This window comes from Gossypium arboreum, chromosome 10 (genome assembly GCF_025698485.1).
Source record: "Gossypium arboreum isolate Shixiya-1 chromosome 10, ASM2569848v2, whole genome shotgun sequence".
In the NCBI taxonomy this organism is placed as follows: Eukaryota; Viridiplantae; Streptophyta; class Magnoliopsida; order Malvales; family Malvaceae; genus Gossypium; species Gossypium arboreum.
In genome coordinates this window covers 40,524,483-40,596,571 of record NC_069079.1, presented here as the reverse complement: position 1 = coordinate 40,596,571, position 72,089 = coordinate 40,524,483, and the positions used below count along the sequence as shown (strand labels likewise).

General features: G+C 32.1%; 4 protein-coding genes across 7 annotated transcripts; 1 reads left to right on the top strand and 3 right to left on the bottom strand.

Moving 5' to 3' along the window:
- The first annotated feature begins 18,830 nt into the window (after window positions 1-18,830).
- On the top strand, window positions 18,831-23,922 carry LOC108489190 (inositol transporter 1). Of its 2 annotated transcripts, XM_017793530.2 has the most exons (6): window positions 18,831-19,381; window positions 19,950-20,020; window positions 20,784-21,119; window positions 22,398-22,505; window positions 22,584-22,769; window positions 22,948-23,922. In XM_017793530.2, exons 1-6 carry the CDS (start codon window positions 19,240-19,242, stop codon window positions 23,599-23,601), a joined length of 1,497 nt encoding a protein of 498 aa, XP_017649019.1. In that variant the 5' UTR covers window positions 18,831-19,239; the 3' UTR covers window positions 23,602-23,922. The 2 variants fall into 2 exon arrangements, with proteins under 2 accessions (XP_017649019.1, XP_017649021.1); XM_017793532.2 differs by lacking the exons at window positions 18,831-19,381; window positions 19,950-20,020 and adding an exon at window positions 20,160-20,684.
- Window positions 23,923-34,435: 10,513 nt separating this feature from the next.
- Window positions 34,436-39,806, bottom strand: LOC108489496 (uncharacterized). 2 transcript variants are annotated; one of them, XM_053019953.1, is made up of 5 exons: window positions 38,559-39,806; window positions 36,665-36,923; window positions 35,716-35,893; window positions 35,125-35,274; window positions 34,897-35,050 (listed from the first exon to the last, which is right to left on the bottom strand). In XM_053019953.1, the coding sequence occupies exons 1-5, from the start codon at window positions 39,631-39,633 to the stop codon at window positions 35,036-35,038; spliced, it is 1,677 nt and encodes a 558-aa protein (XP_052875913.1). In that variant the 5' UTR covers window positions 39,634-39,806; the 3' UTR covers window positions 34,897-35,035. The 2 variants fall into 2 exon arrangements, with proteins under 2 accessions (XP_017649577.1, XP_052875913.1); XM_017794088.2 differs by having other exon boundaries at window positions 34,436-35,274; window positions 38,559-39,803.
- Window positions 39,807-42,172: 2,366 nt separating this feature from the next.
- On the bottom strand, window positions 42,173-46,338 carry LOC108488231 (PTI1-like tyrosine-protein kinase 3). Of its 2 annotated transcripts, none has more exons than XM_053019955.1 (8): window positions 45,896-46,338; window positions 45,311-45,464; window positions 44,425-44,678; window positions 44,155-44,281; window positions 43,754-44,027; window positions 43,177-43,309; window positions 42,759-42,845; window positions 42,173-42,611 (listed from the first exon to the last, which is right to left on the bottom strand). In XM_053019955.1, exons 2-8 carry the CDS (start codon window positions 45,402-45,404, stop codon window positions 42,486-42,488), a joined length of 1,095 nt encoding a protein of 364 aa, XP_052875915.1. In that variant the 5' UTR covers window positions 45,405-45,464; window positions 45,896-46,338; the 3' UTR covers window positions 42,173-42,485. The 2 variants fall into 2 exon arrangements, with proteins under 2 accessions (XP_052875915.1, XP_052875914.1); XM_053019954.1 differs by having other exon boundaries at window positions 46,082-46,338.
- Window positions 46,339-55,299: 8,961 nt separating this feature from the next.
- Window positions 55,300-64,492, bottom strand: LOC108489254 (2-isopropylmalate synthase 2, chloroplastic). The gene is made up of 12 exons (XM_017793653.2): window positions 63,597-64,492; window positions 62,730-62,943; window positions 62,567-62,647; window positions 61,880-61,972; window positions 61,701-61,787; window positions 60,183-60,283; window positions 59,313-59,346; window positions 59,158-59,232; window positions 58,022-58,105; window positions 57,101-57,235; window positions 55,863-56,008; window positions 55,300-55,762 (listed from the first exon to the last, which is right to left on the bottom strand). The coding sequence occupies exons 1-12, from the start codon at window positions 64,295-64,297 to the stop codon at window positions 55,630-55,632; spliced, it is 1,884 nt and encodes a 627-aa protein (XP_017649142.1). The 5' UTR covers window positions 64,298-64,492; the 3' UTR covers window positions 55,300-55,629.
- Window positions 64,493-72,089: the final 7,597 nt, after the last annotated feature.

Sequence of the window (72,089 nt, the reverse complement as noted above, 5' to 3'; positions counted from 1 at the left end):
AGTAAAATAAATTCGTTTGTCTCTAAAGAATTCTGTAGTATTCTTTAGGCTTTTATATGCATTCAATATGGAGGAATTTTGGAAATTTCCATGAATAAAGATACAAATTTGCATTAAAGGAGTCTTTAAACCAATTTGAATAAAATCAAATCAATTTGAAAGGAATAAAATAAAATCGAGATATTTGTCTTTTTAAAATAAATTCTATATAATATATACTGAGAAAAAAAATACGTATTAGGCTAAGATATCCACAAGCCTAAAAGGGCAACCGGTCCGAACATTTTGCGTCACCCACGTCACGCAAGTGCGCCCCCAACCCAGGTGGATTAGATTTGCACCCCCGGCTTGCACGCAAGGGAGAACATTAGTTTAGCCATTCAATAACCACCAAGTTGGTTTACATATATATACAAGTTCCACACTTGATTCTCAATCAATATGGGACTAATATTTTTCATTTTTTTCAAAATAATTCACAAGTAGCTTACTTTGAGCATCAATTTCTCATTCATCACTCAACCATTTTGATCATATGATATCCCGTTATAAAGGTCTTATAGGATATAAGATAAAATCATAATTTTATTATTTAAAACTCATCATTTAACTATCGAAAATATGCCTCAAAGATTCTAAAAATCATAATTTTTCCAACAGTAGGTGCATGGTAACTTGTTGAATAAGATTGAAGTTAATTGAAGTGTTGTTTATCTATTTATAAATAGACAATTTGGGAATTATTTTTTAATTCTTATTTTATTGTTTAATGTTCTTCATTTTTCTCTACACCTTTTTGAAGTTATTCGTCGTTATTGTTCTTCTGTCATTTCTTTTCAATTTCAATTGTGATATCTATATAAAGGGTTAAAAAAACTTGGCTATCAATCGATAGGTTCTGGTTTACTTATTTTATTTTTTTATTTTTACTATGATTTGAATTGCTTTGATTGTATTTCTAGAAAATTATAGCTTGAAGAAGGATGGTTGATATGCCCACAAAGAGTGTAAAGGCATCACTTATGACAATTTTAAGTATAAATTTAGTGTTGTGAAGGAGAAGCATTAGTTAAGTGAAATGAAGGTAAAAGAAACGGAAGGGCCTTAGTTCTTTCTGTCTTTGTATGTATTTGAAATGGGTTTTCATTTACCTTTGCTGTTTGCACCCATTTTTTGTAGAAATCTTACATTCTTATGGAGTTGCCTTTGACCAGTTAATGAGGGATTCTTGGTGGATCTTAATTACTTATTTTCTACATTATTGTTTGAATAAAGAATAGACATTTGTAAATATTTTTAGGAAACTATATATTATATCTCCTACTAATGAAATTCGTCAAAATGGTTTTGTAATGTTTGTAGCTCATAAAGGTTACAAATCGATCCTATATGATTTAAAGAATAACCTACATCTGGTGAAGAACAAGTATATAAAGATCGAACAGGTATGTGATGGTGATTTTCCTTTTTCGATTGTGCATTAATAAGTGATTAGTGTACTTCTTGTGCTATTTTGAGACCCAAGATGGCTAATTGGTACCCGGGGAATCTAACAAGGTTGGTGAATGATGCAAGGAATCCACAGTGGCTCAAACAGCATGAGAACATAACCTAGAATGGGGTGTCGCGATATCGAAGCATGGAAGTCATTATACCCCTAAAAGTGTTAAAAACAAGAAAGATTGAGTAATCAACAATGGTATCACGATACCGACCATAGGGTATCACAATACTTAAAACTCCCAAAAGACCCCATTTCAAGACTATCAAGGATATCGGGCCATAGGTATTGTGATATCACTGTCTAAGGGAGGCAAAAAATGACCGCAGGGGTAGTCCTTGTCTAACATGTCCCCCAACCAATATTAAATGATCAGAGGTAATTTGGTCACTATGTTTTAGTCTATAATCTGCTAAATATAGCCCAAATTGACATTAAATTCTGAATAATATGTCTTTTTAATCTATTCCCGTCTAGTAATCAACTCGGGATCATTTTTCTGAGCTTCATAATCTGCTGTAAAAATGTTGGTTTAGCTTTTAATTCAGTTAAAATGAAACCATCATCAATCAACATCAATCGAGTATTCAAAGCTCACAAAGTAAATAAAGATTCTCTACGCAAAGCATTAGCAACAATATTAGCTTTACCCGGGTGATAATCAATGATCAGAATATAATCTTTTAGCAATTCTAACCATCTACGCTGCCGAAAATTTAATTCTTTTTATGACATCAAATACTTCAAGCTTTTGTGATATGTGAAAATATGGTATTTTTCCTTGTATTAATAATGTCGCCAAATCTTTAAAGCGAACACAATAGCTACTAACTTTAAATCGTGCGTCGAGTAATTTTTCTCATACGATTTCAATTACTGAGAAGCATAAGCTACAACATTGCCTTCCTGTATTAAAACGCAAGCCAAACCATTAAGCTAAGCATCATTGTAAATCACAAAATCTTTGCTAGACTCTGGCTGAATCAACATAGGAGCTTCAATTAACATTGTTTTCAACTGATCAAAACTCTATTGACATTTTTCGGACCAATCAAACTTTACATCTTTTTGGAATAGCTTTATCAACGGTGTAGCAATCATCAAAAATTTTTTAACAAATCTCCGATAATACTCGGCCAAACCCAGAAAAATTTTGATATCAGTAAATTTTTTGGTTATTTTCAGTCCAAAATAGCATATATTTTACACGGATTGACACTGATGCCCTCAGTCGATACCACATGACCTAAAAATCTGACTTCTCGAAGCCAAAACTCAAATTTGCTAAATTTTGTGAATAATTTTTTTCAAGCAAATTCTGTAATATTATTCTCCAATGTTGAACATTTTTGGTTTCATCACAAGAATAAATCAAAATATCATCAATGGAAACAACCACAAATCTGTCTAAATACAACCGAAATATTCTGTTCATCAAATCCATAAACACATCAAACGCATTCGTTAATCCAAAAGGCATAACTAAGAATTCATAATTTCCATACCTAGTCTTGAAAGTAATTTTTGACACATCCGAATCTTTAACTTGAAGCTGATAATATCCAGAACAAAGATCAATCTTTAAAAATATTGTTTCACATTTTAATTGATCAAACAAATTATCTATACATGGTAACAAATATCATGACTTTGTTATGATGCCGATAATCAATACACAACTACAATGATCCATCTTTTTCCTTAACAAACAGTACAGGTGCACCCCAATGAGAAATTATCTGTCAAATCCTGCAATTGTGCTTTCAACTCTTTCAATGTTGCATGTTTCATTTTGGTTATTGTTGATCATTTGACTAAATCTGCACATTTCATACCTGTACGTACTGACTATTCACTTGAGAAGTTGGCAGAGTTGAATGTTACTGAAATTATCAGACTTCACGGAGTGCTATTATCTATTATCTCCTATCAAAATCCATGATTTACATCTAGATTTAGAGTAAATTGCACGACGCTTTAGGCACCAGATTGTAGTTCAGTGCCGCATTCCATCCCTAGACGGACGGTCAATCTGAGCGAGTGATTCAGATACTTGAGGATATGCTCCGTTGTTGCATTTTAGAATTTGAAGGTAGCTGGAAAAATTTTCTTCCAAGTTGGTTGAGTTTGCATATAATAATAATTATTAGACGAGTAATAAAATGGCACCGTATGAAGCCCTGTATGGTCGAAAATGTAGAACTCCATTATATTGGACTAAATGGAGTGAAAAAAAAAGCTTTTTGGTGTTGATTTATTCCATAAAATGAAGAAAAGGTTAAAGTGATACGAGACAGTTTAAAAATTGCTTTCGATCATCAAAAATCATATGTCGAATTGAAAAGAAAGACATTAAATTTCAAATTGGTGATAGAGTGTTCTTAAAAGTATTGCCTTGGAGAAAAGTTCTTCGTTTTGCCCGAAAAGGGAAACTTAATCCATGATTCATCAGGCTGTATGAAATCATCAAAAGAATTGGGCCACTAACTTACCGTCTATTTTTATCGTCTGAGTTGGAAAAAGTATACAATGTATTTCATGCTTCGATGTTACAACGGTACAGATCTGATCCTTCGCATGTGATATCGCCTACCGAGACAGAAATTCAGCTTGATATGTCGTATAGTGAGGAACTGGTTAGAATTCTGGCTCAAGAAGTTAAAGAATTAAGAAATAAAAGTATAGCCTTAGTTAAAGTTCTCTGGCACCGTCATAGGGTTGAGGAAGCAACTTGGGAACTAGAGGAGGTTATGAAAGTGTAATATCTGAACCTACTTTCTAGTAAGATTTTCGGGGATGAAAATTTCTTTAGGGAGAGAGTTGTGACAGCCTTATTTCAGTGGTGTTGGAAACTATGGTTTTGGGACCACAATTTCGAAAAGTGAATAAATACTTTAATGTTTAATTAAGGTTTATAAATTTATATTAAAGTCGTATTAAATTTTCTTTAAGAAATTTTAAGGTTTAAATGGTTAGTTTAGAAAAGAAAAAAAAGGACTAAGTTGAATAAGATGTGAAAATTGAGTTCTATTAGTTAAATGTGTTTAATAGTGATGGAAAGGTAAGTTAATGGACTTAGTGAATAAATAAATCTAGAGTTTTGGTCGACTTTGGTTCAAGCATGGTAAGACTTTTCAATTCCATTCTTATTAGTTTTTTATGTTTTTGAACTCATTTTAGCTTAATCTACTTAGTTCGAATGCTAATTTACAAAACTATTAAAAGTTGAAGGACTTGCCATGAATGAATTTAATGTGTTTGTGATGTTAAGTGATAGATATTTAAATTTGGTTGTTAAATAAACATGATTTGTTAAGTGGATTTTTAATGAAAATAAGGTTTAAGGGTTGAATTGCTTTGATAAATTTAATGTATATTGTTTGCAATAATGAAAAATTTAGATTAATTAAGCTTAGGGAAGATTTAATTATCATAGGTTTAGGTTAAAAAAATGGTTAAACTACAAGCTTAGGATTTGAGGACTAAATTAATTAAAGGTTAAAATACTATGGGTAATTTTGTAATTTTATATTATCATAAGTAAGAATTGGAGTTTTTGAATTTAGACTATTTGAAAATTTTAATTGAATGAAATTATTATTTAGATCAAGAAAAGAATTAACCGGACTTTAGTCGAAGGAAATCGAAGGTTTTGGAGTAGTTCTCGACTTTGTTAATACAACCGTGATAGTTGAGGTAAGTTCATATGAATTATAATCTTAGTAATGATAGTTTGATTTGATTATTTTTTACAATATGTTGAATATAAATTAGACTCGGATATATCATGATGTTTTGAACAATTGATGGTTAAGTAATCCCGTTTGAACCTTAAGAATTCTTAGGATACAAATGACATGTCATTAGGGTTATACAGTTTCGGGTGATGGTCTTGAATGTCCTACCGATTGCTGAAGTCCTACATTTATTGCGGATTCTCCACACTCGTGTGAGCAGCATTGTGTAGCTAACATTTTGACCCACAGCTCGTGTGAGCAAGCCCATTTTACAGCTCATGTAAGCACTATTGAAAATGAAAGGCTATGATTACATGAAAAGGCACACTATGTATGAGTATTCCCGAGTATTTGATGAAATTCTAGATGGTTCAACGGGTAAGAAAAGGACAAATAAGAACCTATTAATGCTAATGTTCATTTGAAAAGGTAAAATGGGTACGAATTTATGAAATGTAATGAATGGGAAGTTGTTATGTGATGAAAAAGAAAGGTATGGAATTTATTTCCTAGTATATGAGATGTTATGTTTTCATGATTTCTACTAACCATGTGAATTATGGTGCATAGGAAAGTTTAATGTTAAATAATAAATGAGCATGGTTGTTTGGATTGTTAATTGATGTTCAGTAAGTTGAAGTTTATCTTTTATGAACTCACTAAGCATTAAATGCTTATGTGGTTGTTTTTCCTTTGTTTTGTAAATCATCAGAAGCTCAATCTATTAGAACTTTGTCAGAGTCCTATCACACTATCCCAAAATCACTTTGATAGTTTTTTATTATTGTGAACTATGGTTATAAATGGCATGTATAGGGTTTAATGTCATTTATACTTTTGTTATGTTTTGGTTACTTTTGTAAATGGTTATATGCATATATGGTATAGTTGGCTTGTATATGTTAAAAGCTATCTAAATATGGTCATTTTGGCATGCTTAATTTGAATGGTGAATGGATTGACAATTGTTGTCTTTAGGTAGCTATTTTACCTATGTTTTGGGTTTGAGATGTAGGATTATAACTTTGTTTTGATTGATGTTGTTTTGGCATAAATGAGGTGCCTTTGAATGGCATATGGTTAGAAGAATTAGGTTGATTGAATTGGTATGTTTATGAGTATTTGAAATGTGTTTAAGTCCGTTGAATGAATGCACAAATGAAGTAGCTTGTTGGGCAAGTTTGGCCTTAAAATAGCTTGTTTTAGGGGCTAATTATGGAGCACACGACCGTGTGACCTCTGTTTTCACAATTTTTCATGTTTTTCTCAAAAAAAAATTATTTATTTAAATCGATCCCCGATTATTTTTAAATCATTTTTAGGGCCCCGAATGCTTAGTTTAAGGCCCAAATGAGTATTATTGCTATGATTAAATTATGTAATTGTTATTTACTTTGTAAGTTGAATTATTATTCTGTATTGAAGTTAAATGTTCTATTTTGTACAATAATGCTCCGTAACCCTAATTTGATGATGAAGACGGGTTAGATGTGTTGCACGATACATTTCATGTTTTAGAATTTTTCTCTTCATCTTTTAGGGTTTAATTTTCTTCTCCTTAGCCCTAGGGTAAAGTTCATCTTTGAATCTGGTTTGACTTAGTTTCCATAGTTATTAGTTAAGTTAGTTATTATTGTAGCTAGTTTTTATTTACTTGTTTAACACTTCAAACTCCTTGTATTTTTCAATTTAATCCTAGTTTCAATGCAATTTAGTTTCCTTTTAGTTTTAGCATCAAAAAGTTGATTTTTTTTTCAATGTTCTTCTACATATTCTTGGTCGTCATTGTTATTGTTTTCAAGTTTCATCAAGAAAAGCCCAAGCTTTTGTCATTTTCCTTGTGTTTTCATTTATTCTTATTCTGTGTTATTATCGTGTCTTTGTTTGTTTAAATCTTAGTATGGATAACTAAATCATAGGTGGTTGATGGAAATGTTGGGTTGTTGATTTTTGGGTTTAAGGACTAAATCGAATAGACTTCAAAACTTAGGATTGACGCCTCTAAAGAAAAATTAAGATATTGAGACCGAGAGGAGATCTTATTGGGTACCAATTTGATAGTCCTAGGTTAGTTTGGTAAGGTCGAGAGATAAATTGAACTAATTTGTCAAAATTGGTAAAATTGAGGTCGAGAGGTAAATTTGAGCCAATTTAGGAGCAATAACGATTTAGATCCTTATTTCAAAGGTTAACCAACCACATGGAAATTAACCAACCATTGTCTATTATCATATTTGTTAGTTTCATAATTTGCTTGATTTACAATTTAGTCCTTATTCATTTCTAGGTAATTAATTAGTGTAATTAACATCTTGTATAGTCTGTCGTAATATAATTGCTCGGTGAGTAGTTAGCTAGACTCCTTTATTTGCAAGTCCATAGCTTAGAAATCGTTTAATCACCGAATCCTGTGGGTTCAATCCTTGGAATACTCCGGTGTTCTATTAAACATTAAAAATATTACAACTAATTTGCCACACTTGCAGATACTATTTTATTATTTGATTGTGTAAGTGTTGACTTCTCAACCCCAGTGTTCGCTCATGTGGTCATTAGGCTAGGAAACATGTCACCATTCTACAAGCCACCAACAATCATACCTTCCATCGAATAAAGCTTCAAGTAATAGTTAATAACTTCAAGTTTAAAGGTTTCAAAATCAAAACACCATTGCCCATCACTAAATAGGAGTGTATCAATCCAGTTACTTCTACAACGACCTAAAGTGCGAGAGTAGAATTACTTCATGTTCCTATCACCATTAACCACCCAATCAATCCTCAACTTTTGTTTCCACAAAAGTTACTCCATATCCAAAACAAACTCCAACTTCGATTTGAGTCTCGACTCCAACTTCCGCAAATTTCTAGTAGGTCGAATGTCCATAGTATCTTGCAGTCCTCTAAGTTGCGTGCCAATCTGCCTCTTTCGTGTCATTATATTTCCTATAACATATTTATTTCACTACTTGATAGCCACTAATAATCTCTACTATGTTCTTTGTGTCATCCAAATTTGATGTAACAAAATTAAGATTTAATAATTTCCCTATAGTGTAAGGAAAAGGAAGTAAGAGACATATGCCAATAAAAGAAATCTTAATATTTTTTTCCTTTTTTTTTGGTGAATTATAAGAGGAGAACAAAGTCTTAACAGCAACGCGATTAGTGCGGCTCGAACTTAGACTATCATGCCAACACACAGAGTTATCTTTTTCTTTTTATATTAATGCAGTTATATACACTAGTTAATTATAAAAATATATAATTTATTAATTTTAATTATAAAAGTTCAATATTAATATAAAGTAGATAATTTATTATTATTGTGGAATTGAAGTTAATAAAAATTTGGAAGTCAAGAACGCTTTATTGAACAAATAATGGATGAATGCGTTGATAATCAATATTTTGGCTTGTAGTAAATTATATACTGTGGGTCTATCATTGACACTCACGTATATCTATTTTTAAAAGCAAGTGGCGTAGGGAGCTTACACTTCTGCAAATTTCTGGTGACTCTAACACCACTTGTCTCTTGTTTTATAACCAATTGTCTGCTTTTTCTATGGTACCAAAACATGCATGTGAAGAAGATTTCCAAAGTATGGCAACTTATTGTCTTTGGGTTTTTTTAATTTTGATTATTCATATCCATGTTTTCAATATTTGGACTTACCACTATAATTAAAATTAAAGGAGATCAGATTAAAAAACTTATTAGAAAAATATAGATTTCCTTCTCAAAAATTAAAAAAGGAAAGGATCTGACATATCACATGAATGTAGTAATTTTAAAAATAAAAAAAACAAAGTATGGTAATAAAAGTTTTGTTATCTAAAGTGGCTTATGAAGTTTTTTGTTTTATAATTTTACTGCCTGAATTTAATTTTGTTTGGATCAAAATGGTATTTAGATAAAGTTTTATAATAATATTGACTCTAAAATTTAAACTTTATTTAAATATCTAGAGAAAAATCTACTTCCACTTCTTATAATCATTTGTTAATTTAATAGGTGTTGGTAAAAAATTAAGATTTAGATATTTTCAGCATTGAGTTTCATATTTTGAAAATTAGGTGTGAGTTAATTAGTTTGAATTACTGCTATTTTTTTACAATAAAAATATTATTTAGATGAATTGAAATGATAGGAGAATAAAATCATAAAATCAAAATACACAATAGGGTAATATATATGGTAATTGAATAGGAAAAAGCCACTGAATTATATAAAAATCCTGTTTTTTATTTTAAATAATTCTTAGATTAGGTCGGTTTTTTGTAAAATTATGAGATTGAGTCGAAATAACAAAAATGCTCCCAACTAGGAGTGTTTTCAGCTGATTTGCAAGAAAACAGCATTTTGGCATAAAAACGCTTCCAACTTTTCCCCTAACGACTATTTTCTCCAATGACTATTTAATTATCCGTTGAAACCAACGCCCCCCCCCTCAAACTGCTATATTTTTTCTATATAAACCCCCTCATTTCATTTTTTTTCAATTCAATCTCAACTATTTATCTTTCAACTTCCTTTTTTTTTACTAAAATTGTAAAAGGTTTTTGTAAATTATTTTTTTATTATAATTTATTTCGTATTTTTCGAAATTAGTAATGGCAAAATCTCTAATCCGTTTGGATGGTAAGCACAATTCGGTTGATCAATTACAAATGGTAAGATTTTTTTGTTATATTTAATATAATTTACTTTACATATTTTCTTGTTATATTGGAATTTAATATTTTTTATTTTTTTATATATAGGTGGAAGATCAAATTTTGGAGACGTATATTCGTAATCTACCCACTCCTCCATCACCCTTAATCGAACCTTACTTGAAAGATGCGAGATTTTTGCATATGGCCCTTATAGGTAGAGGATGTAAATTGGACCCCACACTTGTAAGCGCAATGGTGGAAAAGTGGAGACCTGGGACACACACATTTCATCTTCCATGCAGCGAGTGTATTATCACACTAGAAGACGTGCGTTACAGCTCGAATGATGGGTCAATAATGGCTAAGTCAGTTTACACAGCCAATTGGAGAGATGTATGCAAGCAAGTTTTGGGAAGGGTTCCGGAAATGATTTATGGAGCCCGATTGGTTAAAAAGAAATTCCAGTGGGTTCGATGAGGATTCAACTGAAGTCTAAAGAGAACAACACACTCAGGTGTACATCCTTATTATCATTAGGGGTCTCATAATACCCGATAAGTCACAAAATCTTGTCCATCTAAGGTGGCTGCTAAAACTCGTCGACTTTAGAAAAGCGGACAAACTCAGTTGTGGGTCAATCATGTTGGCAATGGAACCACAAAAAATTAAAATCGATGGTTGCTTGCTACTATTGCAATCATGGGTGTGATATCGACTGTTATTTTTACGTCCTCGAGTGGACTACCCTTATACATTCCCACTCGTAACAAGGTAAAATTCATTAGATAATATATTTACCATAATAAAATTATTTAAATTTTAAATTATTGTGTTAACATATTATTTCAATAGGCTGAGTTACGTGGGACTACCGGATTAGCTTCGAGATATACAACTTCTGTTAGACCAACAATCGAAAGCAGATGTATGTATTTTTTAAATTTGAATTATATAATATTAACGTAGTTGGTTTAAAAATTAATAATATATATAAATAAAATTTGTATTATTTTAATATAGTTTGAATGGACGCCATACTCAGATCCAGCAATTCAAGAATACATTTTGTCTAAATTCTTAGTGAATCCCAACATCTGGCACGTGAATATGCCATTGGTAGTGTATGCTACGGTGGAGATACATGAGTCAAATAAAGTATTGTGGCAATTTAGGTTTAGGCAATCAATTCCGCCGATATCCCAAGACATTGAAGATCTGCATCATATCGATTTGCGAGAGAGAACAGATAAGCATCAGCCTACATTTCATATGCAATATATCAACATTTGGAATAATAAGTATGAGTTTTTACCTACTCGCAAGGCCATTATCGCTTCGTAGTTGGCCTGCGATCCGAAGTACATGCTAAGATTTAGGGTCCATGACAAGTCGTAACTACTAGTAGAAGAGACGAGGGGTAGGCATCCACATACGAGGAGACCACAACGAAGGCCTAGGCATCCAAGGTCTGACGCAACTGCCAAGGCGGGTCCATCATCTACACCTACATAAGAACCAACACCGATGGTCACACCGCCCCCCAGTCAATATGACTTGACTTACTCTTGTGCTTATAGTAACCCCGTCATTTTTACACAAGCACCATATTACACCATATTTTTTGTTTCTACATCGATGGCAAGTTTTATTTTTGAACCTCCGTCCCGACATATTACTCGTAAATGCCATCGACATTTTAGACAACAACAATGCCGCCGACAATGTGTAGGTCATCTATGTTTGGGGCACTGACCTAAAGTTTGATCGTTATGTCATTGGTGTATGAAACACAATATAGTTATATGCCTACGTTGATGGCGTATCAAACACCTTCGGGATCATTGTTTTACCAAGGATGACCATCTTCGCAACAACCTATTCCTAGAACGGAGGATACACGATTACAACTGATCACAATCAACTACGGAAAAAGGCAAAGAAGATGAGAGGTCGAGACCACAACTTGTACTGAAGGTTGAACCAAGAAGGAATTTAGCTCACAATCATCGACCACCCCGATGTAGCACACATTCTGGCTGAGGATTGGATTGGTTAATTTTTTTTTTTTACTTCTCATGTAAATTTTTAAATAAATATGGAATTTTTTTTATTTTATTGATGTTAGATATGAAATGTTTTAAAATAAATAACATTTTTGCATCAAAATTGGTTGTCATTTTCATTTCATGTTATAAAATCAAGTCTGTACAGGAACAATGAAACAAATTTGTATATTTTATTGATTTGTATGATATAATAAAAATGGGTGTTTACAAATTACAAAAAAAAATTGAGTATGAATGAAAAAAATTAATAAATAGATTGCGATTAAAAATTAATTGTAACAGTCCATTTTCAGTGAAATCGGAACAGTGGTTTCGGGACCACAAATTCGGTCTGAAAATAAAGTTTATTTTTATTTTATTATGTGGTCCGTATTATGCTAGACATGTCATGTGAAAATTATGATACAAAATTTTATCGATTAGGTGTTTAATTACAAGAAGGACTAAATCGCATAAAATGTGAAAGTTGAATTCTAGTAGCTATAAGGATTAAATAGCTATGGAATTCAAAACTAGAGGTCCTTATATGGTAATTAGACCATTAAAGAAAAGTATGTAGATTTTTGGTGACTCATCCATGGAAATTTAGAAAAAGGGCAAGGACTAAATTGGAATTTGAAAAATATTTAATTAATTAAAAGATGAAAAGAAAATATCATATTATTTTCTCATCTTCTTCAACATAAAATACAAGGAAACCCTAGGAAAGAGAGAAGAAACTTTCATGGCTTAATTAGGTAAGCTTCCTTGTCCCATTTTTAGTAATTTTGATATTTTTGAAACCGAGATAGCTTAATCAATCTATTTGGGGGATTAATTTGAAAAGTTATCAAGGCATGAAATTTGGTTCATGGATGAATATGCTGAAAATTAGAAATTTATGGTATAAAATGAAAGCTTGTTGATGGAAAAACAACTTTTATAAAGTGATTTTTGATGAAAACAAGATTTAAGGACTAAAATGTAAATTTGTAAAATTGAAGAAAAATGCTAAATTTTTATGAATGCATGTGCTGTAAGTTTTGTAATGGGATTTTGGTTGGGCTTGGAATAGGGAGTAAATTGCATAACTTTCATTTTCCGAGCCTAGGGATGAAATTGGAATTTATGGAAAAGTTAAAAACAAAATGGTAATTTTGCCTAGAACGTAAATAGAGTCCAAATGAGTATAAAATATGATAAATTGATGATTAAATCCATTTATATTGATCCAGACAACACAAATTCGAAGTTAGATAGGGAAAAGAAAAGGTTTTGGATTAGTGGATTACTTACGCAAACAAGTGTCAAGGTAAGTTCGTGTAACTTAATCGAGCATGTAATTATGTTAATTGAATGTTGTGCTTGTATGTAATGTGACTTATATTGAAATGTATTACATGAATGCTATAATGGAAAATTTAATACATGCTTGAAATGGTGAAAAAGGGTTAAGTCCCAATTGAATATTGAATTTCGATGAATATATGTGCTTTCCCGAATTGGATGAGGTCCTGCATTTGTTGCGGACGGGATTTAGCTCAGACGAGTAATCTTATTGACCTCATTATATAAAGGATCCAGCCCAAATGGGTAATCCTGATATAATACCTCTCGAGTATGCATTATGATTAGGGTTGAGCCTACACTGGTAATCCTAATTGAGCTCTTTTGGGCATACGTTATATAAATGATTTAGACTAGACTGTTAGTCCTGTTATACGATATGTGGCTCGAGAGTGTGTTTCTTGATTAAGTACCCTAATACCTTTGAATAGGAAATTGACGGATTATTGAATCGTACACCCCGAGTGTACTACTTGAGCATCCATCGGAACTTCAATGATTCAACGGATATAAAACTCTTGATATGGCATGAGAATTATGAGATGAAATGATAATGTCTTGAAAGAGTATTGCATGATGAGCTCATCTATCCTTACTTGATGTATATGTAAAATTTATGACTAACATGTTTGATTTGATGCATGTGTTTAGGCAATTTTGCCAAATGGATGGAAAACATGATATTGTATGCTTAGATTTAATAAACGGGCTTGGTAAGTTTAGTTTCTGTTATACAAACTTACTAAGCATGTAATGCTTACTGCGTTTTATTTTCCCTATTTTATAGTGCTCGAAAGCTCGCGAAGGTTGGAAGATCATTGGAGCATCGTCACACTATCTACTAGCTATTTTGGGTATTTATAGTAAAATCATTTTGGTATAATGGCATGTATAGGACAACTTGACCATTAGTGGCTAGATAATAATGCTTGTAATCTAGCTATAGGAATGGCTAGTAATAGTTGTTTGGATATACTTGTAATGTCATGCTATGGTAGTTAAATATATGTTAAGTAGTTGATCAAATTATGTCTAATATATGGATTGAACCAAGGTAAGATTGCAAGTATGTATACATGTAATGGTATGCCATGATGAATGATGGAATTTGTTTACTTTGAATGCTTGGAATGGTTGGTATTGGATGTGTGTTTCAAGTGCAAGTCATGTGTGTGATTTTGGGTGAGAAATGAAGCTAGAAATGACTTTATTTTGTCCACACGGGCGTGTGTCTAGACCGTGTGTGACACACGACTGAGTACATAGGCGTGTAGTTAGGCTCTGTGTCCCCTATACCTTAATTTTTAGAAACAGAATACTCAGAATTGAGCACCCGGGCAAAGACACAGGCGTGTGTCTTGGCCATGTGAAACTTGCACCTAATTTTGAATTGAATTAATTAACCATACGGCCTAACACACAGGCATGTGGCATGGCCCTGTACTCAAGTCAGAGAGTTACATGGGGTCAGACACGGCATGTAGCACAGGCATGTCCCTCGGACCACACGGGCGTGTGAGCCCTGTGACTTAGAAAATTTTTGTAATTTAGCAAAAAATTCTTAGAGTTCCAAATTAAGGCCCAACTCGATTCTAATGCTCGTATTGGGCCTCGTGAGTCCAATTAAATGATGTTTTGAATGATGTCGGTTAATGAATAGTAATTTACATAAATTATTTGTAAGATGTTCTGAAAGTTTCGGTAATGCTTTGAAACCCTGTTTCGACGATGATGCGGGTTAGGGGTGTTACATTAATAAATCTGTTAATGAGGTGTTGTCCTTATATCATCTCCTCGATGTGGATATGACGACATTGTATGCCATAGGTTCCTACACCATCCGCATAACCTCGGTTGGTTTGTCTTCTCCAAAATATTCATTTTGTTGCGTATCTGAGTTGATGTCGATCAACCTTTTGGTTTACAACGCAATGATCTATCGGGTAACAACTTGAATGGAGTGCTCGATACCGGCGACCACATATGTTCATCTGGGACCGGCAGGAATTCGTTTCTTCACACGTTATACAAGTGCTCTAGTTTGTACACTTCGTCTACAAAGCTTATGTGATCCAAACGTTGATTGTCACATGCTGCAATTACATGAGTGCATGGAAAACTAAGTGCGTCAAATCTCCCATTGTCACAAGTTCATTGTCTTAGGTGTACACGGTACGCATACTTTGATCTGGTTTATCGAACACCGTAACCCGAAATACTAGGTTTTCATGCGAGTGAAACATTAGATGCTTACAGTCCGCTCGTGCTGTAGCTTTGTTAATTTCTTTCAGTACTTCCTCACTCCAAACGTGGCTGCCCCTCGTCAATCCAACATATTTTTCCATTCACTTTGGAAAATGTTCAGCCAAACAGAAATATGTTTCTTTGACAACCGAGTTTATCTGCAAATGAAACGTTCCCTTTAATACGGAATTGATGCATTCCACAAGGTTTGTCATCATGTGCCCATATCGTAGACCCCTGTCATACGATTGTGTCCACTAATTGAAGGGTATGTTAGAGAGGTATCCCTCCCCGGCATTGTTAATTGCCTGTAAGTTTTCCAACATTTCATGGAAATAGTGTTTGACGAGCTTGTACACTGTGGAGAAAAGTGAATAGTTTATCCATAATACCAAATATCTGCTGATCGGTTAAATATCAAACAATTGAAACAGTGGTAAATACATACCCGTGTTGATCACTTGTACGCGTTAAGCTTTAGAATTGTGTTGTCCGTGGTAGTTCGTCGCAACATGTCTTAGACAATACCTATGGTGTGTGTGGTCTCAAAGGCTTCCTTGCCGTTCAATTGCAGCCACTATTCCAAGTCCCCTATCGGAAATGACGCATATATCGAGTTGGAGGCAAACATGCCTCCTCAACCTAGAAAGGAAGAAATCTCAATAGCCTGCTGACACTCTTGACGTTATTGCAAAAGTAATCGGCAGGATGCATTTTTAGTGCACTGCAAGAAAAAAACACTTTTAGAACGTCTGAGCTTTAGTGCTTTTTTTGATAGTGCACTAAAAATGCATCTTACATAGAGCATTTTTCTTCTAGCACTTTCAACTCAACATTTTTTCCCACTTACCCATCAGATATCCTGAGATTTTCAGGATATATTTTCTAAAGTTATCTGAAAGTTGGAAATTAATACATTGAAAAATCTAATCGACCTCAACCTCCCGTGAAAAAAATGATCAAAACTCAATTGTATTAAAAAAATTTGAAAATAAATTACAAACTAAGATTTAATCAAATCGAGTAGTTCAAGTTTTGATTATGAATCGAATTAAATTTTACAATTCGAATAATCCGAACATACGATTGGTATAAATACAATGCTTCTAAATATCAAATTAAATAATTATTAACTTTACATATCAAAAAATTATAAAAAATTAAAGAATATATAAAATTTAAAAAAAACTCAAAACCCTACACAATCCTAAATCCTAAAATCCACAAAATTCTAACCCTACTTTAAAAAAATAAAACCTTAACCCTAAAAAGATAAAAAAAAAACTACTTCTAACTGAAAACATTTTCTTGCACATTAATTGAAAATACTTTTAACTAAAAGTGTTTTTGTTATTTCGACCAAATCTTAATATTAAAAAAAAAACCAACCTAAACTGACAAATATTTTTAAAAAAAAGGATTAAAAAAAAAATCATTCAAAAAAAAGGCCAATATAGCGGAAAAGACCTAAATTACAAAAAAAAAGACATGGAAAGTACCCCAGAAAAAGTGGTGGCCACGAAGAGAACACGTGGAGCACAGAGGAATCGTTTTTAACTGTGGCGAGTCTTAACGCGCCATCTGGGTTACGTTTTTCCATTTTTCAACAAGTAATAATCATCATCAGCACGGTTGAGCGCCACATTTCAAAAATCGCCACGTGGCTCGATAAGACAGCGAGTGACCACACGATTTCAATTTCATTAACAGCAGCAGCAAGCCACCAACTGCTAATAAATGAATAAAGTAATTTACACGTTTTATCATCAATAGTTTAATTAAATTTTCATGATTGAATTTCAGCGAGTAAAAGTTTTGCATATTTTTAACGTTAATCCATATTAGCTGTTCTAATTAACAACAATTCAAGCGTTAGAATTTTACTTTTTAATTTTAGACCACATATTTAACAATTTATGTGCCAAGAAAATACTGATTTTAAAATATATTTAGAAAAATAACATTTTATATTTGATATTAAAAAATTAAGTTAATTTTGAAGAGAAATAAAAATACATTTTACAAAATGCGCTTTCTGACTTTTTTTTACATATTAGTTCTTTTGGTAAGATGATTTACTGTTAGTGATATTTTTCTAAATATATTGATATTTTTATTTTATATTATTTCAAATTTTTTATTTTTAATTAATAAATATATTATTTTTAAATTTTTATTTTAATTCATCTTTTAATTAATAACTCTTTTATTTATAGAAACAAATAATTATTGTCAAATATCATTCTTTGTAATAAATATTTTTATATGTTTAATATTTATTTTTCAATCCATATAATGAGTGTAGTAAATTTTAGTAAAATATATTTTTGTATGTGCATTTGGGATATTTCACATATAAAGATAATGATATTTGAAATAATTAATTGAAATATTTCACATATAAAAATATTTGAAATATCATACCCACAATGTAGATGAAAAATAATGATATTTGAAATAATTATTTAATTTTATAATATTAGAAATCACCTTACCCATAATATAAGTGGAGAAAATAAATATTTGACATATAAAAATTATATCTAAAAAGTTAGTTGATGTTTTAAAAATAAAATATATTTAACATAATGATAAATATCAATTTTATCAAAAATATTTTTATTATATAATTATCAATAATTATTTGATTTTATAAATAAAATATTTATTAAATAAAAATATGAAGTAAAAATTTAAAAAACTTGAAAATAATATATTTATTAATTAAAAAATTTGAAACAACATGAAAGAATATAGAAATTTAAGATAAAATCACTATTATTTAACAATCTACAAGAGGAGTTAATATGTTAAAAATAGGAATTAAAATTAAAAATAAAGCTTGATACGATATGAAATAAAAATAGAAGAGAATCAAACTCAAGACTCAAGAATAAAACTACTAACATTTAACTATCTGACTAAAAGAACTGATGTATATTGTACGATGCGTTTTCTTTCTCCCAAAAGTCAAACTATTTCTCTAAATATTTTTAAAATCAACATTTTTTTCAATTTTCACCCTATTTATGTTTTTTTTGGTATTATACACAAATTGTAAAATTTACTTATTTAGAAAATTATTTTAATTTTGAAAGGAAGAAAATAAGGTTTTAAAAGATAAAATATATTAATGTTTCAAGTGATAAATATTTTCTTTTTAAAAGCTAAAAATTAAATTATTTAATGGTTGGAATTTATTATCCCTTAATGTTAACTCCATTAATAGGATAAGCATGAAAAATAAAATAATTAGGAAACACAAAAACTGCGTATATGTATCTATTACCAAATATATAATAGAATTATTACGTATCAAAATTGTCCGCTGTCGTCTCTCACTATCTCAACAATTATCCTCTTTGTTTTCACTTTTTCCTTCTCACTCGCAGCAAGCAAATAAGAAAAACAAAATTTCTTCAAAAACCCGAAGTTTCCTCTCAGAACAGAAAAATAAAAGCGAAAGCTTTGGGTTTTTTAATGCATGATCTGTTTTCATTGATTAATCAAAAATATATATTTGTTTCTATTTCTGGGTTTTAAGGGAAATTCTACCATTGTTGCCAACTCAATTGACTTTTAATATCGTCAAGAGTGAAAGGGTCAGAGAATTATAATCCTTGCTTTGAATTGTTCATTGTTGGGAATAAGCTGAAAACCTAACTGGGAATTAGAATTTGAGTGTTTGTTTGTTAGTTGGAGAGATGACGCTAGAGTCTTTACCCGGGAGTTCAGGGTATCTGGATTTGTTTCCAGAGAGACGAATGTCATATTTCAGTAATCCTTATGTTTTAGGACTTACTGTAATTGCTGGAATTGGTGGCTTGCTCTTTGGCTATGACACAGGTATTAAATCCCTTTCAACCCTTATTTCTAACCTTTTGTCTTTTTTTGCTCATCATGAGATTTATTGTTTAGTCTGGTTCATCTGATGACAAAGATTTGTATATTTCTATAGATGAAACCAAGTTTTGTTTGAATGTCCGGTTCATCTAATGACAAAGATTTTTATGTTTCAATTGATTAAACTAAGTTTTGTTTGATTGTCTGGATTGTAGCAGCAGAATTGAACTGATCTTAGACATTGAAGGTTTTGTGAACCAGGAAAAGAAAAAAGACTGAGTAAACACATTTTTGGTCTTAAATCTGGTGTCAAAGAAAGAAACACTCTTAGTCTAACATGATTACATGATTGATTTTCTTTTAATTCCTCAATTCAATTGAGCTTTTGTAACTTAAAAAACCCTTAAAACTGTTAATCTAGCTCATTGCTTCTGCATTATGTTATCTGGACTTCTTTAAGCAGTATCAGATATTCAACTGAACAAAACAGGAACACATGATTCTCTTCATTCCTTCTTCTGTTTAATTTCTCTGGGAACATGTTCTCATTTGGAAATGATAATGATTGCAGGTGTAATATCAGGGGCCCTTCTTTACATAAAAGATGACTTTGAGATCGTCAGGCAGAGTAGTTTCCTGCAGGTATTATGAACTTGTAAAGGTGTTCTGAAATACTAAACTTACTTCAGTCATAAAAGAGCATGAAAAAGAAAGAAACCAAAGAAATTTTTATTTTTTCCTTTTTGTGTATGATTGACTGAGTAGGGGAGGAAGAAATGGTGTTAATGATGAGGACTTTGTTAGCAGATCCCCACAGGCAACTTCTTGTTGGATCTTGCGTGTTGTGATAAGGCAACTCTTCATTTTTTTCCCGAAGCACTTGTGTTCGGCACATGCTCGGACATGGTATGGGGATAGGATCCTCTGAGTACATGGAACTCTTGGAAAAAAACTGCCCATACCCATATCCAAAACTTATCCTCGAGTCTGAGTAAAATAGCTTGTGTGTGCTTGCAGCTGCTAGCTTTCAGTTGACTGGATAGGCAATTCTAATCCTGTAAAAAAAGAGCCAAATCTTGTGTTTGCAAAAGGTGCACAAGGGGAGCAATTAGGGGATTGGGAGGGGCCCCATGTCCCCTAAACATGATAGCTTGTGTGTGCATGCAGTTGCTAGGTTTTAGTTGATTGGGATAGGCGGTTCTAATCCCTCTTAAAAGAAAAGGAAAATTTGGTGTTTGCAAAAGGTGCAGAAGGGGAGCAATTGGGTGATTTGGAGGGCTTATATTTCTACTGGCCTTTAAACTCGGTATCTTGTATAACTCCTAATGTTAGTTAACATGCAAATATGTTGTTAATTTCCTAATCTTTCCATGTTTGGAAACATCCTGATTCTTTTAGTTGGCAGGAAACTATTGTCAGCATGGCCTTGGTTGGTGCAATGATTGGAGCTGCATCCGGGGGTTGGATTAACGATGCTTATGGACGTAAGATGGCTACTCTTCTTGCAGATGTTGTCTTTACTGCTGGAGCAATTGTCATGGCCGCTGCACCCGATCCATATGTGCTGATATTGGGACGCCTTTTAGTTGGCCTAGGTGTGGGTACTGCCTCTGTGACCGCTCCCGTATATATTGCTGAAGCATCACCTTCGGAAGTAAGGGGTGGGCTAGTTAGCACAAATGTGCTTATGATAACTGGTGGACAGTTTCTTTCCTACCTTGTAAATCTTGCTTTTACACAGGTCAGCTTGTCTTCCTACTTCATTTAGTTTCATCTGCTTGAGCCAATATACACACACACATTATGTGATGACAATTATGATATCTGTAAAATATTATTATATTTTGCATTTATGAAAAAATTGCTATTTTAAGAAAAGTAGGATTTCCCCATTTTCCTTTAAAAAAATGTTTTTCTATCAGAACTGAAAATAAATTCTCCAATTATCTTGCTCAAATACATTTGTTTGCTTTAGAAGTTTAATATTCACAAGGCTGGTGGCGAATGAAGCTAATAAATGGTTGGCTTAACAAGCTTTAGCTGGCATCTGTAGATGTTGAACTTACTAGGATGGTTCAAATGGTATAGAGTGTTGAATGTGCTTGTTAAATTACTGGTTAATAAATCAATGATGATAACTTTTTCATAATTTTAGAATCTCTTTTTGTGGTTGTTAACGAGTTGAACAAATACTTGATTAGGTAGCCCTCAAATTGTGTTCTAAGTAATACCAGTTCTCTGAGGTAATTGTTGTTTATATTCTTGGAAAAATAGAGTAATATTGTTCTATTTATGCACGTTCATTATTCTGCCAGAGTGAAAGGGTTTTCAGTTTTGCAGTTTTGGAGACACCGTATCCCAGATATTAATACAGGGTTTGCATTTTATTGGTCTTGAACGGAAACATCACTGATGGAACTCACTCGTTCTTTCCTGCTAGTTGGGTTATGCATGCGCAACCATTTTTTTCAGCATGTTGAATTTTACCTTGTAAACTAAATTTTTCCATGGCACGTGATTCTTAACTACGATGCAATGTAGATTAAATGTGTTCCATGTTCCCCTAAAATGTGTGATAATGAAACGAAAACCAGAACTTAGAAAGTGTGTTTAGAAGCTTTGTTACCTTCTTTCTGAAGCCATTTTTTTGGGCTAATTGTCCAGTCAGAGCTAAGACCTTCTAGTTTGATCTCAAAATATAGATCCAATTTCGAGGCTATGGGGACTAAGCTTATTGCATTTTCTGCTAGTAGAGACCCGTGGTTTTGTAAAACAAATCAAAGCATCTTAAGAGAAATAAACATTTGATTCTGTTAGCATAACTAGTTGAAATCATATCCTTTTAAATCTGGATATACGAGTTTTGAGGTCTTAATGTTCTTAGAGATGAGAGAAGCATATGAATGTGTGAAGGATCGGTCCAAATGTTACCGGGCATTTATGCATCATAGGACTTAATGCATTCCAAAATGTTTTCAAGTACCACTACTTGCTGTCTAAAACATTGTTGCTCGAACAGGTTCGAGGAACATGGAGATGGATGCTTGGAGTTTCAGCTGTGCCAGCTGTCATTCAGTTTTTCCTTATGCTATGTTTGCCCGAGTCTCCACGATGGCTTTTCATGAAGGTACTTGTAGTACTTCGGGGGAATATCTTTGTTGATTCTGTATAATCCTTTAATGAACCATCTCATCATATTGTACAGAATGAGAAAGATAAAGCCATAGCTGTGCTTTCTAAAATTTATGACATTGCTCGGTTAGAAGATGAAGTGGATCACCTTTCTGCTGCACTAGAAGAAGAACAGCAGAGAAAGAATACTGTCAGATATTTGGATGTTTTTAGAACAAAAGAAATTAGACTTGCTTTTCTGGCTGGGGCAGGACTGCAGGTAAGAAAACTATCATTGACATTCTTTTAGATTGTGTTGCCTATTGGAATTAAGTTTTTCTTCTATATTTTGTTCTAGAAAATCAACTGGTAAATCTTGTCATTGCTTGAAACACCACTTTGTCTAATTCCAAGTGCGCTTAACATGACTCATGGCCCTTTATGTCTTGTATTTGTAGGCTTTTCAGCAGTTCACTGGCATCAATACAGTTATGTACTATAGTCCAACAATCGTCCAGATGGCTGGCTTCAATTCCAATCAGCTAGCACTTCTGCTGTCTCTCATTGTCGCTGCCATGAATGCAGGAGGAACTGTTGTCGGCATTTACCTTATCGATCATTTCGGAAGGAAAAAGCTGGCTCTTTCAAGCTTATCTGGTGTCATCGTGTCCCTTGTCATCCTTGCTGGGGCCTTTTTTGCTGAAACACCTGGTTCTTCTAATGGAATTTATGGATGGCTGGCAGTCATTGGATTAGCCCTCTACATTGCATTCTTCGCACCTGGAATGGGGCCTGTTCCATGGACTGTGAACTCAGAGATATACCCTGAGCAATACCGAGGGATCTGTGGGGGCATGTCGGCTACTGTGAATTGGATTTCAAATTTGATTGTGGCCCAGACTTTTCTTACAATTGCTGAAGCAGTGGGAACTGGTGTTACTTTCTTGATTCTCGCTGGCATAGCTTTGCTTGCAGTGGTTTTTGTGATTGTGTATGTGCCGGAGACCAAGGGGTTGACATTCGTTGAAGTGGAACGAATTTGGAAAGAAAGGGCTTGGGGAAGCAGTTATAACACTGAAAGCCTTCTCGAGCATGGAAACGAGTCCGCCTAGTCACTATCGAAATCAACCCGGCATGCTTTTCTACAAAGTCGATATCCTGTCCTGGAGGCAGTTGAAGGTGTGAGCTTCATCTTTCTACACATAAATGTCGAAAGGTGAGGCATCTTAAAACATTTAGATTGTTTACTGCATTTTGGTCTTGCATATTTCAAAGTTGAGAAGGAACTTGGTGGTGATGATAGATAATCTTGTATATATAAGTTGTATTATCACCAACGGCACGGGACATCTTTTAAGTAGGCCCGAAGTCGAGGCATGATCCTTGTATATGTTCTTTAGCTCATGTTTTCAAAGCCTTGTTGGAAGCAAAAATGGCAGCATTGGAATCATGATGGATTGTTTTTATTGTAGTGGACACCCCGAAACAGCATCTAATTGGCCTTTTAAAAAAGAAGAAAAACACAGCCCTTTTAGAATGCATAAAACCAAAGAGTGGATAATTAGGGTTAAGATTGACCCCCCTTTTTTTTTAATCTTATTTCAATTTTATTTTATTTTAATTTATAAATAGGAGTATAATTTGTCTTTATTCTGTATTAGTAATAATATCAATTCTAATTAAACTAAATATGAATTTAAATTATCTTTTAAATATCTAAGTTCAATAAATATTATAAAAATATTATTTAAAATAAAGTAAAATAGATAATAGATTTAGTTGTCCAAATTTGAATACGTATACATAAACTCATTATCTAAAAGTAAAGCAAAGCATATTTATATAATGGATAGTTGAGTGTTAATAATCGCATTTATTTCGAATTTGTTACGAATAATAATTTGAATATTTAAATTTGAATATTATTTAAATTTATAATATTCAAATTAAAAAAATAGGCAGTCAAAATATTCGAAATCACGCTACATATCGTCATTCCTAAATTATATATATATATATATATATATATATATATTTCACTTATTATCTTTTATTGTTGGATTTTTAAACATAAACAATATATTTTTATAGTTAATATTTGGTACACTACTTGTGGAATATCATAATTTGATAATTATAGTTCAAATACCTAAGTCTTGAATTTTTATTTCACTATTTCATAAATAGAATTGTTATACATTAGTGATCATCAGCCCGAATCCGAGATAGGATCTGAGTTGCCTACCCTTTATCCGAATAGGTCCCGCCAAATAATTGAGTATAAGGCAAACCGTGAGAGGACAACGAGGGGAGTTCGCTGATCAAGCTCGCAAAGAGAGCTCACACGAACCAAAAGAAAGTTGTGGTCTTAGTTCGCATATACCCAAGGAGATTGCAAAAGGGAGACCACATGATCTGGCAGGCAATCCAGAGTGAAACGCCTATTTAGCACGCCTGAGTTCCGCTCAGGACGTCAGTCCTAGGAATAGTCGGGTCAAGTCAAGAACAATAAGGTCATGTCATTAATAGTAATAGTATGTATAAACCCTCGAATGTTCTCATTAATAAGATACGAGAGAAATTACTCAAAAATTGGTACGGTGAGCGTGGATGAACTTCCAATCATTAGATTTTTTAGTTTGATTTTCTTTTATTCAGTTTCAGAATAGAAATGGTTCACCTAAATGAGATTTCCCCTTCAACCTTTCATCAGGACAGGCTGGAGCATTATGTTCTAGCGGTCAGCATAATGAAGAAGATTTGTTTGCTAGATGGTTTACCGATAGACAGTAGAACTTCGGCAATGCAGTTTATCAAGTAGTTTCTAGTCCTCTAGACCTGAATGTTTCCGTCAATCAGAGGTTGTCGTTTTCTCATAGCCAAGAGGCACCCCCACAATAGTTCTTTACTTTTCAAGAGCAAATGAGGTTAATGAGGGAACAGATAGTCATTCAAGAGGCACGATTCGAGCAACAACAAGCTTTTCAAGAAAAGCTGCTGAAGCAGAACGAAGAGTTAAAAAGGAAGATGAATTCTGACAATTTTGGCTTTCAGGATAACGTGAATACGCAAGACGAGGTCCCAGGAATGCAAGTGAAAGAGTGGTAGAATGAGATGGACGAGTTACAGAGGGATGTAAGGGCATTGTATCCTGAATCTCAAGACATGGATTAATTGTTTTGTTCTAACAATCCATTGGCCTCTAAAATTGTAACGGTGAACTTGTCGTATGAATTCAAGGTCCCAAAAAATATGTTCGAAGGAATGAGGGACCTGCGAGCCCATTTGATGCAACACAACGACTACATGAATGTGTTAGGGGCATCAGATGTAGTAAAATACAAGGCCTTTTTCATGACGCTTAAGGGAAGTGCCAAGGACTGGTATTTGTCCCTTCCTCAAGGTTCAGTTTGAAGTTTCTCGCAAATGGGATAGATGTTTTTAGGAAGATATAGGGCTCATAGAGCAATCATGAGTACACACCTATGGGGCTGGTATTGGTAAAGCAAGGAGATGGTGAGTCCCTTCAAGATTATGTGAAGAACTTCCATGTAGTTACCCTCAATATGAAGAATTTAGAGAACCAGTGGGTTATTGATGCCTTTATAATGGGAGTACAAAATAATCATGTCCAATACTCCTTTACAAATAATAGACCGCAAAGTTTGACTTACTTGTTCAAGCCCACAAGTTCACAGAAGTGGAGGAAATCAAAAGGGCATCTCGTGGCACCTTTTAGAGGGAGGATAGACAGTCCAGGAATAAGGAAAAACCTCGTAGTAGACAGGACACTCTTGACCAATAGTTGTGAGTAAGAAATGATAGGCCAGAGAAGTCAAGCTCAAGGTAATTTTCCTAGGGCCCTCAAGGATCTCAACCAGAGCACACTAGGAGGTATGTTCACCACAGAAGATTTAAAGCTAATACCCTATTGAATGCCACCCGTACCTACATTCTCAGTCAAGTCAAAAGCCTTGGCATCTTACTCAAGCAGTCCCCGATAAGGAGCACTATCAGAAGGTTGAATTCAAATAACAAACCACGATGACATGGGACATAAAACTGAAGATTGTTTCACTCTGAAGAATGTTATAAAAGAGGCAGTGTGAAATGGCGAGCTCGCAAAGTTTGTGAATCAGTGTGGTTCTCAACAAGGTCAAGGTTTGTGCAGTGATCCTAAGGGTAAAAAGAAAGTTAAAGGTACCATCCATATGATTTTGGGTACGGATGAACAATGGGTAGGTTCCAACGCAAAGATGAAGGCACACATGATAAGTGCGATGTTAGTTAGCACTCTCAAAAAGTCACGTCAGCAAGAAAGGTAGAATGTTGAGTTTGGCAATGATTATGAGGAATTGGTCTGCAACAACAAAGGTAATAATCTGATGGTTGTCTCAACGACAATAGCATGTTTTAAGGTTAAGAGGATACTAGTGGATAGTGGAAGTGCGGTTGAGGTGTTATCTTGGGATGTATACCAGAATATGGGGTTGAAGGAACAGACATTGTCAAGGGCTAGTCCATTCTATGGTTTTGCGAACCATCCTGTTAAGGTGAAGTGCTCGATCACTTTGCCAATCACCTTGGGGATGGCGAGCACACGACTACAGAGTATGTACAATTTTTCGTGGAAAACCACCCAATGGGTACAATACTATCATTGGACGACCAATAATGAAGATGGCAAAAATGATGGTCGCAACATTTTGCATAGAGAACAAGTTCTCGACGAGGACAGAGGTTAGGGTCTTGCGATCTGATCAGTGAATCGCGAGGCAGTGCCATATTTATCCATTAAACAAGTGCGAAAGCTAATAGCGGAGGGACAGAGCTTGTAGGAGGCAGAGTTGGCAAGTCAAGTTCTAGATTTAAACAATTTAGATGTAAGAGACAAAGATAGAGGTAAAAAACTCAAAGTTGCATAGCACATCGAGACCTTGCAACTATTCTGTGACGATGAAGAAACTGTTAGAATCTCATCGGCATTGGTGGCAAAAGATTACAGCATGTTAGTCTAGTGTTTGAGGAAGAATTCAGATATTTTTGTCTGGTTAGCAGTAGATATTCCAAAAGTAGACCCCAAGTGATTGTCCATAAGTTGAATGTGTTCCCAAATACAAAACTAATAAAGCAGAAGAAGAGAAAATTTGAGTTGCAGGTGGTGAAAGCAATAAGTCAAGAAGTGGCTAAACTGTTGTCAATGGGTTTCATCAATAAAGTAAAGTACCCAGATAGGGTTTCAAATATGGTTATAGTGAAAAAGGAAAACGAAAAATGAAGAATGTGCATTGACTTCACTAACATCAACAAAGCATGCCCTAAAAATAGTTTTCTTCTACCTTCGATTGGCCATTTAGTTTATGCCTCTACAGGTCAGAGGTTCATGACCTTCATGGATGCCTTCTCAGGCTACAATCAGATTCTGTTAAAACAAGGTGACCAGGAAAAAATAGTTTTCATCATGGAAGAGGGGATTTTCTACTATCAGGTTATGCTTTTTGGCCTTAAGAATGCAGGGGCAACCTATTAGAGATTAGTGATTAGAATCGTCAGAAACCACATAGGTCGTGGACTTGAGGTTTATGTGGATGACATATTGGTAAAAAGTGGATCTATGGGAGATCCTGTGTAAAGCTTATTTGAGATATTTGCAATCTTAAAAGCTCACAACATGAAGCTAAACCCTAAAAAGTGTGCCTTCGACGTGCGAGCTAGCAGATTTTTAGGCTTCATGATTTTAGAAAGAGGGATAGGAGTAAATTTGGAAAAGATTCGCACGATCATGGAAATATCTCCCTCACGAACCATAAAAGACATTCATCACCTCACAAGTATAGTGGTGGCACTTAATAAGTTCATTTCCAGAATGGTAGACAAGTGTCTCCCATTCTTCAAAGTTTTGAGAACCTCTTTTTCGTAGATTGAATAGTGCAAAGAAACTTTTGAAGAATTGAAGTTGTATCTTACTTCCCTTCTGCTTTTGAAATCCCCTCAGGTGGAAGAAACCTTCTATTTGTATTTGGCTACCTTGGAGGAGACAGTAGCAGCAGTGTTAGTCAGATTAAAAGGCGTTCACCAATTCCCAGTGTATTACACTAGCAAGGTACTCTAGAGCGGTAAGCTGAGGTGCTTGAAAATAAAGAAGTGTACTTTTTTCTTTGATGGAAACAGCTCGCAAGTTGTGGCCGTACTTCCAAGCTCATCCAATCGTTGTCATAACTAATCAGCCCACAAAGGAAGTGTTGTCCAAGGCAGACACCTCAAGAAAGGTAACAAAGTAGAGTATTAAGTTAGCTGAATTTGGGGTGGAATTCACTTCGTAAATAGTAGTAAAAGGGCAAGTGCTAGCTGAGTTTATGGTAGTGTGTTCTTTTAAGGAGACTACTGACACAACAGTAGTTAACCCACCTGATATGCTCCCAAGTTCCTAGCAAGTTAGTAGTTTTGATTATACAGCACGTTATTTTACTCCTTCATTTCCAAAAGCTACTCGCAATCCCTTTTACGTAGGGCTGCAAGCTCCTTATAGCGGGTCTCAACCCCACCAGCATTTTTTTTAACACCCAGGTGAGGCTTTATCCCACAATAATTGTAGAAATAATTCTCAGGCTCCTCTTTAAGATCGGTCAAAATTCAGCCCAAGTCATTGTTATTATTACAATAAACTCCATGTGGCCATGACTGAATCTCGGCGACTACTCTAAGTGCTTCAGCGACCTCTTTATTATCATCTAGCCTATACCCATTAGGGTTGTAACCCTCTAGGTAGTAATGGAATACGTTCCTCACAGTGATGAGGTCTTCGATGATCAAATGACTCACAATACAAAGCCTTTCCCATTGGGATTTCATGTAATCTGTTCTTATGGTCCGTTTAAACAAGCACGTATCCTAGCTCAACAAAAACCACTTCGTAGGAAAACCAAACCCGTCTACGACCTTGCATCTTACCCTAATATGTTTTTCCCATTTTAACTGAAGATTAGAGCAGCGGTTCACGATAATTGTTTCACATTTTGGGTGAAGAGAAAAATAATAGAAACCCGACTAATCTCCTCGATTCTGAGCCTTCAGCAAATACAAACTCTAAAAAACGGCGAGCTCTAGTACTTTATTTTGACGAAGATAGTCAATAAAGTATGAGAACGCGATCCACCAGATGAATCTGCAAAATTGCCTAGGAGCAATCCCATACTCACGCAGGAGGTGGCAAAAGAACGGATAAAGAGGTAGGTGAAACCCAGCCTCTAAAGCATCAAGGGGGAGCAAGAAACCACTGTCGCTTACATCGCTAAGGTTGTGCTCCCCTTCAGGAATAGAGAACTCGTACGCGAAATGAAGAATTTCAATCCCCCGTGCACGCAAACTCTGTTTCATTTCTTCATATTTTATAATGTAGAGGACAACCTTAGCCTCGATGGAGGTCTTAGAAGCATGTTCCTACAGTGGGCAATGGGGGAGTAATTGGCCACCGACTCCTCTCATTCTTGGCATATTCGGTGAAGAAAAGAAAAGAAAAAGGCGGAGAAAAATTTTTACCTTGAGAAAAATCTTTGACTTGTTCTAACTTCAAAAACGTTAAGTATGAATTTTAGGGTTTCAGAAGCCCCTCTTCTTAAAGAAATTTTTCCCTGCGTAATGACGGCTCGAATAACCAAGAAGCCTCAACGGTCAGATTCGTACAAGCACGATCGACCTGTACACATGGCGAAGCACACATCAGATCCCAATAGTTGCTACGTATTCCACAAGCTACAATAAATGTGAAATGATAGCCTTAAAGAGCGCTACTTTGTAACACTCTTTATGCTCACTATGAGAGGGACTAGATTGTTATACATCAGTGATCATTAGCCTGAATCCTAGATAGGATCCGAGTCGTCTACCCGTGACCTGGATAGGTCCCACCCGATGATTGAATATGAGGTGAACCGTGAGAGGACAGCGAGGGGAGCTCGCTGATCCAGCTCGCAATGAGAGCTCATACGAACCAAGAGAAAGCCATGGTTTCGGTTCGCATATACCTAAGTAGCTCATAGAAGGGGAGATCACGTGGTATGGCAAGCAATCTAGAGTGAAACACGTGTCCAGCATGCCTGAGTTTCGCTTAGTACTTCAATCCTAGAAATAGTGAGGTCAAGTCATGAACAGTTGGGTCATGTCGTGAATAGTAATAGTATGTATAAATACTTGAATGTTCTCATTAATAAGATACGAGAGAAATTACTCAACAGGAATATACGTCACTTTCAAAACCCTATTTATGAAATTTAAAAATTCAACTGGCAGTATACCAAATAATTTTACTATCTTTTCATATTTATAGTATAATATAGTATATTTAATTTTCATATGGTAAAAATTACATAATATATAAAATGAGTGAGCTTCTCTTAATTTGAATGAAGCAGTGGTTAAAGCTCTTGTTAAACACTTGTTTGATTCGAGTTTCAACTGTGCTACCCCCATCCCCTATCCCTAATATTGTATAAAAAAAAAGAGAGCTAGCTTAGCTTTGAATATTAAAACCTGAACTTGACCTATAGGCCTAGCTTTTTTACCTAAGCACATTTTATAGGCCAAATATTTTTTTATAAATCCTACTAAATTTCAGACCAACGTTTGAACTTGAATCCAACCCTTAAGTAGGTCTACAATAGAGGTGTATTACTTTGTTAAGATATCCATATTATCGATTTCAATGTAGTCTGTTGTATCAACTCGATTTTGTCGAATTTCAAGTAATTTAAATATATATATCATAATCTATTTTTCTTTATATATTATATATACATGCAAAATATACTTTATCATATTTGTATAAATATATTTATATGTAAATACAAAATTATAAATATTTAGTATTTGAACTTTTTAACAAGTAATAAATAAATATATTGTTGTTATGAATTAAATAATAAAAAATAAAAGAACAAGAAATAAGAGAGTAAAAGAGTCATAATACTCCCATTGGATGTCTATTAGTAGATAATGTACATCATTAAAATCTTACGAAGATAAAAAATCATGAGGAAAAAAATCTTAGTGAAGGAAAAAGAATACACATATCTATAATATATATAACATGCTGGCTTATTAAAAATCTTATTAGGAAAATACAATTGGACAAAATCTCGGTTAAGAGAAAAAGAGTACAACGTGTATTTCAATTTGTACGTTTCCAGTCTTGAACACTAACTTTTCAAATGATCACTTGAACAATTTTGATAGACTCTAATATCATTATTTTTTTTAAAGTCACAAGTGAGGCAGAATTTGGGAGAAATATATTTTTAGCTCTTCAGAAATTTCAACAATAATTATAGTAAACATTAATCATGATCCTTCTATAAAAATATATATAGGTATTTTGGATCATTTTATAATCTTCCTTCAACTACTATTCACTAAGTCAAATATACCGGAGAATTTTTATTAGCTTCTATCATTCTAAATCTTTCAAGGATTCTTAATATAAACTTCCATTAAATAGTAATCATATAAAGTTCATAACAACAACCATTAAACATGTGTTAAATCTTTCATTAAGTGCCAGACTAATGAGATATCTAATAGATTATTGAATCCACCACAAAAGAATATTATATCTTTTCAATATCGGGACTTAGCGAAAACCTTCAAATTTTTCTTTCATTTTCGCAAGATTAGGCATATGTACCTTCACTGACTTTATACCTTTAGATGTTTAGGCTAATGGTCTAAAAACTTTATGAATTTGATTCTATTTGAATTGTCTTTTTTATTTTGATCAATTTATTCCATATTTGTATTTCTTGACAAATTCAAGATCTTCATTTTTTTTCATTATTTCAATAATACTATTGGATGCAAAATCATTATCAGCAACTTTTTATTCTCATGGTTCCATATTTTCTCATATTGACACAACTTATTGAGATATCTTTATTTTCATTATTTTCATATTCAGGTACTTGAATCTTTTCTGGAGTTTTAATAATTAGTTATGTCTTAGATCTCTTCAAGAGCACTCGCCTCCACTATATAACCATCTTGATTTATTATTTTCTTTTATAAGAATTTTTATCTTTGGAACCGATCGATCTATCACACTTCAAGCATGCATTACTTTCATTTATTCTAACAAACTGTCCTACTGGGCAGAGGTGAAGCCAGAACAAATTTTTAGGGGGGTGAATGAAAATTTAATTTTTTATAGTCTATATCTTTATAATTTTTAAAGGACTAAATCGTATTTTTATAATTTTAGAGGGGGCCAAAGTATAATTTTACCTTTACTAATTTAAAATTTTAAAAAAATTTCAAGGGCCTAAATATAAATTTTCCATTTTAGGGGGGCTAGGCCACTGCCAGCCCCCCTTATATCTGCCTCTACTACTGGGACTTTGATTCAAATACATCTGCAATTAACTTGCAATAAAATGAGTTATCCTTTTTGAACTTCTGATTTATATTACTTTTTATGACGATCCATCTAACTATTATTTCTCTCCCCTAATATTAGGAAAACTGCCAAATCAAAATTGTAATCACTAAATCATGTCATAATTGAGTCTCAATAATACAAGGAGACTCATAACTAAGGTATATTATCAACTGTCTTTAAATATTCATTTTGTGCATTGTGGAGGAACAACTTAAACATATATTGCACATTCTAAAATTCTAAAATACATTGTATTTGACTCTGACCAAAAACCAACTATAATGGAGAGTATTTATTAAAACTTATTGGCATAATGCGTATAAAATATCATATCCTTATACTTACATAAACTTTTGTTCTAAAAGAATATAATTTAGCTACTAACGGGAGGCATTTAATTATTAATTGTTTGTACATAAAAACAAAATTTTAAAATAATTAGTCACATTGACAATCTAACTTACAATGATCATTGAAAGTTCAAGTAATAAATTCACCAACATTAACAAGAATTGTCCTAATTGCATTGTCTAAAAATTTTGTTCTTAAACAAATCATTAAGCAATTAATCTCGCAAACTATAGCTTACAATTTAATAATTCACATGTGATTATCTTGTACATGCATCAGCTAAAATTATATCAAAATATTAAATCCATATTTCTTTCAAAATACACAAAATTCAATCTCAATTTTCAATTTTTGTAAGTAGACATGGGCCCTTGCATTACTCATTTAAACCCGTAGAAGTACCCTATCAAACCTCCCTTGAAAATTGAAAACTCGAGTTATACATGCTTGAATCCAATTAAAATCTTTGGGGAATTCTAATGCCCTAGTATGTAATTAAAAATTTTGAAATTTAATGTACTTTAAAAGGTTGAAAAATTAGATATTTTAATTTTATAATTTAAAAATTTTAATCCAATCATTAATATTACTAGTATTTTCTATCAAAAATTTTCACGTTGTCATGTTGATTAGATTGCTGTCATATGATGTTACATGTGAGTGACAAAAAAATAAACATATTAAGTTGTCAAATTTTGACAAAAATTACACAAATAATGATTAAACTAAAAAAATTTAAATTGAAAAAATAGGATTAAATCTTTTTTTAACTTTTAAAGTACATGAACTAATGGCATATTTTAACCAAAGGAAATCCTGATGTATGGAATCAAAGGCCTTCCTCGTATCAAGAGGGGACAAATTTCCCATCACAACCATTTACCAACTCTTGAGCAGAAGAGCATTATTTACAAAACTCCAACCCTCCATAAAAGCACTATGATTAATAGATATAATAGATAGCAAGCATGAACTTGGTCTATACTTAGGAACTTGAGCTGGGTTTGGGGCCAAAGCAAGAATAGTATAACCAAAAGACCATAACAGCTGACCAGAATCAAAGAAAAAATTGACAGTCCTCACCACATCAGCTCCCAATGCTTGAAAGAGTTTGGCAGTATAGCTATAGAGAAAATAGTGGATTTAATATCCTCATCTACAACAGGACAAACCAAACCAGACTTAAGATTCTCTTCTAACATGCGATTACAATCACTCTCATCTAAAACTCAAATTATGATAGTTTAAAATTTCCAAAAAAAAAAAAAAAACAGACTGAACCGGTATCATCCCTACCATGTACAAACAGAAAAAACTGTAGTTAACCAGTAGTAACAAAACATGTAATTTTTCCTCGTCTACTGAACAATGAACAATTTGTGACTGATGTTATTAAAATCCTGATATATTAAATAAGTTTTTCCTCATATGTTAAAATGAAATGTTTCATAAATATCAAGCAAACCCTTCAGGTTTCTGACTGACCGAAATATCTTCCTGAAATTGTGGCCAAAATGTTTAGCATAATAACTTCATCATCGACCTCACACTTCCCAGCTCTCAAGTTAGCACACTTCCGGAGCAGACTACGAAGAGATGCACAAGTATCCGCATCCAAAGGCGTGTCGATTGCTGCACATAAAGCAAATAGCCACACACAGCTGCTCCTCGATAGTGAGCTCATGTTCTCAACCGAACTTATCCATTTCCTAAGCATCAAAACTCGAGCTACTGAGTCCATCTTTTGGATTGTGGACAAGGTCGGGTAGTCACCACAAGCATCGCTGATAGAGGTTTTAGGACATGAATTGTTGTGAGACGAGGAAATCTTGTTGTCGGCAGCATTCAACAAAGGTACCTGGTCAGAACGGACTTCACCGGTTGCATGACTGTTCAATTTCTCGATAACGCCACTGGCCGGCAACTGAAACAAATCATCCTCTCGAACAGATAATTTTGGTAGCTTACAAGAAATCTTAGTATTGGGATCCTCCATTTGTAACAGGGCCTGAGATCAAGAAAGGAAACAAAAGTTAATTTTTCTTTCAGGTTTTGAAATCTTAAAAGATAGCTTTAGAATTTAAAGAAATGAAAGCTTTTCTCCTATGTTGTTTCAACTTTATTTTTGTTGTACCCATGTTTGACATCCATGTTTGATATATATTTGAACATGATTAGGGAGAAATATGTGCAAAAACTCAGTTTTAAAGACTCCATTGTACCAGAAAATTCAGTTTTAAACACTTTGAAAAGAGGAAGGGGAAAAGGTTCGAAATAAGCATTGTTAAGGGATCTAAGATCGTTCATTCACTCAATATGCACTTCATATATTATAAATATATATATAAATATATCCAATTTCAAGATTACATGTTTCTCTTCAAGATTATCTATCAGTATACAAAGTCAAGCAATGATGGCAGAAGAAACAAAACCCAAAAGTACATACCAGTCGCAGCTCTGAAAAATCTGCAAGAAATGCATCCTCCCAATGTTTCAATGGCAATATATGTTCCGGGCACTTAGCAATTTCAGGAATCTGAGGCATATAAACACTTTGTTCCTTGTTCAATATAGTCCTGTCAGGCTTGGCGATCTTTACTTTTGGAATTTGAGCAGTTTCCCACCTAAACAGGAAGTTAAGGACTATTAGTTTGATACAATTAGAATACTCGTATTAACCATAGAAAATCTCTATTTTGTAACGTAAGATCTCCAACTGTCAATCAAAAAGCAACTCCAATGAAAACTAGACTTGAAATCTCGCAAATAAATGCAATAATGTCGAAGAGGTTTCCAATATGATTTATTATCCTAACAAAAATTAACTACAAGTAACACTTAATTTTGTATCTACGGCTCCGCGAAACCAACAGGATAAGCAGAGAAGTCACCATGAGATATTGAGAATAAAGCACTGGAAGAATGTCTGATGATCAAAACCATTCTAATGCCATAACATTGAATTGGCAACAGGCCAAAGGGCCGAAACTTATAAGCCAAGGTTAGATGATATTCCATACTAAAGACCTAAACAAGTGTTGAAGCTTCCACATCTGCACCTCCACACTCCAACAATCTTAAATTAGTCGGACTCAGACATATGTTCAGGTTTCCTGAAGCTTGACCCTGAAATGTTGCAATTGCAAGGCTACAGGGGAGGACAGAAATTATGCTAATAAGTACTGGAACTCTACAAATATGCAAATTCTTTCACTTAAATGAGGACATGTTTGAGAGAGTTCAGCAGCTGTTGTACTTTCTTTAGCATAGTTTGAACCGTGATACGAACCTAGGAATAGGTCTGTGAAAATGGATAAACCTATGAAAGCAAAACAGCATTGCTAATAAAGAAAATGGATAAATTAATTGACAATTTAGAGATAAGGAAGGATTACCTGACACGCCTAAGATATTCTAATCCATCCTCCGGAGGACCAGACTCGAAGTCAGGTTCCCCTTCTACCACGAAAGCAGGCCTAAGAATGCTGGTGTAATCTTCGTCACTGTCATCATCTTCAATACATTCTTCTTCCGCGTCAACAAAGGAATCAACTTCAACATCACGAGTAGGAGAAAAACTGAAAGGATATATATTTTCCATCTCATTATCCTCCATGTATTCTAGTTCATTACCCACATTTTCAGAATAATCCCCTGAAAGCGATCGAAATATTTAACGAGTGCTTGTGCATATCAGAATATTGAATCCAAATAAACAGCAAAACATTTCAAATATGCAAGAAAAAGACAACAGCAAAACACTATAAACATGCAAGTAACAGCACAAGAAAACATTGCAAAATGCATGTAACAGCAAATGGCTAATAAAAGCTTTTCCATCGCAATTCATTAAAGAATATCATCACTTTATTACTTTCTAGTTACAAAGAATGTAGCATATCATCTGTACCACTAACACACATTAGATCTAAAATACCCAACAGCAAGACTCCAATGGACAATAGCCTATTGGTAGTAAACACAGAAATAATGCACCTAAGTACACACAAGAAAATCCTATCAGTTCAATTGTTGAACATAAGGTCTTTTTCCAGGTCGCTTCAGGCCATTCTTCAATGTACAAAGATATTGAGACCATTCCTTGTTCCTCTTCCAGCAACCACACCTGTTACAACAGAAAATGAACCCATCAAGTTGACACTAAATGAGCTGGATTCTGGTCGATGACTGCTCAGAATGTCTACGAGTTTCCATATCAATTAAAAGACACTATTTTTTTTATATAAAAAAGAACTGAATAATAGAGGAAAAGTTTTTTTTTTTAAAGATAAAACTATGATTTTTTTTTTTTGGTACAAATGTTCTCTAAGAAGTAAAAAAAAAAAAAGAGCGTAAAGAGAAGGAAATTAGATGGAAGACCTTAAAGCAAAGTACATTTTTGCCGTCAAAACCAGCTGAAATTCTGTTAAAGAAACCTACTTGCAGTTATCAAAGCCAACCAAAAAGTCATACCAAATACTGACTTTATGAAATCTTTGTCTGCAAAATCCTTCCCATGTTTTAACTTGGACAAAAGAAATATTCATAAAATATATAAAATCTCTGCTGTAGTTTGAATGACAAAATGAGAACTACTGGGATGAAACAAAAAATTCCCATTTTTCAGTTACCAAAGGTCTGGCACCAAATTGTAGACTAAAAACTAGTCGGTAGAGTATGAAAGGAATATGACTAAATATATGCTACAAAATAGAAGGCCTCTTCTCATATCAAATGATATTCATTAAAGCTTTAATCACTTATACAAGAAAACCCCTGAGCTATACCAAGGAAAACCTATGGTATCACACTCACAGTATGTCATGTTTTATACCAGTTATCAAACTATGTATCAAAATCTCAATCATCCATTTTTCAGGAATCAAAGACTGAAACATTTGGTATAAAACTATACAGACTCATTCCGAGAAACTACAATCTTATGAAAGGTTCAAAACTAAATATAAAGCAGAAGGGAATCAAGGGCACCACACAAAGCTTTCCACTATATATCACACAATAAAATTCAAAAGAGTGATATAGTTTCATCACCATCAGAACTATTGATATTATTGATGTATTTATTTTGCAGAAGTAAACCATAATCCCAAATAACATCAATAAAACTCTATCATATGATGTATTAGAACTAATGCTTTGGACTCTTGCTATGTTAAGGTAGATAGACATTCAACAAGGTAATAGATAGTGATAAATACAACCAAAGGAGCACTTAAATGTTGAAACAACACATCAGGAGAAAAAAAAGAGAGATAAAACAAAACGTACTTATAATTGCAGGAGACTCTGCCTTCTTTCCAAAGCGATGACGCGTGTCAGAGCTCGAACCCGAACCTGAACCGGTGTTCTTCTGATGCTTCCAGCTTCCCAAGTCCTCATACTCTCTGATCACATCTTTACCAAGACTATTATATACATCCCTCCAAAAACTCCTTTGTTCCCCAACCTTGGCAAACCTCAAAGCCTCTAACTCTTCTCTTGAGTACATTATCTTATTTTGAGTTTTGCTTTCTGTCTTACCCTTTTGAACTTCAAAAATTTTGGTTGATTCCATATGTCTCATAGTGACTGATTCCCCTAAGACCTCTTTTACATTCTTTCCCTTTCTTCTTGATCTTTTACCTTTCTTACCATCAATTTCATGTTCCCCCTTCTTCTTCTTCTCATCTTTTACACTTCCATTTCCAGTTCTGGGGAGTGGAAATGATCCAATCAAAGCCGTATCATCGATGACTTCAATCTTTAAAGATCCTTTAACAGGAAAGTCAAGACCTTTGGTACCACCAACGCCGTTTCCATCATCAATCTTGGACGAGTTCGTTGCAAAACCAAAGATGTTTCCAACTTCAAGCTCAGTCAAAAGTCGTTTCTTTTCAGCTTCCAAGACATTTTCAGATTCCAAAGCTTTTCCTTTGGCCACCCTTTTCTCCTCAAATTCCAAACCGGTCCCGAGATGTTCCTTGTTATTAGCTTCAATGGTGTTGACTTGGTTATCAACTTCTTGAACTCCAAAAGAACCCTCTTTGTTTTCCACATCATCCACCTTTTCTTTCTCGAAAAACCCAGAAAGAGAGACATCCTTTGGAGCGAAAGAATGAAGACCCATTTCTTGGTTTTCCTGAGAAAGAAGGGAAAAGCACTTGGGTTTCTTCTTTGGACTGCTATGATCCATAGCTGTTACTTCTTGGCAATCTTGAAGGCCCGAATCCCGGTGGTCGGCGGTGGATTCATAGAGAGAAGGGGAAAGGTGAGGGGGAAGAGAAGTTTCTTGTTGTTCAGAGCCAGAAGTTGTTCTACGCTTAGAACAAACGTGCGAATCGGATTCCATCGTATAATCAGCCATTACTGAGAAACAGCGAATGAAGAAACTGTTGGAAAGAGACGCTGGGGTTTTAGGATGGGACTTGGGAGGGAAATATATAGAGGAGCAACAGAGGTAATCGAATTGAATAAACTGACTGCATTGGGTTTATTCGGTTTTCTCTTCATTCGGCCCATAATTTATACGCATTTTCTTACTTCAAAGTATTTTCCATTATGCTTGTGGATTTTATTACTCCTTTTTTGTCACTTGAATTTAGCTCACTGCATTTTCTTTAATTGGTATTATTTATGCATTCTATCAATCTTATATTAATTTTAAATAATTCAATAAATTTAATTTTTATATTTATAAATTTTATTAACCTTTTCTCAATCATAAATCAGAAAACAAATTTTAAAAGAATATGCAACTATGATTACATCTTCATCATAATTCTCATTAGCTAGTGTACTAATATCCTACATCTCCTTTTCAAGGTGTTGGATGTCCTGCAATGGAACTTCTACCAAATCTGATTTCTCCTATACTTTTATCATTCCCTAATTATTCCACGAAATTTTACGATATTCAATATAAAGCTACAATTCCTTACTTATCTATTTCAAAACCATAATTTTGATAAAAATAAAATTAAATAATAAATAAAAATTTAAATTTAATTGTGTGCAAATCCAAAAGTAATTAACCTACAAAAGTAACATTATCATCAAAGTACATCTCTTTGGAGGTGATAAAGCGTAGGCAAAACCGATTCAATGATGTCATGTTAACAAATAAATTATAAAAGAAAAAATTTACTACTAAAATTTCAAACATCAAAAGAAACCTAATTCTATGAACTTATTTATGCTTTTTCTATAATAAAATTATGTTTTAGTAACTCAATTTTTAAAAGTTAGGTAATAGTCAATAATACTATTAAATTGTTATGATCATAAGTAATTTCAAAATAATAAAAATTATTAAATGATCTATTGAGTAAAAGTTATAGGTTGTTAGCCTACGAATAATTACAATTAAATTAATATATTGAAAATATAACTCCTTTAATATAATATTTGATATTTGAACTTGATTTATTTTTTAATTTGGTACTTAGACTTTTTTAATATTTGATATTTAAATTTGACACTTTTTCTAATTTGATATCTAAATTTCTTTTCTTTTCTTTTTTTGTCTAATTTAGTACATAAACTTGTCAAACATTATACAAATTACTCCTATAAACAAACAATATTTTGTTTATGAGACAATAAAATAACCAATATATAACCAATATGTCACAAAGGAAATCGAACTTTTTATATTTTAAATATTCAATTACTTCTAGTTTAATTTATTTTAATTTTTAATTTAACATAACAAATTTCTTTTATTTTGGGTTTTAACACTCTTGTTTTCTTCTTCAACATCATCATTAAGGTTAGCTCAAAGCATAATTTTTTAACATGAATTTCATCTTATACTAATGATATATTTGTGGAATTGAGGGCTTTGTGAAGACAATACCTTGATTTAAGCATGCGATCTCTCTTGAATCATTTATGTAATCTCAACCCTAATGAAAAGTAAAATTCAAGATATTGTTTTGCAAAATAGAGGAAACTTCAAATAATATTAACAATTTTTGCCATTAAATTCCATGTAATCCGTCACATGTTGATAATACATTAGATATATTTGACAAGTTCAGGTACCAAATGTTATATTAAGGTAATAAAAAACAATCTTCACGAAACATTTAAATTTAAAAAAATAAAAATATTATATTAGGGTAAACCACGCCACTAGTCACCTAACTATTAGAGTATTTTTGTTTTGATAATCAAAACTACAATTTTTATTCCATTACTAACATTTAAATTCAAATGCTGGAACGAACGAAAACAAGTAAGAAAAGTTGGACTGGATTGAAGCTGTTCGTAAGGATCTAGAATAACAAACATAAACATATTAGAAATCAAAGGAAAATTTGAAGGGTTAGAATTATTTAGAATTAAGACGAAGTTAATAGAATTTATAAGTGCTAAGGATTATATATGTTATTATACTAATGCAAATTAAATGACACATCATCATTTTCATTAATATTTATTAACATTTTAACTTAAGGTAACCAAAACAGAATCAATTAAAAACATTAGAGATAAAATTTAAAGTTTTTATAATTTAAGGACCAAAATTATAACACGCTAATAGTTAAAGTAAATGATAATTTAATTTACCCATTATATTATATTTAACATCAGAAACTTTTTTTCTGAAGACACTGCATATTTTTAATTTGATTTAATAAATATTACTTTGAAAATTAAAAAAATACTAAAGATAATTACAATTTAAAAAAGAAACAAGTTCTCAATTTAAATTATAAAATAGAAGATCATTTTTCATGAAAATTATTTACGATTAAGATGACGAGAAATAAAAGTAATATAATTTAATTAGTGAAGAAGTAATCACTGGTCCAGAATAGAGCTAGACTTTGGTTTACTTCATTGTACTGGGAAATAAACCGGACTGCAATAATAATAATAATAATAATAATTTGTTAACATTTCTATGTACCACAAGACCCAATCCCTTGCTTAATTGCACAACTCAAAAGGACATCGGCAGCCGGTGACCAAAACCGGCGACGGAGAGATCATATCATATATCAGGTGATGTTAAACAATCCAACCCAACCCTATACATGGTTGTCGTATATGACCAAAAACAAACAAACAAACAAAAAAGAAAAAAAGGCAGAAAGAAGTAAATACATATAATATGTTGAATACATATGGAATTTGTAGTCAGAATGGAAATGAACTGTGCATAAGTTGCAGAGATTTCAATCCAAGGTGAAGGACTGCATTTATCTGTTTTTATGTCTCTGATGCCGCTGCTGCCGCTTGTCCCTTTGCCAGAGGTTGGAGAGCCTTAACGACGATGCCCATGTTTGGACGGAACTCGGATTCATACTGCACACACAATGCTGCCACAGCTGCCAGCTGCATCAACAGAAAAATATATGTAATGGAAATCGCCGAGTGCTAGTTTGGTTTGCATGTACATGTCTTAGAGAATTCGAAAACTGAAAACCGACCCCCATCCCTAAGTTACAAATTTATTCTCGGGCGTTAAAAGATAAAAAATACCTTAGCAACTCCTTTAGGAGGATACTCTCCATTTAGTTTTGGATCCACACATTGTTTAACTTTATCTTCACTAAGTCTCGGAGTAGCCTAAATGGAGATACAGAAAACAGAAATGAAGAGTTAATCAAATATAAAAGGAAACGAAAAGATCAAGTCCGAGTTTTCATTTTTTCTGGTAATCAGTATCCAATACTTATGTTTGACACATTCAAACATGTGTACAGGGATATGACCTAGCATAGAAGCTTTAGACAAAAAATAAAAATAAAGATATACCATATAGACACATAACTGTGTCCGACACTATTCAAGTTCGAGTAACATGGAAACAACATGCAAAGGAAACAGAAATGCACCATCAAATTAGACAAAGGGAAGGGAAACGGTGGACCTAAAGAAGAGAAAGCAATAAGCTCACCCATGTAACAAGACTCTGCTGTCCGCGAGGCATTGTATGGTCAACAGGTTTCCTCCCAGTCAGAAGTTCTAGAAGGACAACCCCAAAACTGTACACATCACTCTTCTGTGTCAACTGTCCAGTCATTGCATATCTGGAAAAAGTTGCCATAAATCAGCTAAAATTGTAAATAAAGCTGCAGCTCCTTAGGCATAGTGATGCATTACAAAAAAAAAAAATGCTGGTTCCCCCTCAATCTCAAATCCCTTAGTTTTAGCAACATGGACAGTGGACTCTACAGACAGGAAACGACCCATTGGTGCTAGGCTGCGTTTGTATATCTATCATGAAAGTGGCAGAAAAGGTTGGCAATTCTTTCCAGTAGCAGCATCAATTGGGGGAAATAGTCGACACCAATAAGTTAAATAAAATAAAAAAAATATATGATAAACCCTAGATGCAAACCAGTTACATTATCTGCATGTTGACATTAAACCTAACTAATCTTATACAAGATACCAAATAAACACACAGCACCAGGGATGCCAGGCTGGTTCAGAACAAATAAACATAATGTAGAGGAGCTTAGAAAGCATACTCTGGAGCATGATAACCAAATGTCCCTAAAACTCGAGTAGAATGAAGACGAGCAGCCATGTCAGGAGATTGGTTTGAGAGGTTAAAATCTGCAATTTTTGCTTTGAAGTCTTCGAAGAGAAGCACATTGCTAGATCTAATATCTCTGTGTATAATAGCAGGTTGAGCCTTCTCATGTAAGTATTCCAAGCCCCTTGCGGCATCAATAGCTATTCTTACCCGCTGCATCCAGTCAAGCACTGGGCCTGCTTGTGCCCCTTGAACCCCCTTCCTTCCTATAATCACCGGAAAAGGAAAAAATAAGAAAAGAAAAACATCAAGCTAATGGAGCCTTCTTTGTATAACAAAACGTTAGTTGGATAAATCTAAATCAGGAACTAATTTTAGGATGGCCAAACAAACCGTGCAATATGTCATGTAGTGATCCCATAGTTGCAAACTCATATGCAAGGATGCGGAGATTTCTTTCAACACAGTAACCTTGCAACTCAACAACATTTTCATTCTTAAATCTTGAAACCATGGAAACCTAAACAGATTAAATGTGTACGATTAAAGGTGTTATGAAACAAGAGGAAAACACAATATGACAACAATCTGAATCTGCATTAACGATAAGAATAAAGAAAGAAAAAACTTATTAAAGACCCTTCTTTCGAATTGCTTACAGACCTGGGTCAAAAACTCCACAGTTGAGTCAGGCTCAGCAGAAGTATCTAGCTTTTTCACAGCCACAGCTTTTCCATTGTCCAAATTTGCATAATAAACTCTGCCATAGGAACCCTCACCAACCAAAGCCTTTGATCCAAAATTGTCAGTCTTTTCTTTCAACTCTTCCAGTGATAGTGCGGGCACTTCAATAGGTGGTGCTGATTTATGCACTTCGGGTTTGACATCAGCTGCTACCCTTGTGTCTTTTTCCTGCCCTGAAAACATGTAGCATGAGAGATCAGAAAAAAACTTAGAATATCATCAAAACTGATGAGAAATTGAACAATTAAACAGAAACAAGGAAAAAAGTTCTTCTAAAAAACTTTTGACAGAATATCAAATTTAAGGTACCAGATTAGAAGATTGGACAACATACCCCAATAAACTGAGGCAAACTTTTTTTTTCCCATTCGAGGAATACTAAAAATAAAATTCAGAAAGAAAGAAAGATTTGAAGTCTTGGTTGACATTAGGTCCAAGGTTCGGATCTAGACAACCTAATCCCTCTCTCGTTTAATTAAAAGAGAAACTGATCAAAAGCAACCAAAATTAATCCCTAATTCTTGAATAATGAAGGAAATATTGACAAGAAACATAGAAGCTTCCATTCTGAAATGCAATGATTAGAATGCAAGGTATATTTCAACCAAAATATGACATTAGGAAACAAAAGAAAAAGGAAAATCATGAGAAAATAGAGAACTTCCTAATTTCTTTGCATAAATCAAGAGTACTTGAACAAAAGTCAATTGACAAAGACATACATACACACATACAAAGAGTACTCTATCACATATATTATAGCATTTGTATTTACCAGTTTAAGGTAAACATCAAAATAACATACCGTCTGATAGAAACACGGGGCTCTTCAAGTGCTCACTTTCATGTGATCGATAATTCTCGTTTACCTGACGGGTACAACAAAGCCACCGACGCATCCTTGCTCTTTTCTTCAAATACAAATCGTCAGTATTTTCTAGTTGAGGAGGAGCATGTACCTGCATAATTCCATAAGACATTCATTCATAATCCTACATATTGTAAAATTAAGTAAACTATGATAATTAATTCCACATGCGGTGCAACCAAATTTGCCTAATGCCGGGATTAAAAACAAGCTTAAAAATGATACGACACATAACAGAGATTCAACATTCATCCAACAATGCAAGCAGTCAAAACTCCAATAATAACATATTTAAAATAGAACATAGAAAAAGAAAAAGAAAAAGAAAATGTTGATAAATATGTAGGAAAATAATTAAACCACAGCATTATCTGATCAAAAAGCAATAAATTTAATTAAAAGAAGAAGAAGAAACTAAAGTCCAATTGAATTAATTATAATTCATAAATTAAACGTAATGAGATGAATTTTCGATAAAAAATTTAATACATATAAAATTAAAAGAGAAAAATTGAGGCTTACCAACAAGCCACGCCAATTAAACTAGCCTTGGATTAAAAAGGAAAACAGAGAATTAAAAGTGAAAATGCAAATAAATAAAAGATTAAACAACAACCCAGCCTTGATTCTAAAATGGGTCCATGAAAATTCACGAAAGAAATCAAAGAATCAGAAGACCCTCAAATTCTCAAAACAAAAAAGAAATACCTGGCTTTTCTCTCAAATTCCTCTCCTTTTTATTGCAAATAAAAATAAAAATCTCCTCTCTTTCTCTTTCAAGGGTTGGTTTGTTATAAATTCTTTTTTTTTTTTTTTTGGTTTTTGAATTTTGTGTTGGAGAGAAAGAGAGAGAAACAAACAGCGATAGAATGAAATTGGAAGATTTTGATATTTGAAGGCTTTTCTTTTTTTCGGTTTTGAATCTTTTTTATGGAAGAAAAAAATGACAGAAAGGCAACGCGCGAAATGATAAAAATTGAATGGAACATTTCTCTCTTTTTTTAATTTTAGTTTTTCTTTTGGTTAAACTTTTCCATTACTCCCTCTACTTGGTCAAGGTTGTGGATTTAATCCATATGCTTTAATTTGATATTTTTAGTCCCTGTACTTTTTGAATTTTAAAATTTCAGTCCTCACCAAGTGGTACTATTCAATTCATTTTGTTAAGTTCTTCTATTTCCAAAGTCTGATGTGGGGAACATATTATCGTATGCCCAATGCTTTGTCAACTTGTTATTTTCACATATTACTCAGTTAATGGATTAATAACGATCATTTGTGTTAAGATTGGAATTGCAAAATTCAATAAGTAAATAGAGTTAGAATGATATAATTGAAGAATATGGACTAAATCCATAACTATATGCATAGTATAGGATTAGTAATTGAATTTAACCAAACAAATTTAATTACTATTATTTGGGTTAGGAAAAATTTCAAAATTTAAAAGTACATTATCAAAATTACCTAATTTGAGACTAAATTTGGTCAAATTAAAGAATAAGGACTAAATGCATAATTTTTACAAAGTATAAAGACTAATAGCAGAATTTAACCTTTTCTTTTCTTTTTAGTTTCTCTGTTTGATGATTAATAAATAATATATATATATATATATATATATATATATAGAGAGAGAGAGAGAGAGAGAGATTTGTTAATGGAATTTGTTTAGATTACCCTATATAAAAACTTGTACATTGAATAAAAGAGTTTGAACCGGAAATTTTAAGATTATGAAGAAAATTTTAAAATGTATTACAATTATTAATATAATTAGTGTGGGTTAAAATCTTGTTGTATACATTTTTTGTTAAAATGAAAATTAAAATATCTTGAATAATATAACTTATTTTAATTATAGAAGAACATTTTCATAATTTTTAATCAAGTTAGTGACCTGAATAACCCATGACACTAACTCAATTATGGATTTTATTAATAGTATAGATAGTAGTCTATAGGATTAACTCATATATTGGTACCTAAACTATTTTTTTTTTTATAGAAATGGTACCTAAACTATTTTTTCTAAGTTAGTATCACTGCTAGTCAAATCAGTAAGTCTATTTTTTTAATAAGGCTTAACCCATTAATTGATACCTAAACTATGTCATTGTTCTCATTTTGGTACCTAAACATTTTTTTTTTGTTATAAATGGTACCTAAACTATTTTTTCCCAAATTGGTACATTTGTCGTTAGTCAAACCATTAAGCTTTTTTTTTTTTTAAAAGATAACCAATTAAAAATTACCATGTAGTAAAAAATTATATTATTTTCTGTATATGCCTTTAAATTATTAAAAATTCAAAAAAAATTAAAAAAAATAGAGAGGACTAATTTTTATTGGTTCTACCGATTTTTTTAGCTCAGTTTAGCTGATTTGTTTTGGTTCGTCAGCCAATGATTCAACCTTTATCTTCGAACTAATTCCCAGTCCAACTGATCGATCCAGTTTGGTTCTGAAAACACTGGTTTTGATTGATGAAAGAACTTTTTTGATCCCATCATGTTAAGCAAGTAGGCGGTGAAGTTTGAAAAAAGAATTAATCACCAGTGTCTCAATCTCGAGAGGACCAATTTCAAACATTGTTGGCATTGTCAAATATTATAAAAGAGGAAAAATAAAATAGAAAAAATAAAGAGAGAAATAATGTAAAATAAAATAAAAAGAATCAAAAAATATTTTTAAAAGTTATAATGACAAGACAATCTATTATTGGCTAATTTTTTTAATGGATATAATATTTTGGTGTAAAATGGTTAACGGAAGAACAGTTAAGGTGCCACTTGTAATTAAGAAAGAGTTTAGGTACCAACTTAGAAAAAATTTCTTTAAGTACAAATTTATAGGTTAAGGTTTTTAAAAAATAAATAAATTTAATGGTTTGATTAATGAGTAACCAACTTGAAGAAAAAAAGTAATTTCAATATCACGTGTAATCAAAAAAATTATCAAGATGTGAAAAATAACATAATTTAGATATCTATTTGTGAATTAAGTTTAGTCCATACTATGTATTAAACTCCTAAGGTCCAAGAGCCAATTGAACATTAATTCAACCGGTAATGATTATAATTATTTTTTTACAAATTAAATTGTATTATTATAAGATTTTATATATATATAAAATTACTAAAAAGCTCATACATGGTGAAACCTATAACTATGTGATCTTTATATTTTTAACTTTTTCATTTGAACCAAAATTTCATTTAATTTTGTCAATTGAGTAATAGCTCGGTTGACGTTGTTATTATTGTCAATGTCACAGGGTTAGAATTTTAATCTGCCAAACCGCGCAACCTTAGGCGATTTCTTTACTTCAAATCTGCCTAAGTCAGCTTTACTCTCGTAAAATGAGAATTTTTGTAGAATTTCTCTAAGTCATTGAAACAAAGCGGAAGCAAACTCGAAACGAAAGAGTGAAAACCAAATGTTTTTAATTAAATGTTCTCAAATACATTCACAACTATGAATGGAATCATTACAAATGAAGTGGGAGGTCTCTATTTATAGTTGAGCTCTCCCAAAACCAACGGTACATATTGAGTTAGATCGACGGTCAAGATTAGAGCCTATCTACAATTGAGAATCCTAAGAGATTTAAACTATAAACAATCTTATCACTTTAAGATTTGCACTATTTACACTGGTAACTTTAGTTTTACTGGAATATTTCATTAGGTTTCTCCATATGTTTCATGAGTCAGGTGAGTTCAAATAGGATAATTGAACCCTATTTCATCAATTAACCTCCATGAAACGCTTTTTGTGCAATCGTCGTAGGTTTTGATCTATGATCCATAACACTAAAATATAGTACAAAAATATTGTTTAAATAATTAAATATGAAATGACACAGACAAGTTACAAGACCATAAGATAAATTAGATTATAGCACAATTTAAATGTGAATGAAAAATATTTACGTAAGAATCAAATAAGTCTTTGGTTGAAATGATAAACTAAAGGTCTAAAAATTATAATGGTCTAAATGCAAGTCTTACCATATGAACTTTTTTTATTGATTTTATAAAAAAAAAAAAAGCATTCTTATAATAATTCATTTTGTGAAATGAATGACTTTTTAGTAATTTTATAATTGAGTTAATGACCGATTCACTTGTGACACTAACTCAATTATGGATTTTTAGTAGGGTTAATATATATTTTCCTCTTGAACTTGATTACTTGTAAGTAGTTGGTACTTAAATATTTTTTTTTGTACTGAACTTGGATTTCATCACACACTTTAGTACCTCTAAAGTAATGTCATTAGAATTTGACAAAGTAGCACTGGTAACCAGTAATAGCCTATTTAACTTAACTAACCTAAAATAAATAAATATTTATAAAAATGACCTTGTTTGAAAAACTATGATGGAAATAATTTGAAATCTATAGTGTCGGGCGGTGCTGGCCATCTCACTGTTGGCACCACCCTCCATCATTCCCTAATCATGCCTTAATGATTGCCCCGTCCAATAAAAAATGATATTTTTTTGGTGTCGGCACTATAATAGTCGGCACCCATATGTACTTTTTTGAATACCTTAAAAAATATATATATAGGTGTTCTACAATTTAAAAATAAAAAGGAAAAAAATAATATTTTTATAAAAATAATTTTTTATTTTTTTGGTGCCAGTGTTGAAGTGACCGATACCACTTCAAAGTTTTAAAAAAAATGATTTTTTGCGTTTTTGGGTGTCGATGTTGAAGTGGCCAGCACCAGTTCAAAACTTTAAAAAAATGATCTTTTGTTTTTTTGGTGTTGGTGTTGAAGTGGGCGGTATCTGTTCAAAATAAAAAAATGAATTGAGGAGGAAGAGAGTTGAACTCCGATTGTATCAGTTGGCTTGATAGACTTTGGTGATGGATGATTGCATAGTGGAGTGAAGGCAGTGAGAAGAATAAAGAGAAGTAAAGAATAAAAAAAGAAAAAACTAAAAACAATCTGTAACCATGATTGAAGAGAGAAGGAGGATAGGAAATAAAAGCTCAATAAAAAAAGAAAACTGTTACAGAAACCAAAAAAATAACATTGGGACTAGAGGTGTGCATGGGCCTGGCCGGGTCAGGTTCACAAAAATTTCCCGGCCCAAAATATGGGCCTAAAAACTTGCCCAAGCCCGGCCCGAAATAAAATTGTAAAGCCCGAGCCCGGCCCGGCCCGGCCCATATTAAATTTTTTTAACTTATTTTATTAAATAAAAAATTTTAAAATATATTAAATAATTAAATACATTTAAAACAAATATTAAAACAAGAAACAAATAAAAAATATATTAAAACAATTCTTAAAACAATACACAATTTGAAAAATATAATAAAAATTAATTATATTAAAATTAAAATTAAAATTAAAATATAATTAAAAATAAAAATATATATTTATTATATAATTGGGCGGGCCGAGCCGGCCCGGTCAAAAATTTACCCGAGCCCGGCCCATTTTTAAACGGGTCTCGTTTTTGTGCCCAAACCCATATTTCGGGCCTATATTTTTACCCAAACTCTCCCATTTTTGAGCAGGCCTTCAGCCCGCCCATACACCTCTAATTGGGACCCTATTTACTTTATTATTTGAAAAGCAATAAATAACTTTAAATAGATATATTTAATATATTTAAACATATTTCATTAGTGTAAATATTATCTATTTCAATAGAAAATTTTAAAATTTATTTGATTATATTTAATATATTTAGGCATATATGTACTCTTGTTTAGAATTTTATCTTTAATTATTTGATTAAATTTTTAAAATATATTTTAATTTATGTTGAAGATAACTAGATATATTAATTTTAAAAACTCTAAAAAAACTATATAACATCATTTTTAACGATATTATCTCAATTTCTTGATTTTTAAAATATATTTCCTATTTTTACTTTCAATTTTTGTTATGTTTTATGGAAACTAATATATATTTTTAGTTTGCGTATATTCTCGGTACCTTGTATTTACTTTCACTTTCATTTTCTTTTGTTACTGTAGGCATTAATATAAAATTGACTAAATTTATTAACTTTTTAACTTTTAATTTTTTACTAATAATATTTTTATTTGTGTTTTAGTAATATTTTTATATTTTTTTAATCTCAAAGGTACATACATTCAATGATTTTTTAAATTTGACTATTAAATTAAAAATATTTCTTTTCTTTATTGATTTGTCTTAAATAATTGTTAATTAATTATTATTGTATTTAAGGCAGCTTTGACTATTTTTTTCTTTTATTGATTTATCATTAATAACTATTCCTCAATAATGGTTACAGATGAGTTTTGGTTTCTTTTTTATTTTTTATTTTTCATTCTTTACTTCTCTTCTTTCTTCTCAGTTTGTCCTAGCCAATCCTTCACTCCACTATGCAGTCAGTCATTGTTGACATCTTTCGAGCTAATTGACACAATCAAAGTGTAGCTCTCTTCCTCCTCAATCATTTTTTTTTAACTGGTGCCGACCACTTCAATACGACACCTATTAAAATACTATTTTTATCTTTTTCTTTTTAAATCATAGAATACCCATATTTTTTGAAGGTATTTAAAATATCATTTTTATTGTACAGGGAAATTATTATGGCATGATTAGGGAATGATGGAGGGTGGTGATGAGATAGTCGGCACTTCCGACCTTTGTAGATTTTAAGTCATTTTTATCATAGTTTTCAAACAAAATCATTTTTATAAATATATATATATATATATATATATATATATATATATTAGGTTAATTAAGTAAACAATCTCACATCATAACACATTGAAAGTCCTAGTAAAAATATATTTTTAAAATATATAAACTTATAAAAAATATATAAAATTTATTTTAGGTTGAGAATGAACATGGACAATTAATTGCGTGCATTCATTCTAAACTTTTTTAAGAATTTTTTTATATAAAATATTAGCTTTTATATTATCACTTTAAAATTAAAAAATTTAAAATTTAAAAATATATAAATTTATTAAAATTATTTCATATAAAAAAGAACTAAGACAAATGGTTGTCTAGAATTAGATTAACTTGGACATCAATTTATTCATATTCAATCTGAAAGTGCTTGTTTTAATAATTTTATTTATTTATAATAAAAATCTGGTTTTATATTATTATTTTAATTAAAAATATGTAAACTATATAATTTATTTTTTTAAAATAAGGTAAATTATACAAATGGTCAACTAATTATTAGCACGTTTCTATTTTGATCACTTAACTATAAGAAAATCAAGTTAGGCACTAATGTTACTATTCTTTTTTTGGTTATTCACCGCTAAAATGGCAACAAAAATAATGATGTGGCCTTTTTAAACTGGTATAATAACAAATTAAGTTTTTAATACTTATACATCCTATCAATTTAATTCTAATTATAAATAATTCAAAAATGTAACCCTCGATTTACAAATTCTATCAATTTTATCTTTAAACACATATAATTATCATAAAATAAATATAATTAATATATATTTTGAAAATGTATAAAATAAAATATTATATAATATTTATTGAAACTCATATATGGCAAACCCAAGACATCATTTTACAGAATATTGATTTATTATAATTTAATTATGTTTAAATAAAGTTATTAGAATTTATTTATAAATTTTTACTGTTTTTATTTTGTTTAATGATAATGTATCGTATTATTATTTATTAATGGTATATGAAATTTATGTATTTATTTGAATGAGAGTATAATATGAAGTTTGAAAAGGAAGATTCAAAAGGTTTCCTACTCCATCAAGAATCTCCTCAACCAGATGTTCCATTTTGAGTATCCTACCAACATATAGAACAAATGTTTTGTGCCAACGGATGTCATGCTTCTTGTTAAGTTTCAACCCATCATCAATGAGACTTTGAACTAATGGCTTGTAAGCCAGATGATTTGCAATACTGCTCCACCACATCCAATGATGAAAGAAAATTGAAGGAATGAAAAATTGAAGGGATAGAAAATTAAAAAGATGAGTCGCTTGGTAAAAAGGATGGAAAAATGAAAAGAAAAAAAGAAAAATTGAATGAAAATTTCTTATTTTTTCTCTTCTCATCATTTCAATTTAAAATGATTGATATTTATACATCAAGATGAAAAATGATAATCTCCATTTTTTTTTCCTTTCATTTCACTTTTCTTTCCAATCAAACACACTCAAAATTTATTTTATTTTCATTTTTCTTTAATTTATTTTATTTCCATTTTTCTTTCTTTCCCCCTCTCATCCTTTTAACTTTTTCATCTAATCAAATACACTGTATAGAAAACTAAAATTTAGGGTAAGAATAGAAGGATAGAATAGTACCCAACATTTCAAAGCTATAAGGCAATGAAGATTGACATTTACAACTGTTAAAATTTAACATCAATTATAACACATTGCACTTTGTTATTTAAAAAACTGCATTTTCTAGATAAAAGTGTCTTCTTCCTATCAAGCCTTTGTTTTAGCCGTTATTTATTTTCCCAGGAAACGTCAAGAAAAGTTGAACTCTTTTAAAATTAGAACCAAAATCAATCATGATCTATAATACCAAGCTTACAAAGTGAAAGATTCATAACTGCCTCCATCTATTATACAATATATAATAATTTTGTATTTTGTACTTTTTCAAATTATATAGTAATTATATGTGTTTAAGAATAAATTGATAGGATTTGTGAATTGTTAAATTTATTGAATTATTTAGAATTAGGATTAAATTGATAGAATAAGTAAGTATTGAAGACTTATATGTTATCATACCAGTTAAAAATATCCGTCATTATTTTCATTATCATTTTAACGGTAACTAACCAAAAGAAATATGTTAATAGTTGAGTAAACATTTTCTAGTTTACCCTTAAAATTATATATAAAATTATTTCACTTGAGAATAAATATGAACAAACGAACGCCCAAATTTATTCTTGAGAATTAATTATATATATTTATAAATTTATAATATTATAATTTTTATTAGGGTTTGCCTCGTGTCATGATATGAAGCTATTACATATCATTGTATAATTGGTTGCCAATATCACATCATCAAATTCTAATCATGGTACTATAAAGATACTATAGAGATTATTGCACGGGAATGTAGCACATTTCATGACTAATGGTTTACTTCTTTGAAGAGCACTTACAACAAGAAAATTAATCATTGCTACCAACAGTGAACACTCTGATTTTAAAAAAAGAAAAAGACACCTTATATTAAAAAAATATTTTAGTAAACATTTACTTGGTGATGAAAAAAAAATAGTTTGCTAGAGTCATGTTTAGAAGAATTCTATACTTCAAATTTATTTAGTGGTACTTTTTTTTTGGGTAACATTGGCGTTCATATGATAGTGGAATTTTTATACATATTTTGATTTTTAAAATTATTTTGAAATAGTTTATAATTTTTATGAGAGAAGTCAGTTTTTCATTTTAAAATTGGCAAAATTTAAGAGGCCTTTATATTAATTTATTATTTGAGTAATTAAAATTATTTAAGTTATAAAATTTAACTGGACTTGAATTCAAAAAATCTAATTATTTATTAAAGTTGATTCAAAAAATTTAGTAGCTCGATTCAATTAACTTGAGATTTAGGCTTTTTTCGATTCTTTTAATCGAACTGAGTTCTGCTCAATACTTTCAAAACCGAATTAATGATTGAATCGGTTAGGCCGCCACTTGGCTAGTTCAACCAATTCAACTAGTTCAATCAATTCAATAAAAAATTATTAAAAATAAAAAATAATAGAAAAACCCAATTCAATCGGCATATTGATTCCCAATTTAATCGATTCAATGCTATTCTCCAAACTGATACCTCAATTAATTTTTAGTACAGAATCATCATTGTTTTGCTCACTCCAATTCCAAAATTTGGTCCTTTATAGAAAAAATATATATAAAAACTATTTAAGATCCAACCACCCATTTTTTATTCACAATTGAGTTTCTTATTCCATGATCAAGAAACCTAGGTCCAAAGAAACTTGTTTGTCTTTAATATAACAACTGACGCTTCACTAAGTTTTGACAACTTCTTACTACAAATTCACAAGAAATAACAAAAAACCAACATTGTCTTTACTTGACATTTCTGTCTATGATGTAGCAAAAAAACAAACATATCTGTTTATGAAACTTGTATACACAAGTACCTTTCAAAGCATTGTCACTAAAAGGAGAGCACATGTATTTACAAAACTGACATGATGCATGCATGTACGGGATCGATACCCGCCTTAAGCAGAAACCGGGGTTCGTTCTATCGAAGTTTTTGTCTGATATTGTTCCTTGAAACCCAACATCTTATTTAATGCACCAATATAAGCCTTGACACTGGAAACAACGATATCCATTCCTGCCCCATTTCCACTAGCACAAAAAGGAGATCAATTTTATGCACTGAATTTCAGAGGTGGAAGTGGAAGAAGTACACATGTCAAATGGAAACAAGAATATGAAGAAAACATACCTGAATGTTCGCTGAACAATTTCACCGGTCAAAATATTAGTTGATATGCGGCTTTTCTCAGCACGAATTAGAACGCGGGTGGTGGCTATAGCATCAATGCCTTCTGTAACGGCATTCATGGAGTACTCAAGAAGTGTAACTGGTTCCTGCAAAATGAAGGAAAAAAAGCTTTAAGTACTACCAAAAAATATCAGCAAAAAAAGAAGAAAGAAGCACTCAAACACCGAGAAGGGTTGGGAAGATGGAGTGCATGGTGGAAACCCAGAAAAACAAAGGGCAGAATTATTAACTATTGTCCTCAACTTGAATCCCTCCTTAGATAATAAATGCCACAGAACACCATTATGGACAGGGGAAACCATTCACCAAAGAATACTCAGAATGGTACCAAAGAGCCTGCAGCCTGAGATTATGGATGTTGGAATTCGAATTCCAGATCTCCTGGATGCCATTCCTTACTAGTGGCTGTACGAACCAATTGAAATAAACTTCAGGTTCAAATAATATTTTCACACAAGGCGGAAAGGGGAACGGGGTACAAAGAAAACAGAAGATAGTCAATTAGGAAACTTTAAATTCTAACAGAAATTTTATTGACTATAGGTTACAACCTATAAGTCCTAGTGATGAACCACAGGTTTCTACTAGCAGGTAAGGAGCTTTTATTTTTATGGCAAGCACGACAAGATAAGTTTGGATAAAACATGTCTATTGACCGACTAATCAAATAACTACAAGCCATATTCTCAGCTACTAAATTCAGGTAACACGACACAATGTTGCTCCGGCTCTTCATTTTTGTTGAACCATCTGTATGTGGCACATTTTTGGACGTATATATGAGTACATGACCTTCTAAAGATCGCACAAATATAGAAAAAGTTGAACATACAAGTACCTGTATCCAACACTCGCACACAAGAGCTTGAGTAACATAGGCACATGAAGAGAAGAAGGGAGTGAATGAAAAGGAAAGAAAGTTCACTAAATGATGAATAGACCACACTGAGGTTCAATATTCGAAACTGAAAATTATGAACTAAATGGCTCCATAGTTGGAGCCAATGAAACCCTATAAAGAAAAAATAAATCCCAAAAGGACATTCATGATAATAAAATCAAGAACTCACAGACAATATCTTAATAACCCTACCACTGAATCGTGCATCATATTTTATCCCATACCCAACAGAAAATTCTAGAAAACAAAGGAAAACTTCTAATCTTCAGTATCAAACCTTTGTAATGAGATCAATAGCTTTATAAGCTGAATCTACTGGCCCAGTTCCAACTGAGCATGCAACATGTTCCTCGCCATCAGCACCAATGAGTTTAACTGTGGCAGTAGAAAGACCAAGAGTTCCACAAGTAACCTGCATTTAATGTTTTCCATTAAAAATTAAGTTCACATAAGATGATGGGACTGCTGCTATACAAGAACTGAAATCCAAATTGTATATCACAGATCATGGCTATTTTACATCCTGGATCACTTTGGTGCAAATGTGGATCACCAAAACCATGGACCTAAATTGATAGGTGAAATAGGAAGAAAGAAAAAGAGGATCTGATAGGAAAAGAATGTGACCAATCAAAAATAAAAAGAAAACAGAAGAATCTGGAAACTTCTAACATGGGGTGCGAACAGTGAGGCAGAACAGCTGGAGGTTAAGAGAACATGAATTAAAGCCATTATTTTGAATTTTGAATTGTTATTGGGGCTTCATGAAGTTCATAAATTTTTTATCGGGGTTTAATCAAGCTTATAAATTGCGGAGCTTTATTCTCGACTTTTCAGTGGTAAGTAAATAAACACGTCGTTTAGGGAATGAGGAAAAATTACTACAAAATATACCATAATTTTTCTCTCATTAGAGGAAAATTAAATAAACTGAAAGCAACCAATCTAAATATAATGCATTTTCTTATAATCATGTCTATTACCGACTATAAACTACATATACACTTATCTCTATATTATTCAAATTAAACCAAAAGCAAAAACTATATAGAGTTTAAAGTAATACAACCCCAAAAATGCTTCATATAATATTGCAATCCAAATAGAATTAGAGAAGCGTACGCCCACTGTACCATGAAAAACCTTTTGGACATCCATGTCACATTCCTGTTACTATGGTTCAACTATCTCTAGTTACCTGCAGATCATGAAGCTTCCAAACAACTTCAGGTTGAAAAACTTCATCCGAAACCAAGGCTATTAGATCAGCATCAATGCCTCTCTGGAACACCAGTAAATAAAACATGTATAGAACAACAGTTAGTGTTGCCTTTTAAGATCAAAATATAGCAAAGAAGAACACACTCCAGCTAAAATAAACAAAACTTCCAAACAACAGAAATCATGCATTTTTAGCATCGCTTTAGAACAACAGTTAGTGTTGCCTTTTAAGATCAAAATACAGTACAAAAGAATATAACTCAGCTAAAACAAACTGACTAAAAATGCCATAACCAACAAAATTTGATACAAGCATTCATAACCAACAAAGACTGTTACTTTCCACTACCTTTTCATAATCACTATATGATCTTGAAAATATATTTTCAATTATGTGAATCACAAATCCACCTACATCAGTCACTAACTATTTGCTAAGCCATCCCTGATAACAAGAATCCTTAAACCAGGGATACCCAGAAAATCTTGCAACAAATCACCTGCCAGCAACCCCTATGTCGTCATTCTCTAAGCCCACAGACAATTTCTCAAACCAACATCATATCTTTAACCATTAAATTAAAAGGTTAACCATGTAATAATTCCATGATCGATTGAGAAAGATTGGTGTTTATTGAGTTAAAATTACATTCAACAACGAAAATGGAGCTTATGACTGCCCCAGCATATAGTAAACAAGAAAAAGAAAAAATACATTTAACAATAAAAGCATTATCTATTTCCTGTCTCAGTATTGTATCCCAATCGTTTTTTCATTCCATACAGATAAGTAGTTTAGTTGCTGAGACTAGAAAACCAGTTTTTCAAAATTACTGAAAAGGTATGGAGAACTAGAAAAACAGTCAAAAGGTAAAATCCATTACTCTATTGTTGTTATGCCAAGGGAAATTTTTATACAGACTTGTTCTCTATGTACAACCTCTCCTCAATTTTCATTTTCTTAGAAATTATCATTGGAAAGGAGAATTCCACAGTTGAAGACATCTCATTTTTAAAACACAATTCATTCAGTTTGGAATGTTATAAATAGTTGCCTGAATGATGAGATTACAGGAAAAGAAATCCGGGAAATCAGTAGAGAATTTTGGTCACCTTCTTTTGTTCAGCTACTGCTTTGAAGCGCCAGAATATGTTGCCCAGCTGTTCATCGTCAAGCTCATAACCAAGCTGAGATAAACAACAAGAACTAGGTGCTTAGATGAAGAAAAGAGAGGTAATTACATGTAACATGCTAAATAGCACCATACCTCTTTCAATCGGTCTTTTAAAGCATGCCGTCCACTTTACCATATATTTGCAGAATAAAAAGAATTAAGAGAGAAATCATGAGTTTTGTAACAAATGAAATCGTAAAAAAAAAAAAAAAAAGAATAGGAAGATACCAACAACATGAATGTCATAAATATAACAACAGAACTGCATAAATTAAAGTAGTAGCAAAATATTGGAAGATGGAATCAATCTCGCAAAAGAAGCTGACAACTCTTTTTTGGTCGGGAGAGAAAGAAGTCTGTATTTGACACACAGAAACTTAGCAGAAATCTAACAAATGGAGTGACCCTTTATGCTTCAAAAATCAAATATTTTTTATAACTTGCCGAGCTATTCAAGAATATTAGGTAAAGTTCAATATATTTATCCAATATACTAATAAGATACAACCTATTGTACCAGGCCGAAATACTTCTTCTGCCTAGCAACTCAGGTGATATTAATAACCTCATTTGACTAACTTAATAAATGTGAATGATCACTTTTTTTTCATATGAACAAGAAAAAAGCCAAGGAAAAAACCTATTAAAAGATCACCCCAACTACTGTAGGGATTCCACTATCCTCAAATAAAGTTGAAAATATACTTATCAAGATTGGTATAAGATATATTCAAAAAAATATGTAAATATGTTAAGTCCTCAACCATTTCTGTCAGATTTGTTGTGACATCACATCCAACATTGAAAATCAACTCGTAAACCACATATAGAATGTTCTGCTCTAAAAATATCACTATGATCCATCTACATCGCTTTAAACACTATTTAAAACATATCAAACGGAAATATATATATATATTACCACAAAAATGGAGGAAAAATTTTGAAAGATGAAATACCCACCTAAGTTTTCCTAGGACAATACCAGCTTCATTAGACCGTTCAAGCCCAATATCTTCAGGCGAAATAATTTCATAAGTACTTTTGTGCTTAAGCATTCCATCCTATAGAACAGAAAGCAAATATGGATTATATTTCTTATTGCTTTTAACTTTTAGTAAGCATACATATTTAGATTCTTGTAACCAACACAATTAGTTTGGAATTAAAAGTGAGTTTGATGGAGTTGGGTCTTAATTACACCATCAATAATTGTCAACAATTTCACTGAGCAAGCCTGATTTGTAGAAGAAATCACCATTGTAGCTAAACGTATCAAAAGTGTTATCGACTAATATTGTAAATATTCACTTAAGAGGAGAAATGAAGAAACCACAAAGAAAACAGAAGGGAAACCAGTAAAACACATTCAAGCAAACTTAAAAAGCACATTAGTAATCCTCGTAAAAAAAAGTTAGCTAGGAGAAAGTGTTACGTTCCTACCACATCAATTGGTGGTCCATCAAATTATGGTGAGGGCAGCATTTGAAATTGCCATGTTAGCATAAATGGATACTACTTTCTAAGGATAACCTTGACTAGAATAATAAAATTGTGGTCCCATTTATGCTATCATCGCATTTTTTTAAGACTTGCAGTCAGAATTATGCTAGAAAATACTTGTGTATTACTATCTCTTGTCATCATTGTTTCACTCACGCAACGATAACATGAGATTAATGCTCCACAGTCAACAACATCCTCATATTTGCATATATGCATATACATATACACAAGCATAACTGGAGAAAAAGCAACACAAGAAAGGAATTGACAGATCAAATAAAAATGCTAATAAAGGGCCAAACAATGGAAAGATTACAGAATCTAGCCACCCACCTGCAACTTCAAACACGTATAGATATCATTACACATGCATGACTTAATATTATCATCTAAAATTAGCAACTTAATTTCTAAGCACTCTGGCTGAACAAGGGCTTTGGTAAACAGCATCAAACTCCAATCTTGTAAGAATGGTCCTCAAAGAGTTCTATATTTAATCCTCAGTTTGCCCCACTAAATTCTGCCCAAACAATAAATAGACTACAAGCTCAAACATGCTCCTCAGCTAACATTGTTTCCCCAGAGCAAGAGATAGCTACTAGCGAGCTGCACCTTCAAGCATTTTAAATAATAATAAAAGAAAAGATGTACAGATTCCATTATTAATTTCTACCATGCATCTAAACTTCATGCAAACTCTTAATGGAAGGCAAAAGAGAATATAACTTTAGTTTTCTTAAGATTAAACAACAAAGCTGTATCCACAGTAGCAAAATTTACAGATGGACAAAATCACAACACATGTTAGTGCATTCTATTAAGTGCATTATATTAATTTTCAACTACAATGGTAAATACAATTCCAAAAATTAATCAATGAGATCAGCCATAAAGAAAGCTTCACCAATTAACAGAAAACATTCAGAGGTTCAGTGGTTCACAACATATATGCAATCAAATGTTGGAAAAACCAACCTGGTGGATACCACTTTCATGAGCAAAAGCATTCGCTCCGACAATAGCCTTATGAGGTTGTATGTGTAACCCCGTGTAGTCCTCTACCTAAAAAACCATATTAAGTCAACAATAACTCCCAGAGCTAATTCAATCAAAAGTAAGGCCAACTAATTGAAGCAAAGTTCACAAAAGAATACCATTTTGCTTGACATCACAATGTGTTGAGTATTGATTCCAGTATAAAGACCTCCTAATACATGCTCACCACGACATTTTATTGCCATCACAACCTGCATAAACAAAAGTAGCAGCCCAACGGAATCAAAACAGTAAAACAAGACATAGGTAATCTTACAATTTACAAAAACTGTCCAACTAGGGAAAAACCTTCAACACTTGCAACCAAAATAATTTTTCTTAAGTCGCCACAACACAAGAATAAAGAAATTGACAGCTAAAAGACTTTTATTTACAAAATTTAAATGCTTAACATAGGCAGACTGCAAAACTAGAAAGACAAAAGTTATCAGATGGATGCATAAGCACCCTCATTGTCAAGACCCCGTTCCCCCTCTCTATCTCTGCAAACAAAAAATGAAGTGGATTAATGTAAAATAATTTTTATATCTCATATATAGAAGCACATGATCATGCAATGAGCCCTTGTCAACTGAATTTCAGTGCAATGTGTCTCCATCTAAAGCAGATTTGATTGACAACAGGAGGTCTTAGGTTGTACAGACTCAAGATCATGAATTATTCACCTTAAATGTCCAAGAACATCATACTGTGCTAAAGAAAACCAGGCTTTTTCCCATCTACTTCTGCGTAACTGAAATCCCAAATTCACAATCATTATAATATTGCATAAAGCAAAAGCTCACCTCCTCCAATGAAGCATTTCCAGCTCTCTCTCCAATGCCATTGATTGTTACTTCCACCTGCCTTGCACCTGCACAAGCTCCCTGAATTCATGCAGCAAAGATGTAAATACTGCCCAAGTATACCTCACTGTGGATTAATTAACAAAGTAAACCAGCACTATACCGCTAGTGTGTTGGCAGTAGAAAGCCCAAGATCGTTTTGGCAGTGTGTTGAAATAATAACATTCTCAATTCCAGGGGTATTGGCCTTTATATCAGCAATTAATTGGCCAAACTCGCTAGGCATAGTTATGCCGACAGTATCAGGTATGTTGAGAGTTGTCGCTCCAGCCTTGATCACTTCACCCAAAATCTCATATAAAAACTCTCTGTCAGATCTGGTTGGATCCAATGGAACAACAATATCATGTAAGCAAGAGGGAAAAAAATCTACCCTTTTTCATTTATTTATTTCAATAGTAGCATATAGGAGATGCATACACTGATACTACTGCAAAATGCCTCTGGCAATCTTAAACACAACTCGATTACACAAAGCAGAAAAAGGAAAAAAAAAAAACACAAGACAACATTAATAGAAGAATGTCTTAGAATCTAGATAGTACAAATTATTAACATATCAAAATTTATATAAATATAAAATACCATAATTACCAGACAAAATATACAAGCACAATACAAATACATAAATGGTCAGTTCTACAAAACAAACTTTTTTTAACGCCCATTTCTACAATAACATGCATGCTCCCCTATTGCAGCGATTTTTATGACCAAGCACATATCTTTCACCAAAAAAAAAAATGGCTTCAATTCAATACAGAAATACATAAATTAAACAATAGATTATCTTTATCCGTATTTAAACCTCTACTGCTTATTTTGATTTTAAAATTTAATCTTCCTCTTTCTGTTATTTCATTTCTCCAATAAAAATATAGAGAACAATGGAATATAATCTTATCCTTGAACAACCATTTCACGAACATATCATAGGAAGAAAAAGAGAGAGAGAGATAAAAACTAGAACCTGCCGGCGTCTTCGGGGCTAAACTCGACATCATTACAACCCAAACTCCTTGCAAACCGAACCATACTTCTAGCGATATCCAAAACCTCCTCTTTACTCTTCCTTAACTTATACTCCAAATGGATGCCACTGGTAGCGATAAACGTATGAATCCTGGGCCGTTTGGCGTACTTAACCGCCTCCCAAGCGGCCTTAATATCGTTCTCATTACACCTAGAGAGTCCACAAATGACAGGCACATACCCATTCTCATCCTCCGCATTTCCAACCTCTTTAGCAATGGCCGTAACAGCTTCAAAATCGTCTTTGGAAGCAGCGGGAAACCCAGCTTCTATTATATCGACGCCAAGCTTGGCTAGCTGACGAGCAATATCAAGCTTCTCCTTGGAAGTCAAGGTGGCGCCAGGAGATTGTTCGCCATCGCGGAGAGTGGTGTCGAAGATGCGCACGTAGTTGGGGTCTGGAATATGGTTGGGAATGTAAAGAGGACGGCGGAGGGGAGTGGGGGGAGTAGGGGCTAAAGAAGAGGAAATGAGAAGAGACTTGGCCTTGGGTAATGATTTGGAAGGAAAAGAAGGGAAATGGGGTGGGTTGGAAGAAGGGAAGTGGAGGGAAGTGGGAGAAGGAAGGAAAAGGGAGGATTTGGGAGATGGAAAATGAAAGGGAGAGAACTTGGAGGAAATTAAGATGGAGGAAGCCATGGAAGGAGAGAAGGTACAGAGAATTACAGAGGAAGAGGAAGAGTTTGGGTTTATATGGACAGTGTGTTGGTTGTGAATTTGTCTTTTCTCAGTTTTGTTGGGAGGGAAATGAGAGTGGAGGCGCCGTCAGCACCGAGGGTGATAAGAGATAGAGCAGAATTTTTCTTTTGAACAAGATAGAGAGAGTCTTAAAAAGGATCAAAAATTTGTTAAGCCTGGGACCCACTCTTTCCATAACAAGCCAATTCCAAATTCAAGGTTTTTCTCTTTATTAAGTGAATAATTTAATCAATTATAAAGGTTCATTATGACTGGGTTTTTCAGGTGATGAATACAGATGTCTTTTGCCCGCCAGCCGCCTCTATCTTTATTATTTTATTAAAATTTAAAATTTATTGTTTTTTTATTATTTTTAAATACTAAATCTTCATTTTAAACTTTTTAATAATATATTCATTCATTTAATAATAATATAATAATAACCCTTCCAAATTATCATTTCAATTTCGAGTCATTTATTAAGAAAAAATAACGGTGTTAGTGTCTCGTAAAATTTCTTTTTATTGACGTGCCTAAAACTACGTAGTTTTAGAGATTAAAATTTTTACACCTAATACATTAGATGAAATTAAAAAATAAAAACCTTCAAGTCCAATTAAAAATATTAAAAAAATCAACTTAAATTATAATCTAACCACAATTTCCCCCAGTAGTTCTTGGCCTTCATCGGAGTTTTGATTCTCAATTTTTATCGCTTCAAACTATCAGATAAACTACACTTTTAAAGTGATTTTTAGTTAGTATAATAATAATTTTAATCCTCAATTTTTATATTTTAAATCAATTGACTTAATCATATATAAAAGGTTTGACGGTGTAAAAAACCCTCAAAATTTTTGTACAAAAACAATTAAGCCCCTCCTTTTTTTTGTACTCAATTGAGCACTTAAACTTTCAAAATGTATTAAAAAGACTCTCAAACTTCTTCAAAAAAAAAAGCAATTAAGCTCATGCTTTTTTTTTACTCAATTGGATAATTGAACTTTCAAAATGCATCAAAAATACCCTTAAAATTTTTCAAAAATAATTAAGCCCTGCTCTTATTAAAAATTAGAAAAAATAACAAATAATAAATTTTAGAAAAATTATTAAATTTTAATAAAAATTTTAAAATTTATTAAAATTAGATTTTTTATAAAATTGTAAAAATAAAAATTGTAAAATTTTATAAAAATCATAAAAAATAAACGACCCTAGTTTTTTCAATTAAAGTCATCACGTGTCACAACACATCATAACGTATGGTGAAAATGATAAAAAAATACAAATCAATAAAATTTATAAAAAGAATTATAAAATGTTTCTTTTGGTATGATAATTTTATAAAAAAATTTACAAAATTTATATTTCTTTACATTTTGTATATTTTTCTTACAACTTTATAAAATTTTATAATTTTTACATTTCTATATGTAGTAAGCCAAATTCGCCCGGCCCATTAGCCTCAAACCAAATAGTAAAAAGCCCAATAATTAAATAAATGTCCATTCAGTTAATGTCCTATTACAGACCCAATAACTAAACCATGACCCAAGACCCAATTTGAACTTAACCCAAATTTACATGGCCCAATAGGCCCAGAACATTAAACCAAGACAAACCCTAAATCACCCCCTGTCTCCTTTGCGCCGCAACCCTAATCACCAGCAACCCCCAGCGTCGTACACTCCTCCTGGCGCCACGCCCACACCCCGTACGCCAGCACACGCCCTCGTACACACACCACGCACTTGTACCTACAAAGAAATGGACAAAACGACAACAGCAACAATGGCTAATACGAAAAAAGAACAAAATTGTATTTTTTATTTCTTTTTTGAACATTCGGCTATAAAGCCGATGATTTTATATTGTAGGGGGTTCCTTTTTTACGCGCATTTACGCATACAAAAGCAATAGAGAATAAAAACAGAGCAAGGTGATTTTTTGCTTTGAACATCTGAAATCATTACGTTTTTTTTATCTACTCCCTTCGATTTTCTTCCCTTTTGTTGTATTTAAATCAAAAGAAAAATAAAACAAGAGACTCACCTCGTTACTAGGCCGTCGGTCCCCTTCCGCTTCGTCGAAATCGGAGTTAGAAGGGGAATCTGAGGCTAAAATAGACCGTGCTCTGAAGTCCCGAGCGCTGGACGCCGCACCTTGCGGCGGACTGGTGTTTTCGAGGGAGAGATTTGAAGTGCGGCTAATAAAAGGGGTTAGGGTTCGGAGCATTGAAAGTCTGATAAAATGGGGGTTTTATATGCGCGTGGGAACGACGTCGTTGAAGGCTTTGTCCAAACGGCCTCAAAATGGCGTCGCATAAGCCTATTTGACCCGACCCAATCCTTTGACCTTGGGATCGGCGCATTTCTGCGGTGAGGGGGTATTTTCAGCATAGGTCCTTCCTCTTTTGTGCGACATTTCAATCAGCCATTTTGTATTATTTTCGTTCTTTCTAAATTCGCCCCATAAATTCATACGTAAGTGCGATTTAATCCGCGCCTAAACACTGCGTTTTGGGAATTGGATAATTTCCAGTCTAGGTCCTTACATAGTTGCGCACTCCGCACTTTGGTCATTCTTTTTGATTATTTTATTTATAAATTAGCCCATTTATTTTGATTGAATTTTTCATTAGATCTCATTGATTTGTACAGTTCATTACCCTTGTAAATTCACTTTAATCTCTTTTATATACATGTGCATGCATACTTTTTAAACTTTCATGATGATTTCATTACTTTATTATCATATTATTTTACAATATTTTTATATAAATACTTCATTTGAATATTCTCATATACTATTATACTTATGAACTTCATGATTAATTTAGTTTCTTATTTTATACATATTATCAATTCCATGTTGCCTTATATATACATATTCTCTTTCGAATCTTTTCGTACATGTTCTTAAACTATATATATATAACATGTTTTATTATGTATTGTTGTCATAAAAAAATAATAAAAACTTCATGATGTATGCGTTATTGAAAGTATTTTCCTTTTATATGTGTGTGGTTGTTTTTTTAATAGATATTTCATTGGAAAAAAAATAGTTCGTACATATGAATATGTTTTTAGTCTATATATGTATATATCTCGTATTAAATTTAATTTTATTTCATGTATATATTATTAATTTTATATTATTTTATATCTATAATTCCTTCCAAATTTATTCTTGCATTTTGCTATATAGTCTTGCATAATACATCTTTTAAATTATTATCATACATATATACTTATTTATCGATACTCATATTTAATCTATATATATATGTTATTAAATCCATGCATTTTATATATGTAGTTCTCCTTATATATAAGTATGTTTTAAATCTATTATGTATATAATATATAATAAAACTAATTTAGCCCTATACATATTATCATACCTATGTTATTTTCCGGTATTTGTTTTAAATCTATATATATATATATATATATTAACACACTTATTACTTTAATAAATTTTCTTATTTAAAATAAAATATTTCTTGCTTTATGATTTATTAAATATCTTCTTTATATATATATATGAAATTATTTTTAGAAACGTCATCTTTGTAACTTTGAAATTACTATTTTTGAGTATTTCTACACTACATTTATATCTTTTTACAAAAGGGTGTGTATATAATTTTAGACTAACTTAAAGTTTTCATATATATTATTATTAATCTTATGATCTTTGACAGTAAGTTTACATGTACATATGTTTTATAAATCCATCTTGTGCATCTTTATTATTCTTTTGTATCATATATATTATCATATACTTTGTCACTTTTAAGTGAATTCGTGTTTAAAATATTTTATATGCAATTTGATTCGAACTTTTATTTTATAATATCTATTTCTATGGTTATATATCCCTAGTTTTTATGCAAATTTGTCAACCCATATATACGGGTCCATTTATTCGTTATCATTTTGAAACCGTTTTATAGCACATTGGCTTCCCATTGCTATGTTGTTCCTATATCTTGCATTAGTTATTCTATACCATGCTATGTACATTATTGTATGTATTGTTTTGCTTTGCTTGTGTGATTGTTATATTATCATCTTCGTCATCATATTATTATTCTCCATGCATTATTGTAATCAGGTTGCATTTTTTTAGGTTAGCCATATTTAATTGTTAGTTTGCTAATTGATTGTATCTCGTATGTGCCTATTACCTCATATCATCATTTTCCACTTGGTTTATGAAATGTGGTTTTATAAAATCTAAATTTTAGGATTAATTTCGTTTTATTTCAAATCAAATTAATACGTTTTAAGCTAGTTTTACAAGTATTCTTTTAAAAATTCTTTACAACGAAGACGAGATTCAATATTTGGCAATTCACGGAATAGTGCCCTAACGTATTGGGTTGCAATTTCGCGTTTGCTCAAAATAATCGAATATCCCTTCAAAATTTCACTCACGCCTTTCAAAAATTCTTTAAAACGAAGACGAGGTTTGATGTTTGGCAATTCGCGGAAGCGTACCCTAACGTGTTGGGTTGCAATTTCGCGTTTGCTCGAAATAATCGAATGTCACTTCAAAATTTCATTCACGTCTATTAAAATCCCTAAAACGAAGGCGATATGCGATATTTGGCAATTCGTGGAATCGTGCCCTAACATGTTGGGTCACAATTTCCCATTTGTTTAAAATAATCAAATATCCCTCAGGTCTTCTAAAAATCCTTTAAAATAAAGGTAATACTCGGTGTTCGACAATTCGGGAATCATGCCCTATCGTGCTGGGTTGTGATTCCTCGTTTGTTCAGAACAATCGAATATTCCTTTAGGTTTTCATTCATGTTTATTAAAAACCTTTCAAAACGAAGGCGATGTTCGATGTTTGGCGATTTGAGAATCGAGCCCTATCGTGCTGGGCTGCGCTTTTTCATTTGCTCAAAACAATCGAAGATCCCTTCGGAATTTCACTCGTATTTTTTAAAGTGAGGTAATATTTGGTGTTCGGAAATTCGAAGAATCGTGCCCTACTATGCTGTGTTTCAATTTTTCGTTGGACTAAATAGTTGAGTATCCTTTTGTGATTTTCAAACTATAAATTTTTGGACGTCGAAACAAGAAGATTTTTGACAATCAACTCGGGTTATTCAAATATTATTAAAAAGAACCACATTTCAAAAACATTTTTAATTTTAGACATAAGGACAGTATTTAATCGATTTGGTACCAATTTTGGGCGTAATGAGGGTGCTAATCCTTCCTCATACGTAACTGACTCCCGAGCCCATTTTCTCGTATTTTCATAGACCAGAATCGTTGTTTAGGTAAACCAAAAATGTTTTATTAAAATAACCAAATTCTTAGGTGACCCGATCACACCAAAATAAAGAGATCGGTGGTGACTCCATATTTCCATTTTCAAAAAGTCGATTCCCCCGCTTTTTTTATTTAAATAATAAAATATAAAGGGGTGGTTTCGACACTATATATTTTATAATTTTTTACAATTTTTTATATTTTTTCTAATTTTTAATAAATTTAATATTTGAATTTTATATTAAAATTTAATAATATTTATACATTTTATTGATTTTAATTTTTCTAATTTCTAATAAAAGCATAGGCTTAATTGCTTCTTTTGAAAAAATTTGAGAGTTTTTTAATGCATTTTGAAAGTTCAAGCACCCAATTAAGTGCAAAAAAAAAAGTACGAGCTTAATTGTTTTTTTTAAAGGTTTGAGGGCTTTTTTTATGCATTTTAAAAGTTTAAGTACCCAAATGAGTGCAAAAAAAAAAAAGAAGAGCTTAAATACTTTTTTGAAAAATTTGAGGACTTTTGGCACCTTTAAGCTTATATAAAATTATAAAATTGAAATTCCTTTTAAAATTTTAAAATTTCTAAAATTAAAATAAAAGTAAAAGTAAATAAAATTTCAATGAGAGGAAACGAGGGAAATTGTTTTAAATCCTTCAAATTTTCTTTGTATTATCTGTATAAAAATATCTAATATCCATTCTTTAAAACACATTGAAAAAAAACATTAAGTAAAATTATTGGTTCTTTATTTTTACCGCTTATATTTCATGATATGGCTTTTTCATTACAAGGAAAAAATTGAAAATATAGTTTTTTTAAATAATTTAAATGAATTGAAATTTTGAATTGAGTATAATAAAGGAAATTTTACATTCTTTTGCTAAAAAATTAGCATCAGAGTCAATTTCACAAGACTTTATAATACCGGATTCGATTGTTCTTTAAGGGCATGGAACTTGACTTAAAATATTACTAATTTAGTTTTGAGAAACATTGAGGAAGCATATAACAATTTAACCTTTTTTTTGTTCTGTTTTAATTAGTTATTGGATTCTATTAAATGATAATTTTATTTATTTCTCATACATATTAGTTTTTCAACAATAACATTTTCGAGATTTTATTTTTCTAGATTTTTATATAAGATATTCTATTTTTAAAATAATTTTTATAAAAAACTGGACTCAAATTGACAAAAAAAAAAATAAAAGTTGAGGATTAAAATTGTTACTTATCAACCAAGGGGTTTTTTACTTCAATAATATAAAATAAATAAATAAATACTAGAATAATGTAACGACACTAATATTCACGAATCTAGGTAAATTTCACCGTAAATAATTAGTGTTGCTTGACCAATCGATGGCACCCCTTTTCTCTTAAAAACAATTATATTTTTAGGTGCAACCTGACTAATCGGCGACACCAATATTTTAAACCCAAAATATGTGTTTTTTTACATGTATAAGCCTAAAAATAAAAAAAAAATTATTTTTATTGGTGTCACTGATGTATCAGGCGACACCCTATTATTTATAATAAAAATATTTTTTAAGTTGAAAAAATTTTGCGTCTTAATTTTTGGGTATTGGAACTTGAGCTCGTGACCGGTTGATCATGGATTCGGATTCCAATACTTAAAGTTTATTATAACAATTTTTTTCAGCTTAAAAAATAATATTTATATTATTATTATTATTATAAAATGGGTTGGTTTGGTCCCCCGTACAATTTTTTTAACTTGTTGAAGGTCCTCTTTCCCCCCACCACCGAAGGTAAGTTCTAAGTTTTCCCTTTTTTTTTTTTTTAGTGTAATTAATTATTTTAATAGTAGTTTACTATTTTTAAAGTATGTTATTTCGATAAGAAGTTATTACTTATTATCCCGAAAATCAAAACAAAAACATGTTTTAATTTTTTTAGTATAATTAGTTATATTAATAGATGTTTGTATTAATTAATCTGTCTCTTTACTTTTTTTTTTTTTATATTACAAAGACTTGAATGGTCCCCCCTTCCCTCTCCACAGCCGAAGATCTCCCAAAGGAAACCAAGTCTTTATTTATTTATTTGCTATTATTATAATTATTATTAATAGTTTAGAATTCTGTAAAAGTTTAACTTTTCAAGGTTTTGTTTTCAGCTTTATTAGTATACTAGCCTTTGGATTATATGTAGTTGTACTATATTTCACATTTTATTGGTTGATATTATTTTTAAGGTAAATTAAGATAAAATTAATAGTTTAAGTATTAGTACTAATCGTGATTTTTATATTGTTTATTTGTTAAGTCGAATATTAAAATCTTAATTGTTTTTGTAGATACCGATATAAGTTCTTTAATTACTGTAGAAGATCACACAATTAAGATAATCTATTTACCGGTAAGAGAATGTTCTAATGTTGTACGTATTTTTGGCATAGTTGCACGTACTTTTTTATTTAATTGTAAGA

Coding starts and splice junctions, on each gene's coding strand:
- LOC108488231 (XM_053019955.1), bottom strand. CDS start 45,404: ATGCGTCGGTGGCTTTGTTGTACCCGTCAGGTAAACGAGAATTATCGA. Junction 42,846..43,176: donor AGCAGAGTCTTGTTACATGG/GTGAGCTTATTG, acceptor ATCTCCATTTAG/GCTACTCCGAGACTTAGTGA. Junction 42,612..42,758: donor CTCCTAAAGGAGTTGCTAAG/GTATTTTTTATC, acceptor CTGTTGATGCAG/CTGGCAGCTGTGGCAGCATT.
- LOC108489190 (XM_017793530.2), top strand. CDS start 19,240: ATGACGCTAGAGTCTTTACCCGGGAGTTCAGGGTATCTGGATTTGTTT. Junction 20,021..20,783: donor GGCAGAGTAGTTTCCTGCAG/GTATTATGAACT, acceptor TTTAGTTGGCAG/GAAACTATTGTCAGCATGGC. Junction 22,506..22,583: donor CACGATGGCTTTTCATGAAG/GTACTTGTAGTA, acceptor CATATTGTACAG/AATGAGAAAGATAAAGCCAT.
- LOC108489254 (XM_017793653.2), bottom strand. CDS start 64,297: ATGGCTTCCTCCATCTTAATTTCCTCCAAGTTCTCTCCCTTTCATTTT. Junction 59,347..60,182: donor ATTGTCCTAGGAAAACTTAG/GTGGGTATTTCA, acceptor TATATGGTAAAG/TGGACGGCATGCTTTAAAAG. Junction 57,236..58,021: donor GGAAGCTTCATGATCTGCAG/GTAACTAGAGAT, acceptor CATTAAATGCAG/GTTACTTGTGGAACTCTTGG.
- LOC108489496 (XM_017794088.2), bottom strand. CDS start 39,633: ATGGCTGATTATACGATGGAATCCGATTCGCACGTTTGTTCTAAGCGT. Junction 36,924..38,558: donor AGAGTCTCCTGCAATTATAA/GTACGTTTTGTT, acceptor GATCGCTTTCAG/GGGATTATTCTGAAAATGTG. Junction 35,894..36,664: donor GAATATCTTAGGCGTGTCAG/GTAATCCTTCCT, acceptor CTTCCTGTTTAG/GTGGGAAACTGCTCAAATTC.